This window comes from Sciurus carolinensis, chromosome 13 (assembly GCF_902686445.1).
Source record: "Sciurus carolinensis chromosome 13, mSciCar1.2, whole genome shotgun sequence".
In the NCBI taxonomy this organism is placed as follows: Eukaryota; Metazoa; Chordata; class Mammalia; order Rodentia; family Sciuridae; genus Sciurus; species Sciurus carolinensis.
In genome coordinates, this window is record NC_062225.1 from 31,202,807 (window position 1) to 31,274,895 (window position 72,089).

At 37.8% G+C, this 72,089-nt stretch overlaps 3 protein-coding genes across 4 annotated transcripts; all 3 read right to left on the reverse strand.

Moving 5' to 3' along the window:
• Positions 1–21,418: 21,418 nt before the first annotated feature.
• On the reverse strand, positions 21,419–23,831 carry LOC124963643 (lithostathine-1-like). The gene is made up of 5 exons (XM_047523440.1): positions 23,768–23,831; positions 23,051–23,169; positions 22,595–22,732; positions 21,827–21,938; positions 21,419–21,486 (listed from the first exon to the last, which is right to left on the reverse strand). Exons 1-5 carry the CDS (start codon positions 23,829–23,831, stop codon positions 21,419–21,421), a joined length of 501 nt encoding a protein of 166 aa, XP_047379396.1.
• A 19,691-nt stretch (positions 23,832–43,522) lies between these two features.
• On the reverse strand, positions 43,523–45,623 carry LOC124963415 (regenerating islet-derived protein 3-gamma-like). 2 transcript variants are annotated; one of them, XM_047523152.1, is made up of 5 exons: positions 45,548–45,623; positions 44,870–44,988; positions 44,528–44,665; positions 43,828–43,954; positions 43,523–43,590 (listed from the first exon to the last, which is right to left on the reverse strand). In XM_047523152.1, exons 1-5 carry the CDS (start codon positions 45,621–45,623, stop codon positions 43,523–43,525), a joined length of 528 nt encoding a protein of 175 aa, XP_047379108.1. The 2 variants fall into 2 exon arrangements, with proteins under 2 accessions (XP_047379108.1, XP_047379110.1); XM_047523154.1 differs by lacking the exon at positions 44,528–44,665.
• A 4,059-nt stretch (positions 45,624–49,682) lies between these two features.
• LOC124963412 (regenerating islet-derived protein 3-gamma-like) lies at positions 49,683–51,848 on the reverse strand. The gene is made up of 5 exons (XM_047523147.1): positions 51,770–51,848; positions 51,092–51,210; positions 50,781–50,918; positions 50,041–50,167; positions 49,683–49,750 (listed from the first exon to the last, which is right to left on the reverse strand). The coding sequence occupies exons 1-5, from the start codon at positions 51,846–51,848 to the stop codon at positions 49,683–49,685; spliced, it is 531 nt and encodes a 176-aa protein (XP_047379103.1).
• Positions 51,849–72,089: the final 20,241 nt, after the last annotated feature.

Here is a 72,089-nt window from a genome sequence, read left to right on the forward strand (position 1 = left end):
AAATCAAGGAAATTGAAACAGTAAAATAATAAAAAAGTGAAATAAAAAAAATGATCTTATTGGGGGTAGGTACCAGGGATTGAACTCAGGGACACTTAACCACTGACCACTGAGCCACATCTCCAATCCTTTTTCGTGTTTTATTTAGAGACAAGTTCTCACTGAATAGCTTAGAGTCTCACCATTGCTGAAGGTGGCTTTAAACTCATGATCCTCCGTCCTCAGCCTCCCAAGCTGCTGGGATTACAGGTGTGAGCCACACTCAGCAAAAACTGATTGTTTTAAAATATTGATAGAATTTATGGATCTCCTAGTCAGGCTAACCAGGAAAAAAGAAGAGAACACAAATTATTAATATCAGAAAGAAAAAAGAGATTTCAGTAGACTAAAATACGTCTCTCCCCAAAGAGGTCCATGTCCTACTTCTCAAATTTTGTGAATATTCTGTTATCTTATATGGTGAAATGGACTTTGCAAATGTGGTTAAATTAAGAATTTTGAGATGGGGAGGCTATCCTGGATAAATGAATGTAAGCACAGTTCTTTATAAGAAGGTGTGATCACTCTTTTCTCCTCCTAGATCAACACTGTTCCACTGAACCACCAATGCCTTCTAGTTAGGCCAGACCTCTGCTTCTCTTGGTACAGTTGATAAAAATGTCCCTCTCCCAAAAACTGTGTAATGTTTTCTTTTTTTTTTTATTTTTTTAAATCACTAGAAACTACTTTCTCACAATTCTTGGGGAAGAAGACAGAAATCACCCATTTTGTACAGCAGTCCCTGATGCCTACAATTTATATAAGACACTTTGTATTATATACAATAATTGAATTCTCCATAAGTTTCATTTCCAGAGTTTACACTCCCATTGGGGTGCTGACACCACGAAGTTACCTTGCCTCAGCTGGACATAGGCTTCTTTTAGGGCCTTGCCTCAGCTGGACATAGGCTTCTTTTAGGGTAGCTTAGTTAAAGGTATCTGGATATGACACTTACATGCATGCTAACTCACCTAAGCCAAAGAGGATGTATCGGAAGGACAAGGTTTATTTCAATGCACCCCAGACAAGGCACATAGCTGAATCTCAGGAGGAACTGAAAAAGAAAGAGCAAAGTCAGGAAGGGAGATTACTCCCTCTTTCCTTTTGTATGGTCTCTTACTTCTCTGGAACTGGTTTATACTTTCACTTTCAGTCACTAGATTTACTTGTCTTTGGGTAATACACACAATGACCAAACAGAGCTAGCCATTGTTGTTCTTTCCAGCTTTTCACTCTAGGAATTCAAACCTAAACTATATTCTTAGTGAACAAAGTCTGTTTGAAGAGAATGTCCGACTAATCCAGCTACAGTTGGGTGTTCAGCTCAATTTAATCCATTGAGGCTGGAAATTTTAGTCATATGGTATCATTATAGGTGCTATCTCTACCTCTTAAGTAGGATTTGTGGGTGAGATCCCGTTCTTAAAGGAAGGGGAACAAGAAGGACCCTCAAGAGATGTTCCTGCAGAGAACAAGACTATTCCCTGGGTCTGCCTCTTAGGCTGACCTTGCCTTGTTTTCTGTTCTAGATTTCCTTGCATGGATATCGACATATTGTCCCAGGTATCCTATCTGCTCTTAAGGAATGTCTTTCACTTTCTGGGAGTTATCCAACTGGATGCTGTACTCCTCTTCTTATCATATTTATCCAACCCTTGTCAGTCTTTAGAATTATGTATTTAATCTGCTATGATTTAGATTCTGCCAGTCGTGGTCTGTGAGTCCACGACTTGGACAAAACCTTTTCCCAATTTAGGTCAGCAGATCTTCCGAGGCTCCTGGGCCTCTGTTGGTTCCCTCCATCACTGACTTTCCTCTTCCTCTAGAATTCATGTGACAAACCATCTGATAGCCATCACAAGTCCCAGAAACATCTGGTTCAGTTGGTTAGATCAAAGGATCCAATTTCCCAATATTTCTGCTTATAAGTTGTTGATGTTCCCTTTCAACTTTAATAGATCTCTTCCTTCTTTCTTTCATATTCTACCATCCAATCACATTTGCCCATTCTTAAGTAGTTTTTAAAGCACACCTCTAAGAGACCATTATCCTTCAACTGTATAAATTTGTGCTACAATCTATGTGTATCTCTGGCATTTGGATTTATTTATGTATTCCCTTCTTATATCTCGAGAATTACCTATGATTTCATTTCTTGGAAAAATCTTTCTTTCTTTCTTTTTCTTTCTTCTCTTGTTTTTAATTTTCTTTTTTCAGTACTGGGGATTACATCACAGACTTTATCCCCAGCCCTTCTGAATTTTTAGTTTTGAGACAAGAGTTCAAGTTGCCAAGATTAACCTCAAACTTACAATCCTACTGTCTCAGCCTTCTGAATAACTGGGCATACAGGTGTGTATCACTGAGCCAGGCAGAATAATACTTTTTTAACTACTCGTAGATCTATTTATTTTGTTGTATATGCATATTTTGGAAATGATCCTTCTATGGTTAAATTCAGGAAAGACTAAATTATGAAAAGTGAGACAGTTTTCTTTCCCATAAGTCTTTCCCAAGACATTGAATACAAATGTGTTATGAAAATAAAAGAAAGCCACAGGGCTTTGCAGATCATTAGGCATTTGTTCACAAGCGGCTTTTTCTGGGTGTGTATATTTGTGTGTCCCTATTTGGGAAAAGTACCTGTTCATAGAACACAAAGATAAAGCAGTTTTAATAGTAGTCTAAATCATTTATTTTCAAAATGTGGTTTACAACTTACTTGTAGTGGAAATCATTAATTTAGTGGGTAATAACTAACATAACTTTCTAAATAAAACTAGAAAACACCACAGTATAGTCAACTAAGCTGGGATAATATTGTTTTGTATAAAAATTTTATTGTATTTACAAGTGTATGTGTGAATGGTGTTAACAAAAATATCTTTCATATTTTGAATAGCAGTCAGACTTTGGAACCCACACATGCAAGGCTTTTAGAGAAACCATAGTTAGATTTTAAAAACCACCACTAGAGGGAGGGTTGGACCTGCACAGAGGATAGTCCTGGGGAAAGGAGAACTTGAGCTGAGTACTTCCACAGAAGGGATTAGAAAATAGATTTTAGGAAAATAAGGATGTTTATTCTGTTCCTAAACCCTCTAAGATTAAATGTCTACTACAGAATATCCCATGAAACTGAAGGAACAAATCTTGCAAATGAACATACACAGTGTGTAAATAACAGAGGGGTCAGAAGTCTGTAGTTCATCTGTGGCCCCAGCTTACTAGAGAGTCAGGAGTGGATATTGGAGGAAAATGATGTGCAAGAATAAATGAATGACTTAGAATTCGAAGGCTCCTTATACTTACAGAAACTGAATTATATGAATGCCTAGAGAAACTTAGATCTTTATTTGTTTGTTTCCCTCCTCTTGGCTACTCTGAAGGAAAACACTACCTGTGTACTGCCCATTGCTGCAGTTCAGGGTGAGAAATAGTGCCACAACTGTACTATAGAGGCAAAGGTGGCAGGTCTCTTCTACTCCAGGCCAGGGCCCTGGAAATGATTGTATTGTAGCACAACCATAGTATGCCCTCCCAGATAGTGGCACAAAGATTGTACCAATAAGTGTCCCAGGATTTTAGCTTACATCAAGCTTCATAATCAAATTGGTCTAACTACATGATCTTGCCTGGAATTTTTGCTGCCACACTTCTCTGGTTCTTTCTTATTTTCCAGACCTGGTTCTCCAGCCTCCCAAAGAATTTCCAATCTTGTGAAGGGCCTTTAGATTTGCTTGCCTGGTTTAGAGCATTATCAAGATATATATGAGATGCAATAAGCTGTACATGTTGGGTGATTCTCTTTCCTTGCATGGAGGATGAACCTAGTGACTCGTTTCCCCAACAGCATATGACAAAGAGATAGGATACCATGTTGATGATTAAGTGATCACAAAAGACTGGGATTTAGTTTTACCTTCACTCCTTTCTCCCTTACTGATACTCTTTCTTGTCCTCTTATAGTTACTGGCTCTGATGGAAAAAGTAAATGTATCCTGAGCACAGGAAGAGAAATTTGGAGAGGCTCATGAGCAAGGAGTAAAAGGAAGCATCCAATTAGAAAACAGTCAGGAACAGAAGTTCTCAGCTAACAGTCCATGAGGAAATGAACTCTTCTAATAATCATATTGTGATTAAAACCAAATCTTTCTCCTGTTAAACTTTAAAATGAGACTGCAATACATAACAGCTGATCACAGCTCAACTAAAACCCTGATTCTTAGAATTCAGCTAAGCTGTCCCTAAATTTTTGACCAAAGAAACAATAAGATCATAAGGGCTTATTCTTAAGCCACTATATTTTGGGATGATTTATCATACAACAAAAGGAAACTAACATAATAGTTTTATGGTATAATAAAAGAGCAAGCAAGAGTTCCCCTTTGAGCAAACTGTCCTTTTTCTAGGAAAAGCACCTAATTGGATGTATTAATTTTGCAAATAAAAAAGTAGATACCAATTGTCGGACTTGAATTCAAATGTTTTAAATTTGAACTTAGTGCTATTGTCATGGAAACTGTGTGCTTTAGTAAATATTTGCCTCTGGACTTTGTTTTACGTTTTAATGGAGAAATATATATAGACATAAATTTATGTAAATATACACATGGATGTTTTTGAGTTTTGACCATCCTATGCCTGTTCATTATTTCTTGTCAACATATAAAGGCATTTGTGTATGTGTGTGTGTGTATGTGTGTGTGTGTGTGTGTGAGGGGAAAGAGTTTTTATCTGAAATATTTGTTCAAGAATGTCAAGATAGAGCTGGAGAGGTAGTTCAGCAGTATATGCTTTCATGGCATATGTGAGGTCCTGGGTTCATTCCCCAGCACTTCAAAAAAGAAAAGAAAAAAGAAAGAAAGAAAAAGTAAGAAGAAAAGAAAGGAAAAATTAGTCAAAGGTTAATCTTCACTTTAAGCTAAAAGAGAAAAAAGACTGACTAGGAGTTCACCAAATAAAGTCCAAATTAAGAAATGGAGCATGGGATCATTTAAGCAAAATTAATGCCAAGATGTGCCATGATCTGGGACATTATTCTCCAGTGAGTCTCCTTACTCGGGGCATGGCATCCATTGTCAACTGTTCTAGATTAGAGCTGAATCTACAAGCTGGAATAGTGTTCAGGAACAGATCTAATCTTAAGGGGCAAAGATTTCTTTCCCTTCCAGGCCTTCTACTGTTTGACCTTAAACCCTGAGTAAGAGGCCATGCTCTAGACCTGGCTATTTTACATTCCGGAAGCTCCTTAGAAATACAGAACTTCCAACTAAATGAATTATTATGTGCATTTTAACAATATACCCTGTCATTTGTAAATGCAAATTAAAGTTTGAGATGCACTGCTCTGGAGTTCAAATATATTTCAGCAAGACAAACTGGCCTGACTCATGGCCTGTGAACTGGAACTGGAGAACACCAAATTCATTCCATGGTTAAGATTGGTGCCATCACAACAGTCCAGCAGCAGAGACAAGGAGGCTTTGCTTCATCAACATTTTAACTCAGTATCATGCTTCATTCCTGCTGCATCCTTGGTTTGTTCTCTGTCTCCGTTTGGCTTCAGTGCTCAGATTTTTCTAGGTTTTAGCATCCATTCCATTGTAAGTCTCTAGGTTCCACTGCATCTATTACCAGAATTTGCTATATCATGTCTCTGAATCTGGGCAAGTGTTGGAATATTTTGGTCTTTGAGCCTTACTCTGGCCCGTTTCCCTGCTGCATTCCCATAACAGAGCTCCCAGAAAAATCTTGATCTAACTGTCCTTTGTATCCCCCCAATACCTATTCACAGGATAGCCCGAGGTTGGGTGGTAGAGGGTGATGGGTATGTACAGGAAGCACTGGGCATAGCATATGGTGCTGAGTTGCTGATTATAAGCAAAACTCACTCAGAGAAGTCATAAGATTTCACTGAAGTACATAATAGCTCACCATTAAAACAACAAGAAGTGACAAAGCATATGCTTGTGACTTACAAAAACTGCTAATTAAACAAAATATGCGCATGCCATCAGCTTACTAAATGTAGTATGTCACCACTTAGATTCCTGGCACCCACAACAACCTTCCACCCCCATCTGCCGACATAATCTGAGCTCTGCAAAACAGTGCCAGCTCTCCCTCAGTAAAGTGAGGGAAGGCTCACCAAGAAAGAAAAGTGGGAGATCTTTACAGGAGATCCCAGACACTTTCTGGATCTTGGTACAAAGTGAGAACAGCAGGTTGTAGATTCCTGCCAGCTACAAGCTCCCAACACCATCAGTCTCCAAATAAACTGTCCTTTGATGGAGAAGAAGCAATAATTGGAAATGTTTCAAAGTGAAACAGGCTGTTTATTCTTCCTGAGATCTAAAAGCATCCACATCCAACTGCCAAGTTCCTAAGGTGTTTGGAAATCTAGAGTTTCTTTCAGGTAGAAAACTAGTTCCTGTATGAAGCAAAAGCCATTGAGCACTTTGTTCTCTTATTTTGAGAATGTTTCCAGTGTTTTCATGACATTCTTCTCTTTCCTTCACTCTGCCCCTCCCACTCTAAAACCCTTCAGTTTTTTGAATAAAAAAATATCTTGTCTCTCACAAAAGGAGTCCAGGCTCCAAAGGAATTAGGTCAGGATTATGATCATGGAAAACTTTAAAATAATTTCAGTAAATTAAGAGGATGGAAAGGCAGTGCTGTAATCCAGCCTTTAGGAAAATACCAATATTCTAACATAGTGTTATTCTGTTTACTGAGTGACCCTCCAGGTTCCTCTCTCCAGATGATCTTCCAAACATCAGTTTTTAGTCACTCTCAGGGGAGAAAGACTGTGATATTGAAGGTCCCAGAATTCTATAGGAATATTTGCCCAGCTATCCCTAAAACCCACGTTCTGCCTTTCAGGTCCAAAGTATATAAAACCATATAAAAGAAAAAGCCATGTAGTATTGATCTGTCGTTCCTCTGGGATTTTGTGACTGCATTTCCATTCCTAAAGTAAGCCACTCAAGTAATTATTCACCAAGAATTGCCCTAAAGCTGTACCTATAGAAAGGGAACAACAAGCAATGAATTCTGCCTCAACTGTAGTCCAGTTTGATCTATAAATTTATGGATCAAGAGGGATCCATTTGACTATTACACCAAAAAAAGACACTGCTCTTTCCAAAATAATAAAATCCAACATTTATTAAATGTTGAACAAGTGCCAGACACGGTATACAGTCTGTATATGTATTAATTTATTTAATAATCAAAACCAAATTTATGAAGCAAGTATTATTACTGTCCCAATTTTTCACATGATGGAGCACAGAAGACAACACCATTGATATATCTTTAGCCAAGATTATCTATACAGTGGTCTTGAATCTGACTCCAGATTATTGGATGAAGGAATGAAGGACTCAAACTCTCCTTCAGGCTTCTTTCTTCATTGAGCAGTCCTTAATGAATGGGTAAATTATACAGAAAAGGAATCAATTTATAATAAGATTTTCATTGTTATTTTTCTACACACTGAAAATTTTAAACTCAGATAACAAAGATAAACCTTGTTTATTCTGACTAGTAAGTTCATATGTGCTTTTAAAGTTAATATGATTTATTTCTTCATTTGTTAAGATAGTTATACTTTCTTAAAAGCTTGCACCCAGAGAAATATGTCTTTTTTTCCCATAAATAAGAGAACAAGTCATATGTTTCAGTTACTGAAGTATGCAGTGAAGGTCCAGGAACCATGACAGATGTATCTTCCAAAATGAACAATTTTCTTAACAAATTAAAACAAAAGTATTTTGTTTCATAATTTTTATAAATATGAGAGATTTTGCTTGACTTCAAGATTTCAAGAATGCAGTGAATTTTCAAGTACAAAAGATTTGCTAGTTTAAAAATACATAATAAAATGCATAGTAGCTAGCACAACATGAAAGAAAGAGATTTAAAACAAATAACAATTGACATAGTTCGCTCATAAAAATCTTTATTACCCCAATATCAGCGTAAACATTAAGATAGTTACACCTATTGCTTACATATATGACTGGCCAAATTCCACATCCTAGGTAATACAATTGAGGACTTTTACTGGCAGCATTTTTTATTCCAAACTGATACCTTTTTCAGGAAAGCCATTTTTCTCAACCTCTCAAGACTTATCTCATTGTTCCCAGAATGTTCAAGGTCCTGTCCTCTGACCTAGTTTTACAGTGTTCCCAGAAGTTCATTTCAGGAATTCCCTTCCTATTCCTTCTGGAAGACTTCTAAGAAATGTAAAAGAGGCTCCTGGACTTCCAGTATTAGTTTTCTCCAGGCTGGGAAATTTCTTGATAATCCTCCAATAAGGCTTAGGAAGTTTAAAAGATAGAGCTAATGCTTGGTGATGTTTGCCATCTTCACTAGCTATTCCCTACTTTCAATCCTGATAATAGAGGTTTGGGACTTAATACAAAAAGTTCATCTCCCTCATGTTTTAATCCATGGCAGGCAAGTGAATAACAACCTGTCTTCAAAAACTACATTGGAGAGAAAAGGAGCTGAAGAAGTATTGGATGAATGAAGGTCTTTCTGCCTATGTTGGTGCAGTGCAGTGGGTATAGGAAACCTTCTTATAACTTAGCCTTTTTCGACTTCAAAGGCAAGCTCTAGTTTACTTAACACATTTATCTCATGCTCTGTGTGCTAGGCACTATTCCAAGTGCTTTCCAAATAGGAGCCCATTTAATCCTCATGACAACCTGATAATATAGGTGCTGTTGGAACCATATTTAACAAATGAAGAAAGAGAAGGTCAGAGAAGGACTAAGCAACTTATCCAAGATCAAATAACTAAGCAGTTTCATTTCTAGGTCATTTCATTATCCAAAAGAAAAATAAAAAATTAAAAACCTTGCTGACTTCCTTCTATTTTGTTATCTCTGCATCCAACCCATTCAGTTCTCTTAGGCCTGGCTGAATTCAGTAAATAGTGACCCATTAGACATAGCCATGGCCACTGATCCTACAAGAAGAGTATAAAATTAAATAAGTGCTTCATCTTTAACCTGCATTTTTTGTCTTTTATATACACCAAAAACACAAATATGCATGTGTGTATCAGTGGCAGGAGGAATTGTTCTTTTTTATCTTAGCATGGATATGAGCAAGCATATGGTCACAAACACATAGAGTCAGATTACTTCAAATTCTAATGGAGTCTTGGGAGGACAAAGACAAAGTCAGGAACCCCACCTCTCCTGTCCTATATCTCAGCAAATGTCCATGGGAATAAAGCACACAAAAACATCTGAAAAAGAACAAGCTATTCCAGAAAGCAGTTCAAATGCTCTCACCTCCTCTAAATCTCTCTTCCTTGATCAATCAGAAACACATAGTCTATAGTCACTAGTTATTTATTTAGAGTTTGGAGTCTCCAGAAGAGTTGTAAATTCCTCAACTCCAGAAACAGAATTATTTTCATCTAGGTCCCTCTTCTTCAAGGAAAACCTTCCTTGCGTTTGAATTCCAAGAGGAAGGCAAGGGTAGAAATCCAGAGGCCCTACAGAGGACACGGACACAACCAATCCTGGCATCAGGAGTAGCCTTTTCCTGGTACACCCTGGGTGTGGTCACAGATGAGGTCCCCTTCTCGCAAATAAGTAGGCAAATCGTCCAAGTCAAAGACAGGCTCTGCCCTTCCCCAGCAGCAACCAGAGGCCCAGCTCCCATTACTGAGGGCAACCCAAAAAGGAGCAGAGACCCTCCAGAAATCACCATGGATGATGAGAGAGGGAAAACAGCCAGAGGATGGGCCAAGATTGTGTGATCCTGGGGCAGGACAATTTGCAGAACACAGGGACAGGAAAGGCAACAAGACAAAATGCAAAGCATTCCTGCTTGAAGCAGTGGGGAAAGGGAGAAGAAGACTTTCCTGATCTCCTGTGTCCTTCTTCATGGAAGCCTCTTGTCCCAGCCATGCATAACTTGGAAAAGAGACTGTGGAAAGAAAAATTCATATGGAGGAACTGAAGAGATGGGGACTCTCCCACCTCACTGCTCCAAATTAATAATTATTAATTTCATGCCACTTCAGAATTATTACCAGATACACGAAGGAGTAAGAGAATAAGGAAAAAGAAGATGAGAGAAACTCATCCAACTTAGCTAACTCTTTTGGAAGTTCTGACTGCTAAATATTTGATATTGACAAAGTTTAAACTATAATTTCCAATGTACTTGCACAATACCTTCAAACGCACTATTTCCTAGACTAGAATATTAGTTATAACACTTCAGTAATTTTGATGTCCTGAAAAATATTTCAAATGTCTTAAATATTGTTAATTTCTTTTTGATCGCCCAACTTAAAGTGTACATACAGTAAACAAGAAAATTCAGGCACAGAAGAGAAATGGCTCTCCCTGAGTTACACAGGAGACAAAATAAATGTTCCATTCATAATTTTGGGTCCAGTGAATCAGACACTAGTGCCTGTGTTCTTTACTTGGCTACTCCATCACCACCCTGTAAAACCTATTACATTACAGCATAGCTGGAAGGAATAGAATCTTACAGGTAGATGAAATCACATATTGTTCAACACTTTCTCTCATAAAAACACAGATATTCAGAGAACTTCACTAACTTACTATCTAGTAGTTGAAGAAGAAAATCTAAAATCTAATTTGCTGTCCTACCTGATATCTCTTCCATCACTTTGATTTCCCTTTGCTCTGTAGACTCCAGCAACTTTCTTGCTATGTGGTTATGATAATTATTATTGATTTTAGTTTTGGTTTTAGGTTTTTTGATGCTAGAGGGCAAACCCAGGGCCTCATATATGCCAAATAAATGATCTTCCACTGAGCTATACCTCCAATCTGTGGTTATTTTGTGCATTCTTTCTATCCATTACACTTTATCCGTATGTAATCTGTGGTCTCTGCCATGTCCTCATCTACAGTCTCACAGGTTTAGTAACTGCCATCCCGCTTGCTCAATTTTTACACTTCACAGTCAAACAAGGTCAAACTGAGTCTTATAGAAAGACTGTCATGACTTTCTAGTCTTTGGGCTAGTTAACTAATCAGCTTATATTGTTGTTGAAGTTTGATTTCTTCCTTTGAGATTTCTAAGGAGGAATCACTCTGTCTACTGTCCTCTATATACCTATGCTCTAGAAGATCAGATTGGGCTCTGGGAAGGATAACTCAGAGTCTCAAGATCCCAGATTTTTATGAATGAGATACAGGTATAGGAGAGGTATGATGTCTTGAACTTACAGATGTTATGGGCTGTATAGCCTTTCATGCATTTCACTTGTCAAATGCCTGCATAGCTGGAATATTAAGCAGCCATCTTGGAATATGAAAAAAGGGTGTAGGAATTAAATACATGCAAAAATTATTGCATTAGTGCCTTAGTCCATTTTCTCTTGCTTTAACAAACCAGGCAAGCCTGAGTACTTTCTTTATTTTTTTTTATTATTGTATACAAATGGGATATATGTTGTTTCTCTATTTGTACATGGAGTCAAGGCATACCATTTGTGTAATCATAAATTTACATAGGGCAATGATGTTTGATTCATTATTTTTTCCCTTCCCCCCACCCCTGCCACCCCTCTTTTCCCTCCATACAGTCCTTCTTTCCTCCATTCTTACCACCCTCCTTATCCCTAACCCTAAACCTAACCCTAAAGCTAACCCCTCCCACCCCCCATTATATGTCCTCATCCGCTTATAAGCGAGATCATTCGTCCTTTAGTTTTTTGAGATTGGCTTATCTCACTTAGCATGATATTCTCCAATTTCATCCATTTGCCTGCAAATGACATAATTTTATCATTCTTCATTGCGGAGTAATATTCCATTGGGTATATATGCCACAGTTTCTTTATCCATTCATCAACTGAAGGGGATCTAGGTTGGTTCCACAATCTGGCTATGGTGAATTGAGCAGCAATGAACATTGATGTGACTGTATCTCTGTAGTATGCTGATTTTAAGTCCTTTGGGTATAGGCCAAGGAGTGGGATAGCTGGGTCAAATGGTGTTTCCATTCCAAGCTTTCTGAGGACTCTCCATACTGCTTTCCAGAGTGGCTGCACTAATTTGCAACCCCACCAACAATGTATGAGTGTACCTTTTTCCCCACATCCTCTCCAACACCTATTGTTGCTTGTGTTCTTGATAGTCGCCAATCTAATTGGGGTGAGATGAAATCTTAGGGTAGTTTTGATTTGCATTTCTCTTATTACTAGGGATGTTGAACATTTTTTCATATATCTGTTGATTGCTTGTAGATCTTCTTCTGTAAAGTGTCTGTTCATTTCCTTAGCCCATTTGTTGATTGAATTATTTGTATTCTTGGTGTAGAGTTTTTTGAGTTCTTTGTAGATTCTGGAAATTAGCGCTCTATCTGAAGTATGAGTGGCAAAGATATTCTCCCACTCTGTAGGCTCTCTCTTCACATTACTGATAGTTTCCTTTGCTGAGAGAAAGCTTTTTAGTTTGAATCTATCCCAGTTGTTGATTCTTGCTTTTATTTCTTGTGCTATGGGAGTCCTGTTAAGGAAGTCTGATCCTAAGCCAACAAGTTGAAGGTTTGGACCTACTTTTTCTTCTATAAGATGAAGGGTCTCTGGTCTGATTCCAAGGTCCTTGATCCATTTTGAGTTGAGTTTTGTGCAGGGTGAGAGATACGGGTTTAATTTCATTCTGTTGCATATGGTTTTCCAGTTTTCCCAGCACCATTTGTTGAAGAGGCTATCTTTTCTCCATTGCATGTTTTTGGCCCCTTTGTCTAGTATGAGAAAATTGTATTTATTTGGGTTTGTGTCCATGTCCTCTATTCTGTACCATTGATCTACCTGTCTATTTTGGTACCAATACCATGCCATTTTTCTTACTATTGCTTTGTAATAGAGTTGAAGATCTGGTATTGCGATAACCCCTGCTTCGCTCTTTCTACTGAGGAGTGCGTTAGCTATTCTGGGTTTTTTATTCTTCCAGATGAATTTCATAATTGCTTGCTCTATTTCTGCAAGGTACATCACTGGGATTTTAATTGGAATTGCATTGAATCTGTATAGCACTTTTGGTAGTATGGCCATTTTGACAATATTAATTCTGCCTATCCAAGAACATGGGAGATCTTTCCATATTCTAAGGTTTTCTTTAATTTCTTTCTTTAGTGTTCTGTAGTTCTCATTGTAGAGGTCTTTCACCTCTCTTGTGAGACTGATTCCCAAGTATTTTATTTTTTTTGATGCTATTGTGAATGGGGTAGTTTTCCTAATTTCTCTTTCTGAAGATTCATCACTTATGTATAAAAATGCATTGGATTTATGAGCATTGATCTTGTAACCTGCTACTTTACTGAATTCACTTATGAGTTCTAAAAGTTTTCTGGTGGAATTTCCAGGTTCCTCTAAATATATAATCATGTCATCAGCGAACAGGGATAGTTTGAGTTCTTCTTTTCCAATTCGTATCCCTGTAATTTCTTTGGTTTGTCTAATTGCTCTGGCTAGAGTCTCAAGGACGATGTTGAATAGAAGAGGTGAAAGAGGGTATCCCTGCCTTGTTCCAGTTTTTCGGGGGAATGCTTTCAGTTTTTCACCATTTAGAATGATATTGGCCATGGGCTTAGCGTAGATGGCCTTTATAATGTTAAGGAATGTTCCCACTACCCCAATTTTTTCTAGTGTTTTGAGCATGAAGGGATGCTGTATTTTATCGAATGCTTTGTCTGCATCTATTGAAATAATCATGTGATTCTTAACTTTAAGTCTATTGATATGGTGAATGACATTTATTGATTTCCGAATGTTGAACCAACCTTGCATCCCTGGGATAAAACCCACTTGATCGTAGTGCACTATCTTTTTAATATATATTTGTATGCGATTTGCTAAAATTTTGTTGAGAATTTTTGCGTCGATGTTCATTAAGGATATTGGTCTGAAATTTTCTTTCCTCGATGTGTCTCTGTCTGGTTTAGGTATCAGGGTGATATTGGCTTCATAGAACAAGTTTGGGAGGGTTCCCTCCTTTTCTATTTCATGGAATACTTTGAGAAGTATTGGAATGAGCTCTTCTTTAAAGGTTTTGTAGAACTCGGCTGAGAACCCATCTGGTCCTGGACTTTTCTTTGTTGGTAGACTTTTGATGACCTCTTCTAATTTATTGCTTGAAATTGATTTATTTAAGTTGTGTATGTTCTCCTCGTTCAGTTTAGGTAATCCATATGACTCTAGAAACTTGTTGATGTCTTCGAGGTTTTCTGTTTTGTTGGAGTATAGATTTTCAAAATAGCTTCTAATTATGTTTTGTATTTCACTCGTGTCTGTTGTGATATTTCCTTGTTCATTCCGAATTTTAGTAATTTGAGTTTTCTCCCTCTTTCTCTTTGTTAGTGTGGTTAAGGGTTTATCAATTTTGTTTATTTTTTCAAAGAACCAACTATTTATTTTGTTAATTTTTCCAATTGTTTCTTTTGTTTCAATTTCGTTGATTTCGGCTCTGATTTTAACTATTTCCTGTCTTCTACTACTTTTGGTGTTGGTCTGCTCTTCTTTTTTAGGGCTTTAGCTGTAGTGTTAAGTCGTTTATTTGTTGATTTCTACTTCTTTTGTTGAATGTGCTCCATGAAATAAATCTTCCTCTAAGTACTGCTTTCATAGTGTCCCAGAGATTTTGATATGATGTGTCTTTGTTCTCGTTTACTTCTAAGAATTTTTTTATTTCCCTCCTGATGTCTTCTGTTATCCATTCATCATATAATAGTGTATTATTTAATCTCCAGGTATTGGAGAAGTTTCTGTTTTATATTCTGTCATTTATTTCTAATTTTAATCCATTATGATCTGATAGAGTACAAGGTAGTATCTCTATCTTCTTGTATTTGCTAACAGTAGCTTTGTGGCATAAAATATGGTCTATTTTAGAGAAGGATCCATGTGCTGCTGAGAAGAAAGTGTATTCGTTCTTTGTTGGATGGTATATTCTATATATGTTGGTTAAGTATAATTGTTGATTGTGTTATTGAGATCTATGGTTTCTTTATTCAATTTTTATTTGGAAGATCTATCCAGTGGTGAGAGAGGTGTGTTAAAATTGCCTAGTATTATTGTGTTGTGGTCTACTTGATTTCTGGAATTGAGAAGGATTTGTTTGACGTACGTGGATGAGCCAATGTTCGGGGCATAGATATTTATGATTGTTATGTCTTGCTGATTTATGCTTCCCTTAAGCAGCATGTAATGTCCTTCTTTATCCCTTCTGACTAGTTTTGTCTTGAAGTCCACATTATCTGAAATGAGGATGGATATTCCAGCTTTTTTCCTGTGTCCGTGTGCATGGTATGTTTTTTCCCAACCTTTCACCTTTAGTCTATGGGTATCTCTTTCTATGAGATGAGTCTCTTGCAGGCAGCATATTGTTGGATTTTTCTTTTTAATCCAACCTGCCAGTCTATGTCTTTTGATTGATGAGTTCAGGCCATTAACATTCAGGGTTATTATTGTGATATGATTTGTATTCCCAGTCATTTGACTCATTTTTGTTTTTTGACATGATTTGGTTTCTCCTTTTTTTGGCTATTTCTTTAGGCTAGTTCCTCCCGTTGCTGATTTGCATCATTGTTTTTCATCTCTTCCTCATGGAATATTTTGCTGAGAATGTTCTGTAATACTGGCTTTCTTTTTGTAAATTCCTTTAGCTTTTGTTTATCATGGAAGGATCTTATTTCATCGTCAAATCTGAAAGTAAGTTTTGCTGGGTATAAGATTCTTGGTTGGCATCCATTTTCTTTCAGGGTTTGGTAAATGTTGTTCCAGGCCCTTCTAGCTTTTAGGGTCTGGATTGAAAAATATGCTGATATTCTTATTGGTTTCCCCCTGAATGTAATTTGATTCTTTTCTCTCGTGGTCTTTAAAATTCTGTCTTTATTTTGTATGTTAGGTATTTTCATAATAGTGTGCCTTGGTGTGGGTCTGTTGTAATTTTGTGTATTTGGAGTCCTATAAGCCTCTTGTACTTGGTTTTCCATTTCGTTCTTCAGATTTGGGAAATTTTCTGATATTATTTCATTGAATAGATTGTTCATTCCTTTGGTTTGTTTCTCTAAGTCTTCCTCAATCCCAATAATTCTTAAATTTGGCCTTTTCATGATATCCCATAATTCTTGTAGATTCTATTCATGATTTCTTACCATCTTCTCTGTTTGGCCAACTTTGTTTTCAAGGTTAAATATTTTTTCTTCAATGTCTGAGGTTCTGTCTTCCAGGTGTTCTATCCTATTGGTTATGCTTTCTATGGAGTTTTTATCTTGGTTTATTGTTTCCTTCATTTCAAGGATTTCTGTTTGCTGAGTACTTTAAAAAGCAAAGTCATGGGCTGGGGTTGTGGCTTAGTGGTAGAGCACTCCCCTAGTATTTGTGAGGCCCTGGGTTCGGTCCTCAGTACCACATAAAAGTAAAATAAAGGTATTGTGTCCATCTACAAATAAAAAATATTTTAAAAAAAGCAAAGCCATTTAGTTAACTCCTAGTTTGGGAGGTCTAACAGCATAGCAAAAACATCATCTCAGATCCGGTGAGGGTCTTTGCTTATGTCACAACATGGTAAATGACATTATGGGAAGAATAGAAAGCAAGAGGGACTCCGGAGTCACGCCTGCTCCTTTTATAGTAACTGACTTTCAAAGAACCTACTAGAATCCTGTTAATCTCTCTGATAGGGTTATCCTCAATGATTTAACCACTGTCCACTAGGCTCTTGTCTCTTAAAATTCTACCACTTCAAAATTACCACACTGGACATCAAGATTTCAGTACATGAAGAAACCTTTAGTATGTACCCTCAAAACATGTCCAAATCATGGCAACTGGAAAAATGAAAAGGTCCAAGACAGCTGACAATTGTGAAACCTCCATACCAGATTTGTGTTTCTTTAACATGAGAAAGATTTAAGAATTATTTAAGTATCTTTTATTTTTAGTTTGCAATATTTACAACTGAACCATATTCCTAACTAAAACATATAAACCTTAATTAAAAGGACTCTTTCTGAAAGACTCTATTTTTAGGGATTTGCTCAATGACAGGCCATTAGGGGGATTTCTTTAAGGCCTGAGACATCAAAAATTGCCTTTTTTTAATCAAGAGCTTTTGGACAGAAGAATTTTATAAAAACTATTAGGAAAAAACTGAATAAACAATAACTTCTATCTTAATCCATTTTGAAACTTAAGAGAGGTTAGAAAAATTCCCAGAAATGTCTGCCAAACTCACTAAAAAAAAGTAGAAAACAAATAAATTTATGGCTTCAAAAATATTAAAATAGCAGCATATAATCTACTAAAATTAAATTAAATAACCATGCTTATAATATTTTAGGGATGTGGAACCTAAAGGAATTAAAAATTAACAAACCTTCAGGGAATGGATAATTCTAATCTTATACAAACTATCAGCAGAGCCTAAAAAAGAAGAAATTTCCCCAATGCATTTCATGAGTATAATTTTGTTATTAAAACCATACAAGAAACTAAAAGTCTACATCAATTACAAATTTAGATGTAAGCATCCCAAATAATAACAAATAATAGGCCTATGAAACTATGTGCCAAGGAGGCTCTAAATGTTCAAAATAAAATCATATTCCTTTTCAACATAATCTCAGAAGTGACATCCATCACTTTTGCCATATTCTCTTTGTCAGAATCCAGTCACTAGGTCCAGCCTACCCAATAGGGAAGAGAATCAGATGAGGAGTTGAATAGCAGTGATGGGGATCATGGTGTGACCTTTTATGTTTCACATTTTTGGGGAAGTGTCAAGTTGTTTTCCAAATGGACTGCACTGTTTTTTACTTCCTGTCAGCCCTGTGAGAGGATTCCAATTTCTCCACATTTTCATCAGGACTCATTATCTGTTTTTCTGATTGTGGCCATACTAGTGAGTGTGTGATTGTTTATCAGTATGGTTTTGGTTTGCATTTCCCTAGTTTCTAATGATGCTTAGCAGTTTTTCATGTTATATTGGTCATTTGTATATCTTCTTTGGGGAAATGTACACTTAGAACATTTATTTTTCTTTTTCTTGGGTACCTGTCAGTGTTGTGTTTGTGTTTGTGTGTGTGTGTGTGTGTGTGTGTGTATGAGAGAGAGAAAGTGAGAGATCCATCTTACATGTAAGTCCTTCATCAGATAAATTATTTTTAAAAATTTTCTGACTTTCTGTGAATTATCTTTTGATTTTTATGATTGTTACCTTAAGCACAATTTTTTTAATTTTGAGGAACTCATATATAATTTTTTTCTTTCATCATTTTGATGATATAAGTATTGTTTTGATGATATAAGTAAATGTTAAATATAAAAGGTCACACCATGATCCCCAAGGAAGTATTGCCCAATCGTGGTCACAGAGTTACTTCTATATTTTCTTCCAAGTATTTGATACTTTTAGCTTTTAAATTTATGTCTATGAAGATTTTTGAATTAATTTCTATGTGCAGTATGAGAAATAGGACCAAATTCATTCTTTAGCATATAGCTATCAGTTTTTTCAGCAGTTTGCTGGAGAATATTCCTCTTCATTGAATTTCCATGACGTTTACAGAGAATTAAATTACAAATGAAAAATTAAATTACAAATTATTTCTGAACTTTGAAATTGTACTTCTGTTATCTGTGTTTATCATTACGCTTTTTCTCCACAATCTTCATTACAGTAGACTTGTAGTAAGTTTTAAAATTTGGAAGTCGATGTCCTCCTTTCTTCTTTTTTTCAGTTGAAAGAACAGCTTACTACCATTGGATTAGTTAAAAACATTTTCATATTAACAGCACTTTATTAATCAATTTTGAATCTACAAGGAAAATAAACATTGTGGAAAGCATGTTAAGGAATTGATACATGAGTATCTTTTTTAAGACAGGTACACAAAAGTTAACCATTTTTCACTATCTATTGCACCAAAATTACCTTTCCTGGCAAAAGTTATGGCCCTAAATTTCTAGTATAGTGTCCCAAACTAGTACTACTAACTTGAATAACAGACAGAAAAAAATTATACACCTGATTTGCTTCCTTTAACATTTTGTCTCTCATGATTGATCAACATTTTAGTCCTAAATTTTGACCCATCCCTGCATCTATATCCTTGTCAAGGCATTGTGATGGGCCAAGAGCAGATCCCTCTTCACTGATTTTGTGTTTAGTCATGGCCTGAAAGTAAAGAGGTGCAGTGTTGTTTTAATGCAGGTAGACAGAAGGGCAGAGTTCTCTGTCAAACAAAGGTATAGTTGAGGGCCTGAGAAGAAAATATATACTATTTCTTTCTAATATTTTATGACTTTGAGTTGGAGAAATTGCATCAAAACTTTAATAATACAAAATTAAGAACTAATTGTTCACAAGATGTGACTTGATGGTAGCCCTGCCTCACACCACAATGGCTGGGGTGGCATCTCACTGAGGTTTTGATAGACTGGAGCCTGCTGAGTAGCTAGTAGCTATCCATCAGAAGCCCTATACCGGTTAATAGCACAAATGCCACAAAGTGAAAAAGAAGCAAAGGAGGCCTCTTTATGTCCAGCTTCCAGAAGGTCCTTTTTATTACTTTCAACTACATGCTATTTGTCAAAGCATGTCACATGACTAAGCACATTTTTCTTCTTTATCAAGATTGTTTTGGCTCTTCTGGTTGAGTGTTAGTTTAGCTATTCTAAACTTTTATATGAATATAAATGTAAACTTGTCAATTTCTGTGAAGGGACAATGGAACTTTAATGAGGACTATGATTTTATTTATAGATCAATTTAGGGAGTGCTTCTGCCTTTATCTCAGGTCTTCTGATCCATGAGATATCTTTCCATTTATTTAGAACTTCTCTAATTTCATATAATAATGATTTGTATTTTTTGGTATACGAGATTTGCCCTCATTTTCAAAAATTAATTTCTAAAAATGTATCTCTTTCTGATGTTATTACAATGAAATAGTTTTCTTGATGTCCTTTTTTTTTATTTCTAGCATATGGTTCATCCTAGAGAATGTTCCTTGCTTTCTTGAGAACATGTATTCAAGTGGTGTTGGATACAGGATTTTATTGATGACTTTGCTGTCTAGTTAATTTAGAATGGCATTTTCAGTGTTTTGCTTCTGTGTTGTCTTCTATGTGTTCTGTCCATTATTGATAGTAGTATATTGAAATTTCCAGCTACTATTTTTGAATTACCTATTTTCCATTCATTTCTTTCAGATTGGTCTCATATTTTGGGGACTCTATTATTGTGATATATTTAATTTATACAAATATATTTTATATAAATATATAAAATATCTTTTTTGAAGTATTAAACATTTTATCATAATAAAGTGCTCCTCTTTCTCCACCATCATTTGTTTTGAGTCTACTATGTCAGATATTGATAAAGACTTATCAGTATTCTCATGGTTGCTGTTTACATGGTATACATTTTTCCATCTTCTTTCAAACTGTTTCTTTGAATATGTCATGTCTCCTATGGATATGTGATTATATATGTTGAATCTCACGTTTGTTGTTCTCGTTTTTGTTGGTTTTATAATCCAGTCTAACAATCTGTACTCTTTTATGGAACTTTTAAAATCACGTTTAATGGTATCACTGATAAAGTTTGTGTTTGGGACTGAGTTGTGTCCCTACCAAATTAGTTTTAAAATACTTAACCCTCAGTACTTCAGAATTTGTATTTGGAGGTAGATTTTTAAAGAGGTAATTAATTATCCTGTATATTTTGCTTACCTAGTTTATATTGTATTCATTTGTTCATTCAAGAAGTGTCCTTTTGCAAACTTTGCTGACCTCCATATGTCCCTTTTCTTTTCATCACCAATTCATTCAGCACTGGAAACCTGACCATTCTCCTTAACATATCACTTCAATTATGGCTTCAAACTACTTAAATGAGCTCAGATAATGGATTCCTTAGAACTCAAGAATGTGAATACTTCCAGAGTACCAAATGCCCCAGTCATCCATGAACCAACAATTTAATAATTTCTATACATTACAATGAATTTATGCAAATACATAAGTTATAGGTGAAACCTTCATGTTTTTAACCTCATTATAAATAAGGCCATGGCAGGTTCATGAACCAACATGCACACTATTTGGGTGGAGTTCTGAAAGTCCTAGCACGAGCACACTCTAGAGTCTCACAGTCACTTCCATCCCATCCACCCAAACATCAGCAGTGGACACAGTCAATGAAGAAGACAGCACAGTGGGAAGAAACATGTTTATTTTCATGTTTGCAGGGATCCACAGACTGGGGTAGGGAAAGGTCCTGAAGGTGAGGGATGCAAACTCAGCAGGGAACAGAGGGTTTTGTTTGGATGGGTAATTTCAGGACCTTTAACTTTTAAACTTGCAGACAAAGGAGAGGTGAGCCTCACAATTGTTGTCCCTCCATAACTTGTATCCTACAAGCCAATGAGAAAAGTCAGACTGGGAGAATCAGAAAAAGTGTGATCCCCCCTCCCCTTCCTGACTCTAGGACTCAGGAGAAGAACCAAGGGGAAGGGGCTGGGGAGATAGCTCAGTTGGTAGAGTGCTTGTCTTGCAAGCACAAGGCCCTGGGTTCCATACCCAGCACCACAAAAAAAAAAAAAAAAAAAAAAAAAAAAAAAAAAAGAACCAAGGGGAAGGACTATGCTATTTCCTGGATGAGGAGCTATGCTTCCTCTATCCCGAAACCCAGGTCCATTCCCAGAATTAAGCAGAAGAGGACAGCAACCGGTGTGTGAATTCTCTGCCTCTCACCTGATTTTGCAGTCAGGCTTACACAGTAGCCATGGGTGCCAATGTTTGGGGATCCAGGACCCCAGGCTTTGTGGGAGAACATGGCCCCATTGCTCCAGTGCCAAAGGTGGTTCTAGAGGGAAAAGATCAGAGATATCCATAAATAACTCAGAAAGAGATAACACTTACCATGTGTGCACTCAGAAATGATCCAAGATATTTAACAAAAATATAACTCAATGTCCTCCTGAATATCATATCACTTCTTCTGCTTCTTCTTTCTTGGAACGTCCAACTCCTTCCTCTGCCTCAACAAACAGCAAGTGTTCTGAATATCATAGAGCCTCATCAAAGCTATTTACAGAAAGTGGTTCCTGATTTTTCCTCCTTGAGGCCTACAACCCTCATAATCCAGGATAAATTGGCTATTGCTATCTTGTTTAGAATAACACCAAATTCCCCAAATACTAGTCATAGATTCTCTTCTACTAGTCTTTTTTTTTCCAAATAGTCTGAAAAGGGCTCTATTCTAACACAGATAATAACAAGGTGGGTAAGAGGTGGCACATAAAGATGCTCTATCCATGGATTGATGACTCTATCTGTGAATACCTGGAACACCCAGGAAATCCAGTCTCAGCTCTTTCCAACTCCCCATGCATTATAGGGGCCAGAGAGAGTTGCTTTTATAAGGAAATTATATAAGCTGGTTCTTGAGGCATTAGACCTAGTTCTGCCCATTCCCTCTCAAACTTGATCATCGGGAGATAAAAGAGGTTGCAGACTAACCTTTTTGGGGTCATGGAGGCCAATCCACACATTTGCATCTGTAGTACCACTCTCCTTAATCAGAGATGCCACGAAATTGCCCTCGGACTGGCTAAGCACAGACACCAGGTGGCCAGCATGTGTGTTCTGACATAAGAGCTGTGGGAGTAGGAGGAGAAAACAGAGTACTCAGCAAAAGAGAAAGATTTGAGCAGTATCCTGGGTCCTCTCCCAAGGAATGTGGCAGAAAAAGGACAGCACAGAAAAAGGGTTCCTGATGATGCTGTCGCTGACCACCAGTAGCCCTGTATTGGGAAGGTACAAGATGATAGGACAAAGCAGAAGGGAATATTTCAGATTAGTAATGGGGTAAGTAGGTGATTAGTCTTATCTCATTGAAGCCACCAAGAACACCAGAAAAAGGCAAGTGCCTCTAATTTCATGTTCTTCCCCCTCCTACTTTCTCTCCTCACGTACATCGGCTTCCATCCAGGTCAAACTGTCTTCATAAAAGTAGTAGCAGTAGGAGCCATATGCATGGGTGCCTTCTGGGCAGCTGATCCGGTGGATGGGGAGGTGCGCCTCATACTCCTGACCTGGGGACGAAGAGGCAATTAAAGGAGATTAACACGGCAGGACAAAGACTGGAAGGTGAGGTGGGAGCTTATGAGGTTCCTTTATAGGAATATGAAGATACAGTGTAGGCACTAAGTGACTGCCTACTTCTTTCCTCCTGCATCCCACCCTCCTTCTCTATCAGGCTTAATTTCCTTAAGACAAGATCTCTCAAGGGAATTGGCCAATAATATTTGTTCCAATTTTCCCCCTTCTTTTCTGGGGCTCTTTTTCTCAAGCCTCTCTTGGGCTTTTCCTTACACAAGTCTCCCATAGGTTCTCCATCATGTTCATGACCCTTCTGCACATAAACCTCCCCAACTCTGTCAATCAGATGAACTAATTTCAGCTGTGTGGTCATGGACAAAGGGTAATTCTAAATTCCTTCTCAAACTCCCTAATGAGGTAAGAATGTCTGAATAGGCTTAAAGCAGCAATAATAACCACTGATAAATAACATTTGATGTTGACTCCATCATTTTTTCAGGGAGTGGAGTGACTGGGGGGTTCCTTTATGCATAGAGATGGAGTAAAGACTTAAGGTCTGGGTTGTGGTGGGCATGGGCATGAAAAACTCACCTTGGCTCAGAGACAGGAACATTAGGCATGTAATCAGCATCAAGCATGAGTTGGTCTGAGCCATCCTGAGAAGCTCAGAATCTCCTGTTAAGGAGCGAATCTATAATCTATTAAAAAAAAAAAAACACAGAGAAGGTGGTTCTAGAGGTGGAAATCAAAGCATCTATTATCTTTCTCACAGCAACCCCCCCCCCCCATTCCTAAAAGCAAGAAGACCCTCTGAGATACCCTCACCTTCAGATACTTCTCTTGAGAGTCTGGGCATTATACAAACCAAGTAACTCAAGGACAGTGCTGACTGTGGCTAAGGCATCAGTATTTCTAGGACTTTTTGTACAAAATCCGTCCTGGATCTCCCCCAAGATGTAAGGGGAGCAGGCTGTGTTAGAAGGGCCTTCCTCTTGTAAGTCATTTACCTGTTGGCTGAATCTGAAGTGTGCGATCAGACCAGTCAATGGTAGGCCTTTAGAGCAGGATCTGAGAAAAAAGACATATAACATTTGAGCAAGGAGAGGGACAAAGAGTGTCAGAGGGCCTACACAGGCAATGTCACACTCCCTGACACCAGGGGGACCCTCTTTCTGGTACACTCTGGGAATGGTCACAGGTGAGGTCCCCTTCCCATAAAGAGTTTGGCAAATGTTTCAAGTCAGGCTTTCTCCTTCCCTAGAAGCAACCAGATGGCCAGTTCCCATGACCCTGGACAAGCCAGACGTGAGCAGAGAACTTCCAGAAATCACAAGAGCTAATGAGAGGAGGAGGGCAGCAGGAAGAGGGGCCGATAGGGTGTGAGCCTGGGGCAGCACCACCAGCAGGAGATCTGGGCAGGGGAGGTGGCAGGACAGGAGCATTACTGCTTGGGAAAATGGGGGAAGTAGTTTAAAACCCAGAAGTGTTGACTTGTCCAGAATCACACTGTGAAAGAAAAGGTAGCTAAACACAACTCTTCTCTCCTCCAGTCTATTTTCTCTCCTTTCTTCCTTGTTTTTCTTTTTAACAAGGTACTCTTCTCTCTCCGGTCTCTGAATATCTCCCAATTGCAGATTCCTGCTCAGACCCTGTTTTGTCAATTCTCCTGCCATGTCAGTTTCCTGATGTGACTTCTGCTTGTACAGCCCAGTTAACATCTTCCTGTCCTCGCAAACCATGCAATCATTTGAACATTGACATCTCATAAGCAGCTAGAAAGCCCAGGCCATTCTTTTAAGTACACCTTAAGATCAATCAAGATCAATTTCCACCTGTGCAAAAGGATATCAAAGTACTTTCATAGAATCTCCCTAACTAGACCTGCTGACCTGACCTCAGATTCTGACATCCAGTTCAATTTCCTATTGGTTATTTTCAACATTAGTACTTTTTTCCTTATTTTTATAACTAAAGAAGGCAGCAAGGTCAGACCTGAGAATTCTTCTCTACAATGTTTAGAGATAGTTAGTCCTTGGTCCTTAGAGAGAGCAATTATGACTCAGAGGAAGAATTCCAGGCTTTGCCCCATATACTTCTTCCCCTGGAAAACCAGTGTATTTGTTTAACTTTGCTGTGTTACAAATTCCCACTCTCATGCAGGTTATTGACTAAACTCAGTTTCTCACAGTTGTACAGTGACAACATCAGGGTCCCCATTTCCTTCCTGGCTATCAACTTAGGTGGCATAGAAACCTGCTTTCCTTGGCAAAAGGTCTTCCTCATCTTCTAAATCATCATTGACATATTTATGCATACATGGAGTACATTGTATGCTAATTAGGATCCCAGTCTTGTGTTTGTACATGATATGGAGATTCATTGTGGTGTATACAGAAATGTTGTGTCAGATTTGTTCGACTGTCTTTCCTATCCCCCCTGGCTTCCCTTCATTTCCCTTTGTCTAATCCTCTGAACTTCTATTCTTCCCCTCTGGCCCCCTATTGTGTTAGCATCCACATGTAGATGCTAGGAAAGAACATTTGACCTTTGGTTTGGGGGATTGACTTATCTCACTTAGCATGCTAGTTTCCAGTTTCATCCATGGCAAAATTCATAAAGTCATTTTTTATGACTGAGTAATATTCCATCATGTATAAATACCACATTTTCTTTATCCATTCATAAAGAAGGTCCAGTTACCTCCAATTCAGTGTACTAGAAGGGCACCTAAGTTGGTTCCATAGTTTTGCTATTGTAAATTGAGTTGCTATAAACATTGATGTGGCTGCTTTACTGTAGTATGCTGAATTTAAATCCTTTGGGTATGTACTGAAGAATGGAATAACTGGGTCAAATGGTTGTTCCATTCCTTGTTATTTTCAGGAATCTCTATACTGCTTTCCAGAGTATATTGGTTATACCAGTTTTAGTTCCAACCAGCAAAGTATGAGTGTAACTTTTTCCCCACATCCTCCCCAACATTCATTGTTACTTGTATTCTTGATTGTTGCCATTATGATTCTGATGAGAGGAAATCTCAGTGTAGTTTTAATTTTCATTTCTCTAATTGCTAGAGATGTTGATGATTTTTCACACATTTGTTAACCATTCAGATTTCTTCTTCTGTGAAGTACCTATTCAGTTCCTTTCCCATTTATTGATTGGGTTCTGTTTTTTCTCTGTTTGAGTTCTTTATACATCCTGGAGTTGAATTCTGTATCTGAGATATGTGTGGCGAAGATTTTCTCCCATTCTGTAGGTTCTCTCTTTATGCTCTTGATTGTTTCTTGCTGTGAAGAAGCTTTTTAGTTTGATGCTATCCCATTTGTTGATTCTTGATTTTACTTCTTGTGCTTTAGAAGTCTTTTTGAGGAAGTCTGTTCCTGAGCCAATATGATGGAGAGCTGAACCTACTTTTTCTTCTAGTATGCACAGGGTCTCTGATCTAATGGTTCACCTTGAGTTGTGTTTTGTGCAGGGTACAATATAGGGATTCGATTTCAATCTACTATATATGGATTTCCAGTTTTTCCAATTCCATTTGTTGAAGAGGCTATTTTTTCCCAATGTATGTTTATGGCACCTTTGTCTAGTATGAGATACCTATTTATGCGGTATGTCTATAATTCCATTCTATTATGATCTCATAGAATGCAAAATATTGTCTCTATTTTTTGAACTTGCTAAGAGTTGCTTCCTGGCATAAGATATGGTTTATGTTAGAAAATAATCCAGGAGCTGCTGAGAAGAAAGTGTATTCAATCATTGATGGATGAAATATTCTATAATCATATGTTAAGTCTAAATTATTAATTGGATTTTTTTAGTTTAACTTCTTTGTCTATATTTTCTTTGGAAAATCTACCCAGTAATTACGGAGTCACATTAAAGTCACCCAGTATTACTCTTTTGTGGTTTATTTGATTCTTGAAATTGAGAAGGGTTTGTCTGATGTATGTAGATGGCTCAATTGTTTGGGAAATAATTATTGATGATTTTTACTTTTGATTCTTGTATGATTCACTTAAGCCATATGAAACATCCTTCTTTGCCCCTTCTAATTATTATTGGCTTGAAATACACTTTTATCTCATATGAGGATAGAAACCCATGCTTGTTTAGGAGATCCATGTGAGTGATATTTTTTTCCCATCTTTTTACCTTCAGTCTGTGAATGTCTTTGCCTATGAGGTGAGTCTGTTGGAGACAGTATATTTTGGGGTCTTGTTTTATAATTCAATCTACCAGTCTATGTCTTTTGATTCACGAATTTAGGCCATTTACTTTCAATGTTATTGACTTTTTACTTTCAATTTTATTATTACTTTCAATGTTGTTATTATTGTTGAAATGGTTTTTATTCCTTGTCATTTTGATTTATTTCTGGTTTTAAATTTGAATTAGTATTTCCTTCGCTTGACTCTTCTTCTAGTGTAGTACCCTCCCTTTGCTGGTTTTCAGTTTTATTTTTTCTTAAGATATTTTATTGTGTATGTTTTTTAGTGCAGGATTTCTAGTTGTGAATTCACAATTAAAAACCAGAAATAAATCAAAATGACAGGGAATAAAACCATTTCAATAATAATAACAATATTAAAAGTAATAAAATTGAAAGTAAAAAGTCAATAATAACATTTGATTTGGTATGTATTATTCCAAGACCTCCTAGCTTTTAGGGTCTGGGTTGAGAAATCAGCTGAAATTCAGATTGGTTTTCCTCTAAATATGATCTGTCATTTTTCTCTGGTAGCCTTTAAAATTCTATGCTTATTCTATCTGTTAGGCATTTTCATAATAATGTGCTGTTCTGTGGGTCTGTTGTAGTTTTGTGTTTGAGGTCCTGTAAGCCTCCTGTATTTTATTTTCCATTTAATTCTTAAAATTTGGCAAAATTTTAAATATTATTTTATTGAAAAGATTGTACATTCTTTGAGTTGTGTTACTTAGTCTTCATCTATCCTAATAAACCTTATATTTGGTCTTTTCACATTATCTCATATTTATTTAAAGTTCTGTTCATGTTCTCAACATCTTTTCTCTGTGGTCAATTTTATTTTCAAGGTTATATATTTTGTTTTTTTTTGGCAGAAACTCTATCTTCCAATTGTTCCAGTCTGTGGTGATACTTCCCATTTTTTAATTTGATTTATTGATTCATTCATCTTGAAAATTTTATTTTATATTATTTCAGAATCTCTATCTTCTTATTAAAGTGATCTTTCACTTCCTGTATTTGTCTCTTTTACTCCTTACCCCATCTTTTACCTAGTAGTTCAGTTTGACTATGAACTTTCTAAACTTATTCTTATATTTCTTCAATTGGTGTGTTGGTGGATTCTGTTATTGAGGTATTTTGATTTGTTTGGCCCAATAAGTCCCCTTGCTTTTTCATATTACTTGTATGTCTACCCATCTAAAAGTATGAATCTGAGGTAGTAGAGTTTCTAATCTGTAAACTTATAGTGTCCCTGAAGTTTTCCCAGTATCTTACAGTTTAGGGGAAGACAAATATTAACCACCACCAAGGCAAATGATACATAGCATTATACCAAACAGCTATTACTATGACATTTATGATGTCACAATAAACTGAAATGATGTCATCAGCTTTTGCCCTCAGTAAAATAATTAACTCAGAAAAAGTCTTTGAGATTTTGAAAAGTGAACAGGGAGAGAACAGAATTGTAGGATGTGATGATTGTAAGGGAGGAGAGAACATAGAAGTAAAAAAAAAAACTAAAGGAAGAATGAAATAGAACAGTAGAGTTTGGATGTTAGCAGAACAAAAGGAAGAGAATCAAGGGAAAGAGCTAAGTGAGAGAGAAAAAAAACCACAGAACCACATATACTATTCAAACAAAATATACTAATAAAACATACCAGCCCTCAAAAGACTGAGCCATGTAAAAGTAACTGCCTTCAAAAAATACTATAAATTAGAAAAAAGACAAATATGTACATGTGTAAATGTCCATAAACCATTCAGCTGACAACCCCCCTCCCCCCCCAAAAAAAAGTTCTTGATGAAAAGTTAAGGAATTTTTTTCCACTGCAGTAGTCAAATATTGTCAATGAGAATGTATGTTCATTGTCTATTCCTAAATGACTTTCTTTCCGTTTCTTCTTGAGATATGTAGTGTTTATAAGAGTATTGGCCACAGACTGTCAAATCCTTCCTCTTTTTGAGTTGCTCATCAAGTTGCCAGTTGGAGTTCAGAAATTCTCAGTTTCCCTTTTTGGCTATCTGAGGTGGAGTGGGCTATATTGTGATGTCTGCTCCACCCTCGGGCGGGGTTGTTGTAGTGTTCTGTGAGAGAAGTCCCCATAAGTGGAGCTACTGAAGGTGGGGTTTAGTTCTAGATTGGCTCCAGTTTCTTTGTTGAAGGGCAATTGACCTGAAACTTTAAATCAGGGCGCCTCCAGGGCCCAGCAGCTGTGGTTCACTCTGGAAGACTGTACCCCAGAGAATCTCCCCTGGGTTCCACTCCTATGGCAGAGGAGCCAATCCTTTGCCAACTCCATTACCCTTGGACTCCACCTTTCCTGGAGTAATATTTAGTCCCCAAATTCAGTCACTCCTGATCCCACCCTTTTGAATTCCCAGTCAGGCTTGACTCTCCCAGACAGACCTGTAAGTCACTGGTCTCAAGGGAGTGTGGGGAGTCACGTGGGTTTCCACAACCCATATTCCCCTGTGAAAAATCCTTTTCATGTCTGATTTTTTTTCCTGGCTCCTTAGGCACACTCTGATATGTAGCTTGGGCTTGTCAGGCCAGTTTTTCAGACAGAGCTCAGGTTCGCCCGGACTTGGCAACTGCAGCCTCTGGCTCCCACCCTGTGACTATAATATGACCCCTTCCTCTGCTCTTCGTGGGCAGCCTGAAGAAACGTGGCTTCTTTTCTGAATAAGAGTATTGTACAGCACACCTTCTGGGTCCTGGCAGTGTCTTTAATCTCTGATCTTTTCATACCAAGATACATCATAGGCCTCCTAAAAACGTGGGCTCCCTTTATCCTGCTAACCCTTCACTTTACCTATATGGGAACTGCTCCCCCAAGTGCTGGCTGTGGCAGCCTCAGACACTTTCTTCCTTGTTCTACTATACCCCACCTCCTGAGTCCCCACAGTCTACTTTGAATGTCAGTATTAATTCCCAGCAAAGGCCCCCACTCTTTTCTCACTCACCTTACTAAGTAGTTACCTACCTACTTTCTTGGTTTCTCGCCAAGGAGCAGCCTAGAAAGTGAACCCTCTTCTCAGTCTTCACACTAGCAGCTGCTAGTCTCTCTGTGAACTCTGGCTGTATCCGCTCTCCTTTTACATGAACAGGGATTATGATGTCATAGCACATTCACAGCTCTGGCAGAATCTTGCCAAACAATCTAGAACTTCAGTACCCCTGAGCCCATCTGAGATATGAGTAAGAAAATCAATTTGAGTGGTACCTTTCAATCAAAAGTGTTAATGATTTTAAATATCTATAACCATCAGAACTTCAAAAAATGTTATGAAGATGTCTTTAGAAATGTAGAAAAACTCTAAAAAATAGAAAAATTCTAAAATTTCTTCCTTTAAGTATTCTTAAGGGTAGGCTAATTAAAACAAATAATCTAATCCCAAATTTTAATGCTGCTCTGGTTTGTTTTCTCCTACACTTATTTTCTTACGCTTTCAAGATTCACTAATCTACAATCATCTTGAACTACAGAGCATTTAATATTTGTTTTTGTAGAATATTTGTCTAAGATCCGACTGTCTATTTGAGAAAGGGTCTTGAGAAGCTCAGGTGTCCCTAAGGAAAGAATGATAAGCCTCTTCCTTGGTCCCATGAAGGACTAGTCATCATGTCAAGGTAAAGTTGGGAGCACTCATAGATGTTATGCAGTGTGGGAAAGGAAAGACATTGTTGGACATGGCAAGTGTACAGGAGTCAGTAGGAGAAGTATGCCAGAGGAATAGACCAGGACTGCATGACTGGTAGATATAGGCCAAAAAAGAATGAGAAATACACATTTTTCTGGAAAGAGAATACAATGGGAAGAGCAATAGAAATTAAGAAATGTGACTCACTCCCTTCTGTTAAAATTAATTTCTTCCAATATGGTGCAAGAGAAAATTACTTTACTTCATGTCGAAAATTGTGAAGGCCCTGAGATTTTACCCCACTTGTACACTAAGTCAGCCTACCTGATGTTGGCAGAAGACAAAGGACTTTATGATTTACGGACTCTGATAGCATGAGAAGCAGCACATTCACCTTTGTTCACTCTATCCTCAAGTCCAATTAGAGTGATGTAGTCAGATGCCTTCAGATCTGGTTACATTATAAGGGAGGGATATCCCCTGTAATTGTGCTCTGAGAGCTGAGAGAACCTAGATCTCTTATAGGGACAATCAGCAAATCTACCTTTTGCCTGAAAGGGAGGCATCTTTCTTATACTGGGGAGAAAGCATGATGTCCATCTTTATGTGGAAACACTAACTTTCAAGCCCACACAGCCCCACCCTTTGCTTTGGGGGAGGATGCCATCTCTATTTTCAAAAGCTCTTCACTACACAGACTTTCTTAAAAGAGTCTGGAACAAACACATCAGGGACCCTGCTTGAAGAAAGTGAAGACATATGGGAGACCCATGGAATATTGTCTCTCAGCTCTTAATATTCTTTTTCTCCCTCAATAAACAAAAGGGCTCTTCCACTTGAGGTTGTCTATGAGCTTTGTTTGTTGTGATACTGGGGATTAAACCCAGGGCAAGGCGAGGCAAGCACTCTACTGCCAAGCCTATGATTTTTGGCAAAAGGTGATTTGTATGGGTCTAATGGTCTGGGGAAGTATCTGTGGGAAGTTGGCAGCAGAGAGATGCTGACTATTTGAAAATCTTTAAAATGATGGAATTGAAGAATGAATGCCCATAAAACATTATAAAACTAAAAGGAGCTTTTGAATCCCCATGATAATCCTTTTGTTCCCCAGTGCTACGGAATGAATCCAGGGCCTCATGCATGCCAGGCAAGCACTCTACCACTGAGCTACATCCCCAAGTGCCCTATGATAAATTCCGAGTAGCATCTAAAACATTACAGTCATTTCCTGCAGACAACATCTTCAGTTAACATTTCCCTGATAGCATATCTCTTGGTTTAATTCCAAATCCTACAAAACATATACCCCTCATTATGCAACATCTTTCAGCCAAAGCTTATATAAAACATTTACATATGCATCTGCACATCTCAATATAAATACTTTAATAAAATTACAAGTTGACTAAATCAAAAAGTTATACTGCAAGCACAATGGATTACAGATTAGAATCACATATCGTTTGAAAGGAATACTAAAGATCAAAAAAGGGGTATGGGTCACAAGCTTTACTGATACAAAGAGAAGCATCCCAGGGTCTGGCAACTCATACCAAAAAAAAAATGTGTCTTAAGAAACATGTCGGAGGTTTCAAGATGGTGGACTAGGGGGCAGCTGCATTTCACATTGCTCCAGGATGCAAGATTCAAAAGAGGAGATAGTGAGAGACTTGGGACCAACTCAAAGCTGCCGGGTGAGTCTCTCCCATTGGGGAGGCGTCCCGGATGGGGCAGTAGTCCCGGAACACAGGGAACTTTGTGAAGTAGAGTTGCCCAGCGAGACGCCCCTCCCCCCACTGGAGCGGTAAACACGGACAACTGGGATCATCGTAGAGGAGGCGGCTCAGCACAGCGCTTGGACTCGGACAACCACTGGGGCTCTGGGCGACTGCCTGAGGAGGAGTAGCATGGCGAACTGTTTAGACCCAGAATGACCGCTTCTGAACACCAGGGGGTTGCCCGGAGGAAGAGAAGTAGCGCGGCGGATCGCTTGACCTAGGAGTGACTGCATCAGAGCCACAGGCGGTTGCCAGAAGAGGAGGCGAGTGGTGAGTTGATTGAACTAAAAGTGATCGCTCCTGAACACCGGTGGCCTGCCTGGAGGAGGAGCGTGGTGGGTCACTTGGTCTCGGAGCCACCGCTCCTGAACACCCAGGGGGCTACCCCGAGGAGGAGGAGGAGGAGGAACAGGGCGGGTCACTTGGACTCGGAGTCACTGCCTAGGGCTACGGGCAGTTGGCGGGAGGAGGAGACCCGAAGTGAATTGCTTGGGCTCCTAGTGACTGCGTCGGAAACCCGGCCGCTGTCCGGAGGAGGAGGTGTGTGGCGGGTCTCTGGGTATCAGAGCTATTGTACGGGGCTCCAGGTGGCGGCTCAGAGGAGTGGCCGCATAGCCAGGTGATTAGGTGCAGAGCAGGGTCCCAGAAGCTAGGTAGCTTCTTGCTGGAAGAGCCGCACAGAGACACGCCTAGGGGCGGAGCGAAGTTTCCAGGACTGCGAGCAGATTCTCTGGGAGAGGCAGCCTAAGGAGACTGGCCTGCGAAGGGTGAGGCTCCCAGGCCCAGGAGGTAGGTCCGGGCCCCTGGGAACGTTGCAGAGGAAGACAGCCCAGCCCAGGCGGTAGTTGTAGATTGAGGGGAACCTCTAGGAGGGGAACTGATCAGCAAGACGTCCCCACCGAGTGAGTCTTCCCTGCCGGGTGAGGTTTTCCCACAGGGATGGTAAAACCAGAGACACAGGCACAAACAGGACTTGCCTCAGCCCGCAGCCTAGTTCCCTGTTGGATGACCATTGGTCAACAAGTGGAGGCACCTCTGCCCACTAGCAGGGAATATACCCCACCTGAGGGTCACCACCCCTAGAGAGGCAGCTTCTTCGTGGAGCTCCGCATTATCAACTTCCTCCAAGACTTCAGGCTACTGAAGGATAAGAGGGGATATACTAGCAATCTTCAGGGACATTATAAGTCAATAGAGGAAATCTGCAATATCTTAATGACCCACTGATTCCTGAACAATATGAGAAAACAAGGGAAGAAAATGCCCCAAACAAATCTAGATGTTACATCAATAAAATTCAACGACAGCATGGCAGAAGAAATGACAGAAAGGGAGTTCAGAATGTACATAATTAAAATGATTAGGGAAGCAAACGATGAGATGAAAAAGCAAATGCAGGCATTGAATGATGAGATGAAAGAGCAAATGCAGGAATTGAATGATAGCACCAATCAACACTTAAAAGACCAAATACAAGAAACAAAAGATCATTTCAATAAAGAGTTAGAGATATTGAAAAAAAACCAAACAGAAATCCTTGAAATGAAGGAAACAATAAACCAAATTAAGAACGCCATAGAAAGCATAACCAATAGAACACCTGGAAGACAGAACTTCAGATATTGAAGACAAAATATTTAACCTTGAAAACAAAGTTGAACAAACAGAGAAGACGGTAAGAAATCATGAACAGAATCTGCAAGAACTATGGGATAACATGAAAAGGTCAAATTTGAGAATTATTGGGAATGAGGAAGGCTTAGAGAAACAAACCAAGGAATGAACAATCTATTCAATGAAATAATATCAGAAAATTTCCCAAATCTGAAGAATGAAATGGAAAATCAAGTCCAAGAGGCTTATAGGACTCCAAATACACAAAATTACAACAGACCCACACCAAGACACATTATTATGAAAATACCTAACATAAAAGATAAAGACAGAATTTTAAAGGCTGTGAGAGAAAAGAACCAAATTACATTCAGGGGGAAACCAATACGGATATCAGCAGATTTTTCAATCCAGACCCTAAAAGCTAGAAGGGCCTGGAACAACATTTTTCAAGCTCTGAAAGAAAATGGATGCCAACCAAGAATCTTATACCCAGCAAAACTTACCTTCAAATTTGACGATGAAATAAAATCATTCCATGACAAACAAAAGCTAAAAGAATTTACAAAAAGAAAGCCAGTATTACAGAACATTCTCAGCAAAATATTCCATGAGGAAGAGATGAAAAACAAAGAAGCAAATCAGCAAAGGGAGGAATTACCCTAAAGGAACTGTCAAATAAAGGAGGAACCAAGATGTGTCAAAAAATAAATAAATAAATAAATAAATAAATAAATAAATAAATAAATAAAATTTTAAATATGAACCAAATGACCGGGAATATAAATCATATCTGAATAATAACCCTGAATGTTAATGGCCTGAATTCATCAATCAAAAGACATAGACTGGCAGATTGGATTAAAAAGAAAGATCCAACAATATGTTGCCTACAAGAGACTCACCTCGTAGGAAGAGATACCCATAGACTAAAGGTGAAAGGATGGGGAAAAACATACCATGCACATGGACTCAGGAAAAAAGCTGGAGTATCCATCCTCATTTCAGATAATGTGGCCTTCAAGCCAATGTTAGTCAGAAGGGATAAAGAAGGACATTTCATACTGCTTAAGGGAAGCATAAATCAGCAAGATATAACAATCATAAACATCTATGCCCCAAACAGTGGCTCATCCATGTATGTTAAACAAATCCTTCTCAATTTTAGAAACCAAATAGACCATAACACAATAATACTAGGTGATTTTAACACGCCTCTCTCACCACTGGACAGATCTTCCAAACAAAAATTGAACAAAGAAACCATAGATCTCAATAACACAATCAATAATTTAGACTTAACAGACATTTATAGAATATAACATCCAACCAAGAGCGAATACACTTTCTTCTCAGCAGCACATGGATCCTTCTCTAAAATAGACCATATATTATGCCACAAAGCTAATGTCAGCAAATACAAGAAGATAGAGACACTACCTTGTATTCTATCAGATCATAATGGATTGAAGTTAGAAATGAATGAAAGAGTAAAAAACAGAAACTACTCCAACACCTGGAGATTAAACAATATGCTATTATATGATGAATGGATAACAGAAGATATTAGGAAGGAAATTTAAAAATTCTTAGAGGTAAACGAGAACAAAGAAACAGCATATCAAAATCTCTGGGACACTATGAAAGCAGTACTTAGAGGAAGATTTATTTCATGGAGCGCATTTAATAAAAGAAGTAAAACTCAAAAAATAAACAATCTAACCCTACAGCTCAAAGCCTTAGAAAAAGAAGAACAGACCACCGCCAAAAGTAGTAGAAGACAGGAAATAGTTAAACTCAGAGCTGAAATCAACGAAATTGAAACAAAAGAAACAATACAAAATATTGACTAAATAAATAGTTGGTTCTTTGAAAAAATAAACAAAATTGATAAACCTTTAGCCACACTAACAAAGAGAAGATGAGAGAAAACCCAAATCACTAAAATTCGGAATGAACAAGGAAATACCACAACAGACACGACTGAAATACAAAACATAATTAGAAGCTATTTTGAAAATCTATACTCCAACAAAATAGAAAATTTTGAAGACATCAACAGGTTTCTAGAGACATATGAATTGCCTAAACTGAAGGAGGAGGACATACACAATTTAAATAGACCAATTTCAAGTAATGAAATAGAAGAAGTCATCAATAGCCTACCAACAAAGAAAAGTCCTGGACCAGATGGGTTCTCAGCCAAGTTCTACAAAACCTTTAAAGAAGAGCTCATTCCAATACTTCTCAAAGTATTCTATAAAATAGAAGAGGAGGGAACCCTCCCAAACTCATTCTATGAAGCCAATATTACCCTGATACCTAAACCAGACAGAGACACATCGAGGAAAGAAAATTTCAGACCAATATCCTTAATGAACATCGACGCAAAAATTCTCAACAAAATTTTGGCAAATCGCATACAAAAACATATTAAAAAGATAGTGCACCATGATCAAGTGGGTTTCATCCCAGGGATGCAAGGTTGGTTCAACATCAGGAAATCAATAAATGTAATTCACCATATCAATAGACTTAAAGTCAAGAATCACATGATTATTGCGATAGATGCAGAAAAAGCATTTGATAAAATACAGCACCCCTTCATGCTCAAAACACTAGAAAAAATAGGGATAGTGGGAACATTCCTTAACATTGTAAAGGCCATCTACGCTAAGCCCATGGCTAATATCATTCTAAATGGTGAAAAACTGAAAGCATTCCCTCTAAAAACTGGAACAAGGCAGGGATGCCCTCTTTCACCACTTCTATTCAATATCATCCTTGAAACTCTAGCCAGAGCAATTAGACAAACCAAAGAAATTAAAGGGATACGAATAGGAAAAGAAGAACTCAGACTATCCCTATTTGCTGATGATATGATTGTATACTTAGAGGAACCAGGAAATTCCACCAGAAAACTCTTAGATCTCATAAGTGAATTCAGTAAAGTAGCGGGATATAAGATCAATGCACATAAATCTAAGGCATTTTTACACATAAGCGATGAATCTTCAGAAAGAGAAATCAGGAAAACTACCCCATTCACAATAGCTTCGAAAAAAATAAAATACTTGGGAATCAATCTCACAAAAGAGGTGAAAGACCTCTACGATGAGAACTACAGAACACTAAAGAAAGAAATTAAAGAAAACCTTAGAAGATGGAAAGATCTCCCATGTTCTTGGATAGGAAGAATTAATATTGTCAAAATGGCCATACTACCAAAAGATTCAATGCAATTCCACTTAAAATCCCAATGATGTACCTTACAGCAATAGAGCAAGAAATTATGAAATTCATCTGGAAGAATAAAAAACCCAGAATAGCTAAAGCAATCCTTGGCAGAAAGAGTGAAGCAGGGGGTATCGCAATACCAGATCTTCAACTCTACTACAAAGCAATAGTAACAAAAAAAGGTGGATCAATGGTACAGAATAGAGGACACGGACACAAACCCAAATAAATACAATTTTCTCATACTAGACAAAGGGGCCAAAAACATGCAATGGAGAAAAGATAGCCTCTTCAACAAATGGTGCTGGGAGAATTGGAAATCCATATGCAACAGAATGAAACTAAACCCATATCTCTCACCATGCACGAAACTAAACTCAAAATGGATTAAGGATCTCGGAATCAGACCAGAGACCTTGCATCTTATAGAAGAAAAAGTAGGTCCAGAGCTTCAACATGTCGGCTTAGGACCAGACTTCCTCAACAGGACTCCCATAGCACAAGAAATAAAAGCAAGAATTAATAACTGGGATAGATTCAAACTAAAAAGCTTTCTCTCAGCAAAGGAAACTATCAGCAATGCAAAGAAAGAGCCTACAGAGTGGGAGAAAATCTTTGCCAATCATACTTCAGATAGAGCACTAATCTCCAGAATCTATAAAGAACTCAAAAAACTCTACACCAAGAATGCAAATAATCCAATTGACAAATGGGCTAAGGAAATGAATAGACACTTCACAGAAGAAGATCTACAAGCAATCAACAAACATATGGAAAAATGTTCAACATCTCTAGTAATAAGAGAAATGCAAATCAAAACCACCCTAAGATTCCATCTCACCCCAATTAGAATGGCAATTATCATGAATACAAGCAACAACAGATGTTGGCGAGGATGTGGGGAGAAAGGTACACTCTTACATTGCTTGTGGGGCTGCAAATTAGTGCAGCCACTCTGGAAAGCAGTGTGGAGACTCCTTAGAAAACTTGGAATGGAACCACCGTTTGACCCAGCTATCCCACTCCTTGGCCTATACCCAAAGGACTTAAAATCAGCATATTACAGAGATACAGCCACATGAATGTTCATAGCTGCTCAGTTCACAATAGCCAGATTGTGGAACCAACCTAGATGTCCTTCAATTGATGAATGGATAAAGAAACTGTGGTATATATATACAATGGAATATTACTCAGCCATAAAGAATGATAAAATTATGGCATTTGCAGGCAAATGGATGAAACTGGAGAATATCATGCTAAGTGAGATAAGCCAATCTCAAAAAATCAGTGGACAAATGATATCGCTAATAAGTGGATGATGACACATAATGGGGGGTGGGAGGGGTTAGTGTTAGGGTTAGAGTTAGGGTTAGGGAGGGGGGCAAGAATGGAGGAAGGAAGAACTGTATAGAGGGAAAAGAGGGGTGAGAGGGGTGGGGGGGAAGGGGAAAAAAATAACAGAATGAATCAAACAACATTACCCTATGCAAATTTATGATTACACAAATGGTATGCCTTTACGCCATGTACAAACAGAGAAACAACATGTATCCCATTTGTTTACAATAATAAAAAAAAAAGAATAAAAAAAAAAAAAGAAACATGTCTGTTTTCTACCAATCAGAAAGCTAAGTTCTGAAGGATTTTCCACTCTAGCATGACATTTTGCTATTTGTACATAGGTGCTTATCAATTTGGAGAACTACTTGAGACTTGGAGTGGATACTTAAAGTACTCTACATTTTATTTATTATTTATCTATTTTTATACTATAAATTTTAAATATAAATGATTAGCTGTAAATTCATATCTTAGTCACATGTAGAATGTTTACAATGAAGTCAGATTGAAATTGGAAGAATTTTTGTCATCTTTTATATCCTCATATAGACAAGGAATGACCATTTTTATCCTTTCTTGGGGAAAGGGCATAATCAGAAGATGTGATGGACCTTCAGTAAGAGAAGTTCTGTTCTCTCTTCTCTTCTGTTTTCTCTTCTATGATTGTCTCCCCAGATGACTTTGGTATTCTCTTGATCCCCCCCTGGGCCACTTCATCCTTCCTTTACAGTCTCTCCTGGGAGGTTTTATTTGGTTCCCTCTGCTTCTCAAGGACATGGGAGCTGGGCACCTGGGAGCACTCAGAAAACAGTGCAGTTTCACTTTTGCCTGAAGAAAAGTTTGTTCTGATTGTAGGCAGGCTGTCTTACGTTGGCAGTCCCAGCCCCTGACTAGAAGAGCTTCTCCTCCTGCCAGGCCGCTCTCTGAGCCCACCATCCTGAGTCTCAGTGTTCTGGGCTGCTTTGCTCACTTGCTGTGCTGTGATTTGTTTTCCTTCAGGTATTATTGTAACAGTTCTTTCCCATCTAATCTGGGAAAACCATTCAAGTTGAACTGTGATTGAGGGGCTCTGTAAGAAGGTCCTCTATTGCCTCCATCTCCTTTTCCACATCAACCTTTTCTACTTTAATAAATATGAATGTTTTCTAGTGTCATTTATAATGGTTCAACCACATTCAATCCAATAATTGTACCACAATATCACAAATGTATCTAGTTTGCCGAATATCTCTACTATCTTGCATTTTCATTTTAGAAAAGGTAAAAATAAATAGTCCTTTAAATAAATGACTTTAAATGCTCATAACCATAACATTTCTTTTTCTTACTCTCTTCCTTTTAAGAGAGTCAGAAGACGAAAATGAATGGCAGCAAAGAACTGGTTATAGATTCTCTAATTATTAACCAATCACATAATAGTCACTGGCTTATAGACCCAGAATGCCAAAAATCTTATTATAGTTTTAGGTAAATTAAATATTAGGTTGGTGAACTCATTTGTTTTCCCTCAGGTATTATTGTAACAGTTCTTTCCTATCTAATCTGGAAAAACCACTCAAGTTGAACTGTGATTGAAGAGCTCTGTAAAAAGGTCCTCTATTGCCTCCATCTCCTTTTCCACATCAACCTTTTCTACTTTAATAAATATGAATGTTTTCTAGTGTCATTTATAATGGTTCAACCACATTCAATTGAAAAGAGCATTGAGATCCAGTATAAATCTGACTTAGAAGCATTTTCAAAATATTTAATAATCTAAAATATCACAAATTCTTCCAGGTCCTTTTATTTCTCTCTCCTTTCATTACCCAAAGAAGAGGGCAGGATTTTTATTTTATCTTCCCCATATAGCTCTTTTCCCATGTACTTGCTGAAATATTAAATCTCTCCAACTTTTGATTAGAAAATCATGTCACCAAACTTCAGATGTCTTTAGGGCTGGATGGTTATTTTCAGAAGGTGTCTAGGAATGGCTTACTTACAGAGTTATTTAAGCAAAAAGAAATTAAGAAGCACTGATAATTGGCAAAGAAAATTGAAGAAAAAAGTGAGGAAAATGGGGAAAATTATATTTTATAGATGCCAAGCGTCAATTGTAAAGTGACAAAAGGAAAGTGGCTGATTGCTGACTGGAGAATGATGGATGAGGAACATCTTCCCTCTCTGTTCAGGTCTGTACTTTGATTCTTTTGATGGAAATAATATGGTGTTTGAGAATTAATAGATAAGGAAAAAGACTTAAAGCATTTGATAAGCCCTTTAATCCTATTTGATTATGATGCCAAGTCTTACCTTTTCCCAATTGTCTGCCTGAATGTGTGTGCATTTGTATTTCCTGACCACTTACCTGGCTCCATTGCTCCATCCCTCTTTCTGTAATAGAACCCTGGCATTCCCCCAAGAAACCAAACCCTCCCACCTACTGAGAGATTGGGTTGGCAATAATCACACCCTAGGACCCCGGACAGTTTATAACTCATCTGATTCAATCAACATAACATATTGTCTTTGCTGTCATCATGATACTAAGTTACACAGTAATTCAGTTTTCAACAACTGGTCCATCACATGATCCTGACATGGTGATTTCTCAAGTTTGTCTAAAAAGAAAGATGCTCAGAATTTTTCCTTTACATATTTAAAAAAAGAGTCTGTAAGTTTTTCTCTTCAGTATTGATAAGGAATAAGTATCCCCAGCTGCTTCTGGGGATACTGCCCAAGCTGTGAAGGAAAGTCATTAGGAAAAGAAGTTTACAGATAAAATGAGAGCACACACAAGAGAATCCCAGAGAAACGGCAAGTGAGCCCTGAGTGAAGTTTGTGAGCTACCTTCCTGCTAGGTTTTTTTTCAGTTATGTGACCCACATACATCTTCATATTTTAAGACCCCTCAGTAGATTACCCATATCACATATAAGTGAGATCAAGCAGTATTTGTGGCTCTGTGCTTAGATTATTTCACTTATTGCAGTGTCCCCCATGTTTATTCATGTTGTCACAAATGACAGGATTTTCTTCCTTCTAAAAATTGAATGGTATACTGTTGCATACACACCATGTAAAGAAAACCTATTTGTCCACAGATGGATACTTAGGTATCCATATTTTGGCTGTTATGAATAATGCTACAATAAATAAGGAAGTTGGAGAAATGCTTTTATTCAACACGATGATTTCACTTCCTTTGGATATTTACCCACAGTGGGATTACTGGATCATCTGGTATATATTTCCAATGTCTTGGGGAAACTCCATACTGTTTTGCATAATAAAAGGTTTAATCCACACAGGAAGGCTCAGTGTCTAGGATTTCAGGGGCCAGTCTAGAGATAGGATGGGCACTGAGATTGAGTCTGTGGGGCTTGTCTGGCATCTGGATTTGCAGGAACTGGCCTGGCTTTGAGGCAGTCCTGGCAGTGTGGTTTGTGGGTACTAGATTAAAGTCCAAAGCTGTACAGGACACATTGTTATTGTTGAGAATCTGGAGACTGAGTCTACTGGGCTAGATTGGAGCCTGGGGTCAAGGGGTCACCCTACAGTTTTCTACAACAGAGGACTTTTTGGAACTTGGGGCAATGGGAGCTAGTGTGGAATGAGGGGCCTATGGACTCAATCCATGGTTACCAACCTGGAAGGCCTTTGGGGGCCTGCCAAGTACTGGGATTAACTGGGGTGAGCCTGCTGTTGGGGTCCAGAGTAGATCTGGATATACATTTTGCTCTTCTTCCACTGAATGAAGGATAACTCCCTAAATTCTGTACAGTCTGGAGTTAGGGAAAGGCTAACATGTACAATGTAAAACTGTCTTTCCTACCATCTTCAATACACCTATTGTTATTTTTTGTTACACCAATGTACTGAAGTCTCTTCTCCAGACTCCTTTACTCTTGCAAAGACATTTTTTTGTTAATGAATTTTGTTTTTCAAATGGATATTTCTATGAGGACATAAGTGCTGAGAGTCCTATTCAGCCTTGTGGCTAATGTTACTTTCCAAGAAATATTGTACTAAACACAATTGGAGCATCTTCAAGGTGGTTGTGTCACACCATCATTGACATGGCCTGGAGGAATGCATGGGCAGTGGATGTGTGGAAAAGCAATGTCGTCATCTGTCCACACCGACCCCTCCACAAACAGGGACCTCACTCCCATCACAGTTACACTGCTCAGGATGCAACATTAAGCATGTTCCCTTAGGCCTGGTGGACTTAGGAAGGGGAAAGTTCATTTACCCAACCACTTTCTTCCATGTCCTCAGGCATCTACTACAAAAGTGGTCACAAAAATCATATAAGTTAAAATTTTTATTCTCTCTAAGGTCTCGGTCATGAAATACACAGAAGAGTCTGAAATGAGGGTTAGGATGAGGCAAGAGAAGGGAAGATCAGGACAAATTGGTCAATGGGAATGTTGGGTGAATACGTCCTTTTAGGGCAGGTCTTTGTACTTGGTCCTTTGTGCATGATGAGCATCATGAGAAACACAGGATGGCAACTTTCCACCTGCCCTAGTCCTTGAACTTGCAGACATAGGGTAACTCTCTATCACAGCTATAATCTCTCCACTTCAGGAATCCTGGGGAGGAAGAAGAGGTAAAGTGAATGGAACTGGTGGATCTTGTGAAGCCAATGGTTCTTGCCTAGCCATTTTCCCCAGTGTCCAACTCCACAGGAAGGAAACTCAGAGAATGGAGAGATGAGAAGACAAACCAACATTGCATTTCCTAGCTCAGGGGGTTCCTTGAATGGCAGGCTCAGGAATGGGGAGGAGAGGAGGGAAAGACTGGACAAAGGTGACTCCTCTAATGCTTACCTGAGCTCCGTGACAGGCTCCCACAATAACCACGATCTGAAGGAGTGGAAGGATTCCTCTCCCAGTTTAGGTAATTCAGCACATCAGTGCTACTCCACTCCCATCCAGCACCATTGGATTCTTGGCCCTTCAGAGTACAGGATGAAACCAGGTGAAGAATGTGGTCATTAGAGCTCTGCTAGCATGGTTCTTTCACCAAAAGACCTATGGTTCCCATTCTCTAATCTAATCTAATGGATTTTGGTCTGCTTTTCCACATGCTGCCTAGAACCCTCCACTAGGATGTACTTCCTGAATTCTCCTACTCTAACTGGAATATGTCAATCAATTATCAAAAGTTATCTAAACATAACTTGTGGCATGCAAATAGTTAACTCTGGACCTCAAAGATAATCTCTATTGTATATAAAAAAAATGGGAATCTTAACTTCTGGAGGAATCTTTCATAATAGCCTGTGCAAACTGCCTGAAGCTCAGAGAACTGATTTCTGAAGCCTCATGTGAGAATTGTGTAAAAGTTTACAACAGGCATATTAACTTCATCTTATGACTAGGGATGTCCTCAGAACTCAGCTCAAGGACTTGCCTTGGCTAAAAATTCACCCAGAATCTGAACTCTCTCTTCCCTAACGTTCTTCATGGAAGACACAATAAACTGCCAATAGCCCCTTGAAATATAACAAACAATATTGAATCTTACCAGTGTGGGATCATGGAGACCAATCCAGACATACTGGTAGTTGTTCACACTGCTCTTGACCAAGGAGGACACAAAGGATGCTTCGGCCCCACTGAGCACAGAAACAAGGTGTCCTTCGGACCGTTTCTGGCAGGCCAACTGCATGGTTGAGAAACAAGAAAATGAAAGGGAGCCTGAGACCTTACTAGAGTTGGGCAGGGTAGAGATAGGTGAGAACAGTGTCCCGTGGAAGTTAAGGGTGTTCATCTCATTCCCAATGAACTCTGAAGATTTGATCCCACCTCCCTCTGTGACACACGTGACCTTTCCCCTGTCACCCCAGCCGCACCACTCAGCACTCACATCTGCATCTACCCAGGATTTGGGTGTGCTAAACAAGGCATAGCAGTGGGAGGCATAGGCCTTGGAGCCTTTGGGGCAGCTGATGCGAGGAGAGGGCACTTCCTTCTGGGTGTCTTCACCTGGGTGGAGGGAGATACAGAGAGGGATGGGGTCAAATGAAGAATGGAGGTTGGTGGGAAGGACAACTTAGGGAATGCTTATGAGGTCTCCTTCTGGGAGGGAAACCACAAGCCTCATTACCTCTCAGCTCTGCTCATGCTTTCAGGAATTTTCAGTCTCACAGGGGTCAGCCATGCTGTGGAGCACCTCTTCATTTCACTCTTTCCCCTTACTCAATAGTCCACGACTCCTCCCAGTCTGGGCTGACAGTCCCCACAAGGGACTTCTCCAGTCTTTCACTTTTCCTTGCACTTCACTATGGCCCTTTCACACTTGCCCTCTTTCCACTCACAAATTTAAAATTTCTGACAGAGTGGAAAGCCACCTCTTTCCATTGATGATGCACCACTCCGGGGCCTCCCACCACTGTCAACCTGAAGGAAGGCAGGGCCATGGAGGGACAGCAGGCAGTTTCCCTGAGTGTGGGCACACCTCACCTTACCCCATAAAGGAGCCTTCCTCCCTTCCTGGATCTCAATGCTCACAGGAAACCCAGGGCTAGAGGCAGAGAGATCTCACCTTGCACCTGAGACAGGAGCATGAGGCAGGAAAGCAGCATCCAGGACATGCTGGGCAGGGCCATGGGAGACAGCATCACGTCTGTGAGTGAGGAGACAATCAGATCACTGAAGGAAATGTGCTCAGAGGGAAGACATGCAGAGACCCCACTGCATCTTGCCTTTCTTTTGTCCAGTCCTGCACAGATAGTTTGGTCTTAGTGCTATTCATGCCCTTCTATAAACCTGGAGAGAACTGGAAAATCTGTGTTCTCTGGTCTTGCTGAGAGCTCCCTGGCCAGCATTTGCTTAATCCCCAGAACTTCTATGTTCTTTGAGGACAGGAACCACCCCCACCTTGCTGCCCTCTCTGGTGATGTGTGAGGTCCATCCCCTGCAGAGCTCAGCTCAGCTTCTTTCAGCCCTTACTTACCAGTCTTGCAAGGATCTGGGATGCTTTGTTGGGGCAAAAATAGCTGGACTTTTATAAGAGGATCTGAGGGAGGGGTGTTGGAAGGAGTGGGAGGAACGTGTGTGCAGGCGGGGGTCATGGGAAGGATTTGCATGGATTCAAGAGATTCCCACCAAGGGGAGGAGAGTTTTCCTGGCAGACCTGGGAATCAGAGCAGCTGTTGCCTGCTTCCTTTAGCAGGCCAGCTCTATCTCCAGGGCAGGTGAAGTTTGAACTTTCCCCACACCTCCCAGATATCCCATTCCGAGAAACCCAAGAGAATGACTGTAGCCCTATGGTGGAAATTATGCTGTTACACAGTGTTGCAAATATTATGACCTTGTGTATTGAAGGAAATGAATATCAGCAGTGCATTTTAGATCATCCGGAGGAAGTTGCTCATGTGGGCATATGTACACTTTTCTTTATACTTGTCTAGTAACATTTCATACAAATTAATAAATATGAATTGAGTGGGTTAGGGTTAGAAATTGGAAGTATTGGTGATCACCTTGTTGTTAAAGGCAAAGAAAGAATTTAAACCCAGGCAAGAAGTAATGACTTAAGAGTTCCTATATCAACTTTGTGGCAAGATGCAAAGGAACCTGGAATTAATCTTGTAGGTCAATAATTCAGCAAGACTCTAAGGAACAGAAGTTGAATGGACTTTCCTTCCAGCTGCCTCTGTGTGGGAGCTCTGGGAAGTAACTCCTGGTTCATTGTAATTGTGAGCTGACAGTTTGATACCTCTGAGTAGCAGCCTCAGATTTTGATCACATACTCAGGGATCTTCAAGACCCTTTCATAGTGGTTCGAAGTTTTAATTTTCAGTGTTAGAGTAAAATGTTATTTACTATTTCTACTGTGTTGACATTTGCAGTTGACTGTGTTAAAGAAATGCTGGTTAATTGTCCTGGAGCGTCAGAATTAATGAAGGTAGAGTCATTAACCTGTGTCCCTATAACCATGCACTTGGAAAAAGCAAAGATGTTTTCACTTAAATGTGCTCTTGAATTTGGTGAAACATAATGCCAAATAAAATGAGTCTCAACCCTTTCGTTTTAATGATCTGTATGACTCAATGGGTAATCTGCCTATAGAGGTTCTATTGAGAAAAATAAGCCCAACTGAAATAAGGAATTGTGATTTGCCTTTTTCTACATTATCTGTTTCCTCCAAAAACAGACGGATGATATTCTAGTATTAAATATGGGTATTTTGCTAACATTTTCAACATGTTCAGTGTTAATGAGTACTTTTTAAAAAATTCCTGTTTTAATGCTTATTATTTTAAATACCAGAAATTCACATGAATAAAAATTCCTTGGGGTACTCAATTATTTCTTTTGCTGTACTGGGGATTGAGCCAGGGGTGCTTTATCACTGAGTTACATTTCCAGTGCTTTCTGTAAATTTATTTTTTATTTTGACACAGGGTCTTGCTAAGTTTCCCAAGTTATACTTGAACTTGCTGTCTTCCTACCTCATCCTCCTAAGTAGCTGAGACATGTGCCACTGTGCCTGGCCATAGTTTTTAAGACTGTAAAAGTGTCTTGTGATTAGAACAGCTTGAGAGCCACTGACTTACATATAGCACCAACTCCAAAGAATACAAGAGATTAAGACATATTTTTATGTTACAACACATGGATATAATCAGCAAAGTTCAGAAGGTCAGAAACTCTGTGATAAAAATCTCCATTTCCCCAGAAAATGAGTATGATAAACTAAAGCAATATAAAACTCTTGACATTCGAGAAATACTCACATGGTTAGATCCTGATTCAAGCAAAACAAAGTTAAAAACTTTTATGAGATTATTGGGTATAAGTTCCTCTCTCCCTTAAGACATTACTGTCACTCATTTTACTGAGTAAAGTGCTATGAGCATCCAAAGACTATTGCTGTTATTTATTTAAACTAATATTATCTCTTATCTTGATTAAAAATAAGAAAATTATTCACTATTCATTTTCTTGCTTTTCAATGCTTTTCTTCAAAAATATATGAGTTATTGAATCTCTGTCATTTCCCTTCACCTGGAAGAATTTATTTTTACAATTTTTGCGTAGCAGGTCTTTTGGAAGTGAGTTCCCTTAGATTTTGTTCATCAGATAAAATCTTTTTTTCCTCCCTTTTTTTTTTTTTTTTTTTTTTTTTTTGGTCCTGAGGATTGATCCCAAGGTTGCCTAATCCCTGAGCTACATCCCCAGACCTTTTTAGATATTTTATGTAGAGACAGGGTCTCACTGGGTTGCTGAGTCCCTCTCTAAATTGCTAAGGCTGGCTTTGAACTTGCGATCCTTCTGCCTCAGCCTCCTGAGCCATTGAGATTACAGGCATGCGCCACCATGCTCAAATCTCCTTCACTTTTGAAGAATAACACTAGGGTCTATGAAATTCTAGCTTTTCCCTTTCAACACACTAGATCATTCATTCTTCCCATGTTTTCTGTTGAAAAGTCTAATTACTATTCTTTTTCCTCTATAGGTAAGCTGTCCCCCAAACCTCTGGTTTCTTTCAAGATCTTTTCTTTGTCTTTCGTGATCTGCATGCATTTTGAATATAATAGGCACAGATTAGATTTTTGTTATTCATCCTACCTGGCATCCCTGAGCTTCCTGGATCTAGGGTTTGGTCTAACATTAATTTTGGAAAATGCTTATGCATTCTTCAATTGTTTTTTTTCCTTTCTCATTTTTCTCTTCCTTCTAGTTCTACTATTATGCATATGTTTTACCTTTTGTAATTATTTCACAGTTCTTGACTATTCTGTCCCAAGTTTTCATTCTATTTTCTCTTTGCATTTAATCTTGGTAAGTTACTATTAACAAATTTCCAAGCTTACTGATATTTCACTTGGCCATGTCCTGTTGACTTATGAACCAAAGATATCCTTCATTCCTATTAGAGTGTTTTCTATTTGTGGCATTGCATTTTGATTCTTTCATGGAGCTTACATCTCTCTGCATACATTACTCAATTTCCCTGCCCATTGTTTCTTTTTTCCATCGATTCCATCATAACATTAAGTGTACTTATTTTAATTTCTGGGATTATATATAACTCCACAGTCTATGCCATATCTGAGTCCAGTTGCTGTGCTTGCTTGGTTCCTTCACACTATGTTTTCCCTTGCTTTTGAACAACTTTGGTGTCTCATATCTTACTGTAATTTACAAAAGTCACAATTCAGGGAAAAATTATTACTCTCAGAAAATAATTTGAGGAGAAGCACTGTTTAAACTATGACAGACTTCCTTAAGGTTGCTGATGTCACACCATGAAGGGGACATGGGCGGTGAGTGTGTGGAAGAGCAGTGCCGTCATATGTTCCATGAACACACAGTACTCCATGAGCAGGATTAGGCATTTTCCCTTGGGCTTAGATGGAACTGAGAAGAGGAAAGGCTTTCTCCTCAACCATTCTCTCCCCCATCCTAACCATCCTTAGACATAAAAGCACACAAGTATAACTTATAACTTTTATTTCTTTCTAAGACCTCAGGTCACCAAAAACAAAACAAAACAAAAAACACAGAAGAACCTGCAATGAGGGTGGAAGGATGAGAGGAGAGGGAAGCTCAGGATGAGGCGATCAGGTCTGGGGGTTTCCAAGGAATGCTTCCATGGGTGGATCTTCACCTTGGACTCTTGTTCATGTTGGAACTATGCACAAATTCAGTCAGTTGGTCTCTCACCTCCCCTAGTTCTTGAACTTGCAAACATAGGGCAACTCTCTATCACAGTTGTAATCTCTCCACTTCAGAAATGCTGGAGAGGAAGAAGAGGTAAAATGATTGAGAGAGACAGATTTTGTGATATCTCAGGTTCTATCCCGGACTTTCAGATTCTCTCTCATCTTCTTCAGTGTCTGACTACAGGGGAAGAAGACTCAGAAAGGAGACATCAGAAGAGATGGGAGAAAACAAATCAACTTTCTGCTTTTGCTTGCATGAATAAACTTTTGATTTCCGCTCAGAAGGACTCCCTGAAGGTCAGGTCCAGGAATGGGTGAGGAGAGATGGGAAAGACCTGGCAGAGATGACTCATCTAATGCTTACCTGAGTTTCGTGATAGACTTCCACAATAACCACGGTCTGAAGGAGTGGAAGGATTCCTCTCCCAGTTTAAGTAATTCAACACATCAGTACTACTCCACTCCCATCCAGCACCATTGGGTTCTTGACCCTACAAAGTACAGGATGAAGCCAGATAGGGAGGTGAAAAATTTGAGTTCTGCTTGCATGATCCCCTAGCTGGAATACCTGATTCCCTCCCCACCTTCATGGACTTTGACCTTCTCCACAGGCTGCCTAGAGATCTCTGATGGGACATTTTCCCTGAATTCCTGATTCCTATAAGAAAATCCCAGTCAATTGTTACAAGAGGATTGGAACCACTCAAAAGTTATATGGAACTTGCTTAACATAATTGGAGATGTATTTGTGAATATTCTCTGAAACTCAAAGACAATATCTGTTTGAAAAAAAAGAAAATATGGATCTTATCTTCAAATTGTATTCCCTTAGAAGGGTATGCTCAGACTACCTAAAGATCAAAGAACTGATTTCCAAAGCCTCACATAAAAATAGTATAAAAGTTGATTGACAACATTAACTTCATCTGATGACAGAGACTTCCACAGAACTCAGGTCTGCAGATGGCCTCCAGGACTTGCCTTCACTCCAAATATCACCCATAGTTTGAGTTCTATGTCCCCTCAGGGTTTTACTGGTATAGGAGAGTAAGCCTTGGTAACAATAACCACTTGAGACATAACAGAAAGAATACTGAATCTCACCAGTGTAGGGTCATGGAGCCCAATCCAGACATATTGGTAGCTGTTCACACTGCTCTTGACCAGAGAGGACACGAAGGATGCTTCAGCACCACTGAGCACAGACACAAGGTGTCCTTGAGACCGCTTCTGGCAGGCCAACTGCATGGTTGGGAAGCAAGAAAATAAGAGAGAACCTGAGGCCTCACTAGAGAAGGACAGGATAGAGGTAGGTAGAGTAAAGGGAATCATCCCAGGAACCCTGGAGGTTGGACACCTTGCCCCTGGGACACATGTGACCTTTCCCCACCCCAGCCGCACCACTCAGCACTCACATCTGCATCTACCCAGGATTTGGGTGTGCTAAACAAGGCATAGCAGTAGAAGGCATAGGCCTTGGAGCCTTTGGGGCAGCTGATGCGTGGAGAGGCCAGTTCCTTCTGGGTGTCTTCACCTGAGTGGAGGGAGATACCGAGAGGGTTGGGGTCAAATAAAGAATGGAGGTTGGTGGGAAGGACAACTTAGGGAATGTTTATGAGTTCTTCTTTTGGGAGGAAAACCACAATGCCCACTAGCGGTGAGTTTTACGTATGCTTTGAGGAATTCTAGATCTCAAGATAGGCCAACTATATTTTGGAACAACTCCTTTCATTTTGCCCTTTCTCCATATTCAGTAGTCTTTGATACCTCCCACTTTGGGTCCTTCAGTCTTTCTCCTTTCCTATAGTTCATTACTGACCTTTCAGTTTCCCTCTTTAAAACTCTCCACCCCAAAACATATATTAGAAGTTTTTAACAAAATGAAAAACCACCTCATTCCACTGATAATAGACCACACTGGTGCTTTCATCACTATTAATCTGAAGAAAGGCAGGATGATGGAGGGACAGCAGACAGTTTCCCTGAGAGAGGATGTACCTCACCTTACCCCATGAGACATACAGGACCCTTCTTTCTCTTCTTGGATCTGAACACTCATAGACAGCATAGTGCTAGAGGCAGAGATATCTCACCTTGCACCTGAGACAGGAGCATGAGGCAGGAAAGCAGCATCCAGGACATGCTGGGCAGGGCCATTGGAGACAGCAGCATGCCTATTAGCGAAGAAACAATCAGATCACTGAGGGAAATGTGCTCAGAAAGAAGACATGTAGAGACCCCGTGGCCTCTTTTTTTTCCTTTGTCAAAGTCAGTATGGGTACATTTGATCTTGGTCATACTCATTCTTTCCTGTAGACCTGAAATGAACTGGGGAATCTAAAATCTCTACTATTTCTGAGAGCTCCTTGGGTAGCCTTTTCTGAGTCTCAGACCTTCCACATTCTCTGAAAGAACAGGTGCCCTCCTCCACCTGCTCATTTAATCCCTGAGCTTCTAGAATCCCTGCCATCCATATCCTATTCTTGCATTCCTACTTACCTGTCTGGTAGTCACCTGGGGTGGTTTGTAGAATCAGGAATGATGGATTTTATAAGAGGACCTGAAGGAGGGGCATTGATAAGAATATCAGGAATGTGTAGGCATGACTGAGGTCATGAATACGGCTTGGCATTGATTCAAGGACTTCTTAGCACAGGGAAGCCTCTCTTCCTGGAAAGTATTTAGAATTGTTATAGCTTGGGCTTCTTTCCAGTTAGTATGCCAGCTTTTCTACCACTAACAGGTGAATTAATTTGTTTTCTTCATGTATTTCCTTGTCATGGGCATATCTCATGAAATTTATTAACATTTTAAAGGTGAAAATCCAAAGTTCTTTAGACAACTCAAGCATTTACTTCTATACATATATTACATATATTTCTTTTGACCTTGTGTAATAAGATTCAATAAGTCATGGGTCAAAAGTGAAGGTGAGTGTAAGAATTACATGTGGCAGAGACAGGTAAGGATAGAGAGAACTGAAACTATGATAATGATGGTGATGGTGATGTTTGAACATGTTTGTTAATTTATTTAAAATTCTAATTATCAGTGTACAGGGATGCCTTTTTCCCCACATCCACTACAATACCTATTATTGCTTGTGTTCTTGATAATAGCCATTCTAATTGGAGTAAGATGATATCTTAGAGTTGTTTTAATTTGCATTTTTCTAATTACAAAAGATGTTGAACACTTTTTCATATATTTATTAACCTGTATATCTTCTTCTGTAAAGTGTCTGTCCAGTTCCTTGACCCATTTATTGATTGGGTTCTTTGTATTTTTGGTGTAAAGTTTTGTAAGTTCTTTATAAACTTTGGAGATTAGTGCTCTATCCAAAGTGCACTTGGAAAAGATTTTCTCCCACTCTGTAGGCTCTCTTTTCACTTTATTGATTGTATCCTTTGCTGAGAAAAAGCTTTTTAGTTTGAATCCATCCCACTTATTGATTCTTGCTTTGATTTCTTGCGCTTTGGGAATCTTGTTAAGGAAGTCTGGTCCTAAGCCAACATGATGAAGATTTGGGCCTCCTTTGTCTTCTTTTTGGTGCGAGGCTAACAATCAGATGAAAGAACCTACCTTGCCTTTCTTCTGAAAGATGTAGCTTTCCTAATATATAATGACAATGTGATAGAAATAGGAGGCAATGAGGGAGCACAAAGCAAAGTGGGACAGTGATCAAGTGATGTATATCGGAGGAAAACAAATAGATACTTAAAGAAGTCACAACAGGATTGCAGAAAATTATGAATTTTAACCTACTCCCATAGAAACCAGACTTCTACTGCAGTGGGATATTCACTACTTCTAGGCTACTAGTGAACTCACCCGCAAGTTCCATTGCATTCTTACTGAGAGAATAGCCAGCTTCATGTACCTATATTTAAAAAAAAAAATTTAGTTTAGGTTTACTTCTGAGTCATCAATTTGTCACCTCAGAAAAATGTACTATGTGATCATACACTTTGGTTCAGTCTCATATTTGCCAATCTAGGTAAAAGGTAGGGTTAAGGTTAGTATGTGTAGGTTGGCAGGGATTGTAATGAGGTTGTGCAATTAAGGTCTTAATTCATGAACTCAATATCCAAAAACCAAGATATTTTTCTCTTTTTTCACAAATGGACTTGAAAGTGTGTAAACACAAAACAATTACTGTAGTGAACACATGGTGGATATTTGTAAAGTTTAAAAAACAAAATATCATCATTGTGATAGTTTGGGTGATTTGGGAAATAACTACATTAAAAGATTCATTTAAGAAAAAGTGAATAATAGCAATCACAAATCCAAAATGGAATATGTCTCCAACATTGAAAAATTCAATATCACAAAAGAAAGTTGTTTTTTTGTTTTTGTTTTGTGGTACTAGGGATCGAACCCAGGGTCTGTGCTTGTAAGGCAAGCACTTTACCAACTGAGCTATCTCCCCAGCCCGAAGAAAGATTTTTAACACTAAAAGACTCTAGAGAAATATAAAAACCAAATCTAGCAAGTAAACTGAGTCTTATTTAATGAGTCATCTGGAGGACAATTGGGAAAATACAAATATGGACTGATATCTAGTTATGCTAGAATTTAAAATTTTCTTTCTTGTAATAACAATAGAGTTAAGTAAAAATTTTCTTACACTTCAGATATTTATTATTTATATTTTTATTTTGAGGCATTTGCAGTAAAATGTCATTATATTTGCAGATTTTGAATTCAAGAAAAGATGTGTATGTGGAGAGAGAGATAAAAAAAGACAAATATTGTAAAATGATAACAGGTAATAACCTAAGTGGAAGATATAAGGATGTTCATACTTACTTTCAACTTTTCTGTGTATTTAAAAATTTCCAAAGAGTATATTATAATTTAACTTACAAGACCCCATTCAGTGATAACACATATGCAGTTTTCCCATCATTATCACTAATTAGAAATAGTAAAATAGAGCAATATTATTCTTTATATAAACACATTAAAGTGAAAATTTATAAATCTAAATAAAATATTAAAGTACTATAAATAAATAATAAAAATATATGAAGTGTTCCACTGTTGGGCTACCTAATATATGACTGTATAAACAAATAAAACAAGGAAGCACAATGATATAATCAGTATTCTATGTCTAGTCAGATAAAGTAATTACATCTTCAGAGTTAAAAAGAGTGATCAAGTCATCAGACTCCACCTTTCAAAGCAGAGCTTGAATAACTTTGAGGGTAAAATACCTGTGCATTCATATATCTGCAAGGTGGTTTGCTTCATGCCACAACCTGATATCTTCAAAGGCATGAGCCAAGTTATGGGGGCTCTCCAGGGTCTCTTTTCCTTCTCAAACTGGACTTTTTACTCTCCTAAATCTGTCGCATTATTACACAAAGCACAGTTAAGCTCAGGTCCTTCCTCAAGAGTTCATTAAAACTCATTTGCTTTGTTTTTATTTGAAAGAATGGAACATTTTAATATACCTTAAGGTTATAATATCCCTAACTTCAATTTAAGACTTGTTTCACATGGTGACACACTAAGACTAAAGCTGAGTCATTTTTGTTTCATTTATAGTTGTTCTTTGTAGCAATACTTACTAGCTAGGCAGTGGGTGATTTCTTCAATATTATACTTACTAGGCTGAATTTGGGTTATTTACAATTCACTTCTTAGCAAAAAGAAATCCACATTCTTGGAATAACCAAAGCTAAATTTTAGGGAACTGTGTTTGCCAAAAGATAAGATAGCTTATTTGTATGTTTTATCTCTATTATCTTCCTAGTTAAATAATATTTTCAGATAAGTCTTTATATAGTTAGTTTTAGAATCAGGAAATGATCCCTTTGCAAGAGTCCCGTTTATTTGTTCCAAGGATAGCAGAACGCAGAAGGTTCCTGGAAGAAGTTTCAGCAGGGAAAATAGCCTTGAAATGTACCTTCCTGGAGATTTATCAGTAAAGCACCCTTCTTTGAGATATATTAATCATAACTCCAGGATATTACCTTAGTCACTTTATCTTATCCTAAGCCTGTCAGAAGAAATGAGAAATTATTAAAATGAGGTTCCATGTACCTTCTAAAATAAGGCAGAGTGACAAAACTTCCAAGTCCCGGAAGCCAATAAGCAAAGTTATCAAAGAATTGGAATGCTGATGCCACAGTTACTGGAATTTGGGCAGTCATATGTAATCAATGAGCAGTAACTGTCCTATGACCTGTGTAGTTATTGGAGGCAATAAAGTTTTTTTTATCAGAAAATTGTGTCAATTTTTATTTTATTTCAAACTCTCACATTGATTTTGGAAGAGTTTTCTGCTACATGTCACATTAGCTCTTCTAATACGCCTACTGGGTATTTTACAAAGGCTACTGCTTATGATTAAGTTTTATTTTAGGATAGGCTAGTCATAATACAAAGTTTTCTTCATTTGGGGAAAAAAATTGAATTTGTCTCCTCCTGATTAGCATCAGTTATACTCACATAGCTTGTTCATCTGCAGATCTGAACTTTATTTCCAGAGTTCACATTTCTATTGGTAGAAAATAAAAATAAGAAAAATGTCCAAAATAAAATTTATTTAACTACTTTTATGATACCCAAAACATGTATATCCTTATAACCCAGAATTAATAATCAAACCTTGCAATCTGTGTATTTAATTGTTTAAAGAAATAAAAAAGCAAAAAGAAAGAGAAATGAAGAAATAATAGAGTCCATTTATATCACTCCTAAGTCCCACTTATCTTTCTATTTCTCCATGGATTAGAATTGAATGCTAATCATTTTTCTAATTTAGGCTTTTAATAATTTATTGTATAGAGATACATCAATAAAATATCTATATTATAATTTCATTTTTAGGTTTATATACATGTATCCTATTTCATGTAACATTCTGAGATTCTTGTTAATTCAAACAGAATTTAATGTCTATTTACAGAGAAATAAACAGTTCTTATTATTGATTGGAAAATATATTTATTTGTATATGTATTTAACAACTATGTAGCCATTTCTCTACTGGTGGAAATTTACCATATTTTATTGGCTTAAAAAAAAGGAATTTGTCACATTTAAAATCAATGAAATCTGAATACAGTGCAAATAGCAGCAAATATGTTTTCCATCTTTGCTATGTAGGTCAAAATACATAAACTTCTATAAAGGATCAGATATATCTGTGGGCTATCTCTGCTCTGACATAACTACTCAATTCTGCCATTGTGGTGTGAAAGTAGCCAAAGACATTAAATAAATTTTAAAATCTGCATTTTAGTCCAATATTAATTATGAACATTGAAATTTAAATTTATACACTTTTTCTGTGTCACAAAGTATTATTCTTCTTTTGGTTATTTTCCCACAATTTTAAAATACAAAATATTATTCTTAGTTCATGGGCCATGCAAAAACAGGCAGTGGGCCAGGCATGGTGGCACATACCTGTGAGCCTAGCAACTCGGGAAGCTGAGACAGGAGGATTGTGAGTTCAAAGCCAGCCTCAGCAAAAGTGAGGCACTGAGCAACTCAGTGAGACACTGTCTCTAAATAAAATAAAAATAGGGCTGGGGATATGGCTTAGTGATTGAGTGTCTCTGAGTTCAATCCCCAGTACTCCCCTTCCCCCGCCAAAAAAAAACAGGTAGTGAGACAAATCTGGCCCACTGACTAGTTTTGCTGATATGTGCTTTATAGAAAATGATAATAAAATTAATCAAATAATAACAATATAATAATAACAAAAAATTAATTACAATTTGGTAATAGCTCTGAATGAAAAACACACAGAATATCGAGAGCATAAAACTGAAAAGAACTGGTCTTTGTAGAGTGAGAACAAGTTGATTTGATTCCAAAGCGCACTGATATTGATCATTTTTATTCCATTTGGAACTGAGAAAGAAAAGGACTCAGGGAAAAAAAAAACATTAATTTCAAGTGTACTTTCTTCCAGATAGTTTAACAAGTTCGGATGAATCTAAGCAGCATTTGTGGGAAGCAGCAGTTTGAAAACAAAGGTCAGTTTTGGATGCCCTTTTTCCCAAGTAGTTTCCTCCTGCCACCTCAAATAAAGTTCAAATTCCAACTGAAACTTATGTTCAAGAACATTAAAAGACAGGTTAAATTTCAGGTCCAAAGTCCATGTCTGCATCCAAGGTCCACGCTGAATATGTATGACCAGAAGGAGATGTAGGTCTTGGTTCGAAGTCCCTGTATAAGGATAATGTCTATGGTCAAGGTCTAAGCTAAATTTCCATGGTTCAAGATTTTGTCCAGATTCTAGATCAAAGTCCAATAGCAGGCCCAAGAGCTATATCAAATCAATACATTTCTGAGTTCAAGTTCCAGTGTTTAGGTTGAGGTAGAGGTTCAGGGTCAAGGCAGAGTTCCAAAGTCCAGATTCATATCTATGTCTAGCATTGAGGTCATGTCCAATTTCCATGTGCAAGGTCATGTCCAGGTGAAGATCTGAAGTCTAAGTTCAGTGTAAAGGACTAAAGTCCAGCCCATGACCATGGCACATAATTAAGTTTAAGTTCATGGTATGGACGAATATGAACCCAATAGTTAAATCTTATATTCAGTTCTAATGTCCAAGTTCAAGTGCTAAGATCAGATTAAGATACAAGGTTAATGTCTAAGTCAAAACCTAAAATGAGAGTCCTGATTCAAGGTCCAAACTTGAATTAATAGTTCAAGGTAAAAGTGAAAAGTGCAAGGTCCAATTCCAATGTATATATTCAGTACAGGTTTACAGTCCGTGTCCATAGTTTAGATCCAATGTACACATCCAAGGGTCTCAGTCCAAAACCCAAGCCCAGGTCTATGTCTCATGTCAATTTCAAATTTCAAGTATATTCAGGTTCCTAGTTTTCCTTCTCTCTTCTGTCCCATAACGTCTTCTCCTTTATGACATCCATCATCTTCCCTTGATTTTATCCTCCCTTTTCTTCCTCTCACCCCGATTCCACATATGCTAATTCACCAGCATTTCTCTCCCTTCCAACCTAATAATTATTTCATTCCCCTTCATGACACCAACTAATTCCCTACAGTATTTTCATTCATTCTTTCCTTTCTCCTGTCTTGTGACACATGCTGATTCTCCAATATTTCTAAAAACTTTATAACAGCAAGAAAGCTCAGAAATATGTATTCCTCTCAACTTCACCTTCTTATCATGGATCTTTTTGGTCTGTTGCAGCAAGAGTGAAAAATTGAACCTGAAACAAGAGAAATAAGGGAAACAAAATAAGTGAGGTCCTGAATATGGTCAAGGACTCATCCTTCAAGTGAAGAACAGCACGTGACAGATTTACCCTGATGATGTGAACAAATATCACCTAGCTGGACTTTAATACTTAATGAACTCTAATATCTTGGTACTAAATATAATTGGTGAACATGCCTTTTCTGCTTTTTTCACCCATCTGGCTATAGAATTTATAAAATTATACACTAGAAAACCATGTTCAATGTCATTTGTTAATAATACAGGATATGAAATCCTTCACAAGGAGATATTAGCTATTGTATGTTATTACTAATAAAGTGACAAGATCAGAATTGGAAATTAGATTTGTGATTCATGCATACACGTATTCTCCCAAAGATCTCCAAGAGTATTACTAAAAAATCATAAATAATCAAATAAAATATTAATAATATATTTTATTAAAAATGAAATAAATACAAAATCTTTAATAAAATAAAGTCCAAAGACAGAACTAAGAAAAAGCATTGTGCCTTATACCAAAAATACACCCAATACATAATGATTTTCTAATTGTAGGAAACAGGAACACACAGCTCACAGCAAAGTAAATGTAAGATTTTTAATTGCACAAAATGATGATCAACTTATAAATACACTAGTGCCTCCCAAAGTAATAGCAAACTAAAGCTACAGTGAACCATATAGCAACCTTCTGTTCTTTCTGCTCAATATTTCTGGAAACCTAAAAGTGTTTTTAAAAAAAATTCTATTAATTAAAACAAAACTATTCTGAATCTATCAAATTGTCCAAAATCTAGAAGTTTGATTATAAACTGCACACAGGACTGAAGGGAGGGAAGATAAATTGATGTCATACTTCCCCCTGTATAGGGCAATTTGGACAGATTTATCAAATTAAAAAATACATATTCCTTTGGACCTACAGTTTTACTTCACATTATATTCTTCTCATTATATTCAATTATATTCCCATTCTATTCCCATTATACACAATTGCATACACGCAAAATTACGTATTTCTAAGGTTGCTCATTGCAGAGTATTAGTAACTGGAGAAGAATGGAAATAACCTAAATAGGCATCTAAATTTGTATTGAAAAGAAGAGTAAATAACCTGGAATATTTATTCAGTGAAACACAATCTATACTCCTTCCAACAGAAGTGTTTTGGAATTCAGAACTTTTGGATTAAGAAGTTACACGGTAATTTTATAATGCAAGAGATTCCCAGGAAGATCTGGGCTAGCACCTCAACTACATTCACATTCTGAGGCAATTTATTTGAAAAATCACATTAAGTGATATGTATAAAAACCATAAGTTTCCTCACTTCAGGTCAGGTCGTTCAGTTCAGAGAGGATGGTATTGCATTTCCTGGCTTAGGCAGAATAAGTTCCCTTCAAGAAGTCGGTGATGTAATTCCTCAAACCTGTCTGGGGATTACATGGCATTACCTTAGATCACATACATTGCTTAAATGACAAAAGGAACTTTACAAATGCAATTAACATTACGGACATTGATGGGATTTTCATGTATTCTCTGTGTAGGCCCAATTTCACTAATTATATAAACCATTAAAAATGGACAACTGTCTCTGGCCGGAAGAGGATGAAGGCAGAAAAGATGAGGATGAGAGATGTGGCAGGAAGAAAATTACAGAGGACTCGGTGCACCATGGCTGGCTTAAATGGGGATGGGTCAAAAAGGAATGCAGTTGTCCATGAGAAGCATAAAAATGTCAGGAGTGGTGCACACTTGTAATCTCAGCAGGTTGTGGCAGGAGGATTCTAAATTTGAAGTGATCCTGTGCTAAGAAACCCTATATGAAAATTAAATTTGAAAAGGTCTAGGAATGTAACTCAATGGTAAAGTACTTGCCTAGCATGTGTAAGGCCTGGCATTTGATCCCCAGTACAAAAAAATAATAATAATAATTAAAAGAAAAAAAGAAGAAGTTGAGAGACTTTGACAGTCAACAAGGCAACTGAGCCTGCAAGCTGCAGTCTTACAAAGTCTGAGAACAGGATTCTGCTAACAACTAGAATTAGCTTGAAAGCAGATTCTCATTTAGAGCCTCCAGTGGATTCAAAATGGAGACACTTTAAATCTGACCTAGTAAAACTGGAAGCAGAGAACCAGAGATCCACATCTAACCTACAGAACTATGAGCTAATAAATGTGTGCTGTAGCCAGGTGCGGTGGTGCATGCCTAGAATTCCAGAGACTCAGGAACCTGAGGCAGTAGGTTCACAAGTTCCAGGCCAGCCTCAGCAGCTAAGTAAGATCCCGTCTCAAATGAAAAATAAAGAGGACTGGGAATGTTGCTCAATGACAAAGTGCCCCTGAATTTGATGCTCAGTACCAAATAAATAAATAAGTGCTGGTTTAGGAGTCTAAGACTGTGGTAATTTGCTCAAGAAGCAATAGAAAACTTAAACAATAACCAGACCAGTAATAAAAATACTTTGTTTTTAATGGTTTTCTTTTCATCTTTTCTTTTAAATTTTTTAATTTCAGTATAACATATATGCAGAAAAGTCCACAATTTATAAATATAAGCTTTAATAAATTTTCAATAACTGTATACATCAGTGTATCTAGAACACAATTGAGAAATAGTACGTTGTCAATCTCCCAGAAAAACCACTTGTGCTTTCTTCCAGAGTCCCGACTTAAATATGTGAGTTTGACCTCTTACATAAATGGAGTCATAAAATATGTAGTGTTTTGTGTCTGACTTCTCTCAATCAACTTTACGTTTATGAGATACACCCAATTGCTTCGTGTAATCATAGATTATTCATTTAAATAGTTGTGCCACATTACATTATCTGAATAGATGGCCCTTTATTTAATTCTTATACTATTAAATTTTAACCAAACACTGAAAAAGCTTTTGATTTTTTGAGTAGTAGAGCTAGAAATATTTTAATACATATCTTATACACACTATTCTTGGATGTTGTAGTAACTTTTTCAATGCATGCCCAAAAGACCTGAAAAGAGCAATTTTAAAGACAGAAAAGTTTGTTTGGGGTCTCACAGTTTCAGAGCCTCAGTCTATAGAAGGCCAACTCCATTGATCTAGGCCTGAGGTGAAGCAGAACATCATGGTGGAAGTGTGTGGTGGAGGAAAGCAGCTGGAGACATGGTAACAGGAAGCAGAGAGAGAGAGAGAGAGAGAGAGAGTAAGAGAGAGAGAGAGAGAGCTTCCCTCACCACAGACAAAATATATGGCCCAAAGACATGCCCCCTATGACTCATCTCCTCCAGTCACACCCTACCTACTTATAGTTACCACCTAGTTAATCCCTGTCAGAGGACAAATGCATTAAGGTAAGGCTCTCATAACCCAATCATTCCACCTCTGAATATATATATAAATGGAATACTGAGCAATTTAAAATTTGTTTTGCTTTATTTTGTTTTTCCTGAAACACTAATGAGAATTTGAGGACCTGTGCTATGTACCTATTAAAAAGAACATGGGGTCTTGGGTAGCTCAATGGTAGAGCACTAGTCCAGCACACGTAAGGCCCTGTTCCATCCTTAGCATGGCAAAGAAAAAACAAAAAGAAGTCAAAGCTCATCATTGATGAGAAAAATTTCTAAGACATGATTATTAATGAAAAATGCACAAAACAAAATACTTTCTAATTTGTGCATGAAGAAACCCTTGGGGGATTGACAATACACCAGGAAAGGTGGCTACATTCTAGTATGGGCGTGATGGCAAAATCCAAGATGGGACCAGGAGGAGAAAAGTTGTACCTATACACTCAGACTTCAAGGTGTATATGTAGATGTGTATATTTTTGAATTATGAAAATATATTATTGCCTACTCAAAAGCTAAAATACCTGTCTTGAGTTAAACCTTTTTAGAAATGACTCTTTTTTTTTATTGTAAACAAATGGGATACATGTTGTTTCTCTGTTTGTACATGGCATAAAGGCATACCATTTGTGTAATCATAAATTTACATAGGGTAATGTTGTTTGATTCATTCTGTTATTTTTTCCCTTCCCCCCACCCCTCCCACTCCTCTTTTCCCTCTATACAGTCCTTCCTTCCTCCATTCTTGCCCCCCTCCCTAAACCTAACCCTAACTCTAACCCTAACACTAACCCCTCCCACCCCCCATTATATGTCCTCATCCACTTATTAGCGATATCATTCGTCCTTTGGTTTTTTGAGATTGGCTTATCTCACTTAGCATGATATTCTCCAATTTCATCCATTTGCCTGCAAATGCCATAATTTTATCATTCTTTATGGCTGAGTAATATTCCATTGTATATATATACCACGGTTTCTTTATCCATTCATCAATTGAAGGACATCTAGGTTGGTTCCACAATCTGGCTATGGTGAATTGAGCAGCTATGAACATTGATGTGGCTGTATCTCTGTAGTATGCTGATTTTAAGTCCTTTGGGTATAGGCCAAGGAGTGGGATAGCTGGGTCAAATGGTGGTTCCATTCCAAGTTTTCTAAGGAGTCTCCACACTGCTTTCCAGAGTGGCTGCACTAATTTGCAGCCCCACCAGCAACACATCCTCGCCAACACCTGTTGTTGCTTGTATTCTTGATAATCACCATTCTAATTGGGGTGAGATGGAATCTTAGGGTGGTTTTGATTTGCATTTCTCTTATTACTAGAGATGTTGAACATTTTGAAATGACTCTTTTTAATAGTTACATTTGGCCAGAGAAAATCTCAGATTGTCCCCTTTATAATCAATTTTGTTGTTTTATTTTTTGGTACCAGGAATCGAACCCAGAGGCACTTAACTTCTAGCCACATCCCTAGCCCTATTATATTTTATTGAGAGACAAGATCTTGCTAAGTTTCTGAGGCTGGCTTCAAACTCAGTGGTCCTCTTGCCTCAGTCTCCAGAGCTGCTGGGATTACGTGCATGTGCCACCCTGCCCAGTTCTAATCAATTTCTTAGTCAAGAGTTAATAGTCACATTTCTTTTAAAGAAATTTCATTCAATTCCATTCCTCTCATTTAAGAAAAAACGATAATAAGAAAAACTGAGACTCAGAATAGTGAAGAGTTTTTCCGTAATGCAATCCTTCCCCCAGGGCAGGTGCTGTTTTCCCTAGAAGATGTACTAGTTCTCTAAGATAAAGGTGGCTGGTAGCATAGACCTATTTTATAATGAAAACAAACAAGTGAACCAAAACATCTCACAAAACCATACTCATATTTAAAAATAAAATATTTTTATTGTTTAAGGCTCTAAACAGAAAAAAAATCTTGTGCCTAGTTTTCCTTGATTTAAAACCATGGCATATGTTCCTAAACTGAAATTTCATAAAAGAGAAATTAGCAAGCTCTCCTTTCACAAAAACCTGGTGTGTATCATCCAAGTAAGAAACAATTTAAATTTGAGAAATTAGGAAGTATCTTTCCAGCAGCTGAAATGATGTACATTTTTGTTTCCTCCATCTATAATAGATATGGATTGTGATGGTCTCCTCGCCTCCTGATGAACAGCCTCATGGTCATGCTCCTCCAGATGAGTCTTCTGGGCCTCCTACTGTATCTCCCTGCCATCCTCGTCTCCCTTGGCTCTATCATGCTGGAAGGCACAGGGAGGTGTGGAGCCACCTACTCCGCTCACACATAAAGCCAAAAGACATTATGACTATGAAAGTGACTCACTGATTTCTGGCTCCAAGTCAAAGCTCAGTAAAACCCTGTACCCCTCCTCTCTAAACATTGCCATAAATCTGACTGTTTCTGCACAAGAAACCATCATAATGATGGCTACATTTCAAAGACAGAATAGTCAATATACTGGGCAAGTCTCCCATCCATTTCTCGTAAGCCATGCATGAAATTTATGACCCTTCTAACTTATCACCACTCCAGGGAGTATCGATTTTTTTAACCACATAGTCGACTTTTGTGATTGCTGGCTCCAAATGAAACTGTTATTTAATCATCAAAATCATTTCATGCTTTACATTTGTAAATGATCAGCAATATTCATTATTGTACCTGACTTTCTGCAGACTTCCAACTGAGAGAATCTGTGATTTGTGGCCTTTACATTGAAAGGACAAATCAACATTTTTTCAATGTAAAAGCTATGTTGAGTATTATTATCCCAAAAATTCTTCAGATGTTCTCCCAAGATTTCTTCTGCCTTGTACTCAATCAGACACTAATGTAGGACCTGCTGTGAAGGAGCTTTGACAATGCAATTAAGGTTATTAATTACCTATTCCTGAAATAGATTATCTTGGACTACCTGGGTTGACCCAATGTAATCACATGAGACCTTAAAATCATTAGAGGAAGACAAAGTCTGTCAGTTAGGGCAGAAGGCAGGAGAGATGAAGCAGAAGGGAAAGACAGAGACATAAGTGTAAAAAGGACTCTATTCATCATTGCTGTCTTTGAACATAGAGGAAGAGAGGAAGAGAAGCATGAACCAAGGAATATGGTTGTCCTCTAAAAGCTAAGATCAACTCAAGCAGATTAGACAGCAAAGCAGCAGGGATCTAATTCCTTCTGCCACAAAGAACTGAATTTAATAAATAACCTAACAAGCTTGGCAGCACATCCTTAGAGTCTGCAGACATGAAGAGTTCAGCCCTATAGATGTGTTGGCTTCAGACTTGTGGAACCTGGAGAAGAGAATAATGGAGGCACTTTATGTCTGGATTTCTCACAGACAGAACTCTGAGATGATAAAAGGATTAAGATCCAACACTTATAATTATCTATCATTAGTTTTCGATTACTCTGACAAAATACCTGAGATAATCAAAAGGAGGCAAGGATTTTGTTTTGTTATGTTTTGTTTTTATTTCTGGTTTTTTTTTTTTTTTTGGCACCAGCTCATGGTTTTAGAAGTTTCAATCCATGGTCATCTGGCCTAGTTGTTTCAGACCTGTGGCAGTACATCTTGGTGAAAGCACATGATGGAGGAAGCCTGTTCATCTCATGGAGGTTGGAAAGCAAAGGGACTGGGGTCCTAAATTTTCTTTCATGGCCAATCTCCAAATAACCTAAATTCCTTCCACTAGAACTCACCTTCTGAGGGTTCCATCATCTTCCAAAAGTGCCACAGGCTAGGGACCAAACCTTAAACACATGGCCCTTCAGGAGACACTGAAGATCTAAACTATAACAGAGGGTATAAAACAAAAAGTAGTACAAACATTTAACCATTTTTATATACAAAGTAAAAATTGTCTGCATAATGTGATATGTTATGGGATTTATATAAACCTTGGTATCTTCCCTGCCATCTTAGCCATCAATATCTGCCTTATTTAATCATCTACACCACCATGTTCTCCTTGTGATGAACTATGGTTATTCTGCTGTTGTTAAATAAATATGTTGGATGCCTTTGGCAGGAATTGGATCTTTTTCACTTTTTGAATTTTCATAGCATCAAATGCAGAGCCTGCCACATAGATTTTCAATACCTGCTTATCGATCTGAGCTGATTTCTTTCTTTCCTGTGAATACCAAATGGACTTTTAGGTCATTTTCTTTATGTAAACTGATAGCAAAATGTAAGTTGCTGTTACTGAGTAAAGGGACTCCCCATCTATGGTGCTAGGTGACACTAATACAACCAGCCACTAAACGGCCCTCTGATTTTACATATATTTATGAAACAGGTTAAACGTCTGGTTAAGTGTTAAGTTTCACTATGAGAATATGTCTAGACGTCAGAAAGCATACAAAACATAGGAATCAGAAAAGAGGGGTCAAAAGTTGATCTATAGATCTATAAATGTGCCTGTGGATTAATTTATCTCTAGCACCAATATCAATTTCTGCCTTAAGTCCAGAGCTGAGTTCTAAACTGACTGGAAATTCATCAAACTATCCAATTTATTTCCAAAACGACCCCAGGGTTTCCTCTGTGTAAACACAAGTCTCTACTAACTAACCAGCTTTGCAGTTTAAGACAAACCATGTAGATGTCCAAGAATAGGGAAGAAGAGTGAGAATTGTGGCAGCTGTCATTGATAAAAATGGTAATGTCTTAAGAAATGTCCTTGCTGCAAATTCACACCTCAATCCATATTCACAATTGTATAATAAAATAGAAAATCTCACAAATAAATTGAGGTGCTCAAGTCATAGAATTTATTGAGACAACTGAAAACATGGTGAAAATATAAGGGAAGACATGAAGGTAATTAACACTAGGAAAGGTTAGGAAAGGACCACATTACCTGATTTGGAGGTACACAAAATGTGTTGTTGAGTAACAAATTATACCCAAATCCGGCAGTTTAAAGTAACAAATACAAGTAGCAAATTGTGGGCCAGGAATGCAGAAGAATTCTGGAAAAGAATAAGTCATTAGGATAAAACTGAGGAAATCTGACTAAATTTTAACTTCAGTAAGATTGGCTTTTTACTTCTTCCATATTTTCTTCCAAAAATGTTATCTTTGCTGGTTATAAAATGCTATGGAAACAGACATTCTCCCTTAACTTTTTAAGTGAGTCAGTCTATTGTTTTCTGGAATTGAATGTTCTATAGAGCAAAAGTGAGGATATTTTAACTTCTTCTCTTTTTTTATAGAACTTCTGATCTTTTTTCACCAGGATTTAGATGGTCCTTTATTTATATTTTTGTGACTAAATTCTTCTCTTCCTCGTTCTTTTCTGAGGAATTCTGGGTATTTCTCACATCTGTTGTGAAATCACTGCTACTGCTTTTTCATCCAGGTCTACTCCTTAGTACATTTTTAGTTTCAAACTTGTGTTAAATTTTGTTGTTTATTTTCCTTCTTCTCTTGGTAAGTAGATGATACATGTGTAATACAGACAGCAGAAACCAGAGGATTTATAATTTGTACAACTGAAGGAGAAAATAGAGTGGGAAAGCATGGAGAAATTAGTCAAGGAATAATAAAAATAAAACTTTAAAATAAAATAAGGGTCTATGTAACTACAGAACCATCCAGAGATATCATGTTCCAGAGAAGAGAGAGTGAGGAGAAAGAGAGGAGTGGGGTTAGGGGAGTACTATTTCCAAGAAGACTTAAAGCCAAACGAATGGACATCAAGAATCTAAAAAAGGAAAAAGAAAGTGAAAAGAAGAAATGATAGCTGTAATCACCATCATAATAAGCTTTTCCTCTTATGTTTCTAGCATCTTCTATCTTCAGTTCTCTCTTCATTGAGAACTGTGTTCTTTGGAAAATACAAAGGAATTTTTGCAAAAGTTTTCTTCTGGGATTCCAACATATGTTCTTCATTTGAGTTTTGCTTACAATATCTCCATTCTTTTCTTCAACACATTTGGATATTTACAGAGATCCAAGGTTAGATAGTCTATGCTTTTTATTCATCTGTGAATAGAAGAAGTTATATCTGTATCATTATTTTTGCCCTGGAAAAATATTGGAGGATTCTACTCAGCTCCTCTCAGTTTCCCTGGATACTTTTCATTTTTTGGCTTGGTGCCTGAGTTGGAAGGCTGTGTATTGGTGGTTCATAATCTGTTAGATCTTGCGTTGCTTGGGCGTGGGAGGTGGCAGCAGTATCCAGAGTGTACTGGCAAAAGGAGCAGCTGGCAGCTGGTAACTCTAATTCGGGTAAGCTCTCTCTTAGTACTTGCCAAATTTGAAGTACCATCTGCCTGGGGGCTGTGCAAGCTCCTGGATTAGAAGTCTTGGGCTACCTCAGAGCTTAGTCCTTTCCTTGTTTGGAGGAGAGCAAGTTACTTTTTTGGGAAACCAAGGAAGGTAAAACTTTCTCAGCTCCCAAATTTCGTGTTGTTGCAAGGTCAACTTAATCTCAACTGACTTTCATCTGAACCAGCAAACTTGAACCTCAGCTCATTATTATTCAAGTTATCTGCCCTGCTTTATTTCCTTTCATTTAGGGCTCTTTGTGAATGAAAAAACCAAATGGCTTTTGCAATAGGATTTTCTTGTTGTTGGGGATTTGTTTATACAAAACAAAAATACAGTAGTTGGGTCATTTTATATAGGGATTGATCCACTACCAAGGACCCAATAAATCTTTAAATCTACTCTCACTGCTACATATATTATTATATATTGTTAAAACTGGTTGATCGTCACCTGTGTTTTATTACATTATTGTCTCTGCTTTTGTATGTGTTCAAACTTTTTGTTGTAGACCATGAAATCAAATTATCCCAAAGGCAAACTTCCTTTGCATCATTCCAATCCTTATTGTTTAAAATGATAGGTTGTTTGTGGCCTTTTCCTACTATCCACCTTATATTTGAACCTTGCCTCTGTACTCAGCATGGGAAAAGCCCTCCATACCCATCTTTCTCTGATTTGATCCAAATATCATGTACCTGATTTTTTGTCATATGGAACTGCAGTAGTTTGATTAAAGATGGATGTCACAATTCTCCTTTAGGCTTGGTTCATTCAGTTGGGTTGTTTTTGGAAAAGGGAATTAAATAAATATTCATTTTTTATTCTTGCCATGTCTGTCAAGAAAGGTACAAAGGCATTTATCAATTTATTTGAGCAGAGATATCAGTATTGTTCTAAAAAATCCAAAGCACAAAACACAAAACTATATTGATGTGAATTAATGCCCTCCTCAACAAAATCACTGGCAATTATACTTTGGTACTAAGAAAGAGGGGGCCAAAGAAATTTTTACCAGATTTTCAGGTTTGCCTTTTTTGCATGACCCTGACTTCTTTTCTATCGAAGGTAAGACAATTCTTTTTTGAGATTTTTGTACCTGGTCCTAAAAGCAAAGAGATCTCAGTCCAAAAGACTTTTAAAATATCCTTCTAATTCATAAATGAAGTTCTAAAATATTATTTCATCAATTCCATACAATTTCATCATTGTAAAAAACAATAGATAATGTTGTCCCATTGGGTTAATAGTGATATTCCCATATAAGTAACACCTAATGTTTAGGAGATTCTTCCTGAGTTCAGAAATATGGGAGTATTACAAAATGCATCTATGAGAACTGCAGAAATCTGTGTCTTTGGTTTCTTAGACTCAATCAAATGTGAAGTTTCTTAAAATTTCAGGTGCTAATAGCCACAACTGATTGCAGCATATCCAAGCTTAGCTTCTGCAGACCTGTTCAAAGGAGGCTATCCAATTTGGGTCTCTTTCACCCTGAGTTGTGGCTTCGTAAGGGTCCTTTGTCATTTCTTATCTCTAAATTACCAGCACACCAAGACTTCTGCAGATGCTGCCAGTCTTAGATGATCACTATCACCTCCTTTCTGTCAGCTTGATTTTCCAGCAAGATTTTGAGTTTTTAAACTTACTCACCAATCTTGAAATGAAGTTAGTAGCTCCAGTTAATTTCTGCATCCTTTGCCATTCTCTCTGCTCTGAATTTAGAAGAATATTCACTCTTCTTGCTCAGATCTAAGAAGAGTTTCCCCCAAAAGTGAGTGATGACATTTAGAACTGTCTTGTGTTGCCTCTTATGTTTGACCACTGCATGAAGAAATGGTCTATACTGTTGAAGGTATTATCACAGCCTACTGTTTCCTTTTCGTTGTTGAGTATGGGATGCAACTATTATTTTTATCAACTCTTTGCTGAGAGTTAGTAATGAAAGTTGTCCTAAAATCAAGAACTGTCAACCTAAATACAATGGTCAATGGATAGCATTGAACTTGATGGCTGCTGTCAAGGTTAATGCAATGGGATATGTTTCCAAGGGGTGGAGGGAAGACTGATACAAAGAAAATTTGTGACAGCATCCTGGGAAAACACAAAAAAACATGTTATGTCTGAAACATTTGGAACCTCCTCCACAAGCGAACGCACAGTCTGCAGGTGCTACTGCAACTTCTTCATTTGGGCAATTTTTTTTGCAGGGTAAGACAAATCGAATCTATCAGCTATCATATATCATACCTTTTAACAGTCTATTATCTTATGACAAAGGAAGCCACAATCAGCCAAATTAGGAAGAAGTGACTACCAATGTTCAGATTAAAATTCATGAAGGTTTCCTTTTTATCTCTACAAATCTTGAAAATTATATAATACCAGTTCTAAAATTCTTCGCATTAGCCCATCTCAAATTTTTAGTGACTACACCCAGAAAAGTAAGGAATTCAGTAAGTCTTTTCTACTAAGTTAAAAATTTCACCTGTAATTGTACTTTTCATATATTTTGAGATATTATAATATCATATTTATGAATAACAATGAGAAATGACAAGTTTTATTTTATTTTTCATTTCTTTATTTTGGTTGGTTTTTATTTTGCACTGGGGATTGAATAGAAAAATGCTTTACCACTAAGTTACACACACAGTCCTTTTTATTTTTTATTTCAGGTCAGGATTTTGTTGAGTTACTGATGGTCTTGCTAAGTTGCTGAAGCTGGCCTCGAATTTGCAATCCTCCTACCTCAGACTTCAAAGTTGCTGGGATCACAGGCATGTGTTCGTTTTTTTTTTCTAATAAAACATGGAATTTTCTAGTGCACGAAGTTCAAAATCTAGGCAAGTTTCTGCTATATTCATCAGTACTTCAAATACTGAAAAGTTCCTGCAGTTGTACAATGCCTGACATAGAAGAATAGTTAATAAATATTATTTATGGTCATTGCTATTCCCATGAGAAAACCAGTCATCTGAGGATGTGGGATTGTGCTCTTTTGAGTTTCCTTTATTGAATTTGGGGAATGGAGAGTGAAATTGCAAATGACTCTTAGTGAAGGAAAAGGGGAAATGTATGCTCTTTGTGTAAGTGTGTGTATAAATCAACAAACTGTTGTCAGATATATTTCATATAAGACAGTGCATAGATAGTCACATCTGTCTGGCAGGCCAGAAAACTCAAAGGTGCCTGCTCATTATACAGCCCCTTTCTAAGCAAAGTTGCTGCAGGTGGATTATTATTTAAGATTACCATACTTCATACCAAAATATCTTGCCACTCTGGCAATTGCTTATTAGACTAGGAAGAGATTCCTGGGGTTTTATTGATGATTGGGTGGCTTGGAATGAAATCTATGTTCAAAATTGATACTAAATATGATAGTGTCTAACTAAGGCAAATCTATTTTCCTTTTTGTAGATCTGAATTGAAAACATTTTGAAAAGTAGCAAAAGTTTTAAAATACAGACATAAATTCATCCATGCCTTCATTCGTTCTACAAACAAGCATTGCAGAAGTCATGTCAAAGGAAGGAAGAAGTGACAAGAACAAGAAAT

What these genes read in the sequence shown, in the direction of transcription:
- LOC124963415 (XM_047523152.1), bottom strand. Translation starts at nt 45,623, where the DNA reads ATGCTGTCTCCCATGGCCCTGCCCAGCATGTCCTGGATGCTGCTTTCC. An exon ending in GCTCCTGTCTCAGGTGCAAG is followed by an intron (nt 44,989 to 45,547) that starts GTGAGATCTCTC and finishes CCCTCCACCCAG; the next exon opens with GTGAAGACACCCAGAAGGAA. An exon ending in AATCCTGGGTAGATGCAGAT is followed by an intron (nt 44,666 to 44,869) that starts GTGAGTGCTGAG and finishes TCAACCATGCAG; the next exon opens with TTGGCCTGCCAGAAACGGTC.
- LOC124963643 (XM_047523440.1), bottom strand. Translation starts at nt 23,831, where the DNA reads ATGGCTCAGACCAACTCATGCTTGATGCTGATTACATGCCTAATGTTC. An exon ending in GTTCCTGTCTCTGAGCCAAG is followed by an intron (nt 23,170 to 23,767) that starts GTGAGTTTTTCA and finishes CTTCGTCCCCAG; the next exon opens with GTCAGGAGTATGAGGCGCAC. An exon ending in TGACCTGGATGGAAGCCGAT is followed by an intron (nt 22,733 to 23,050) that starts GTACGTGAGGAG and finishes CTACTCCCACAG; the next exon opens with CTCTTATGTCAGAACACACA.
- LOC124963412 (XM_047523147.1), bottom strand. Translation starts at nt 51,848, where the DNA reads ATGCTGCTGTCTCCAATGGCCCTGCCCAGCATGTCCTGGATGCTGCTT. An exon ending in AATCCTGGGTAGATGCAGAT is followed by an intron (nt 50,919 to 51,091) that starts GTGAGTGCTGAG and finishes CCAACCATGCAG; the next exon opens with TTGGCCTGCCAGAAGCGGTC. An exon ending in GGCTCCATGACCCTACACTG is followed by an intron (nt 50,168 to 50,780) that starts GTGAGATTCAGT and finishes TGTACTTTGTAG; the next exon opens with GGTCAAGAACCCAATGGTGC.